The following is a 72,089-nucleotide window of genomic DNA, read 5'->3' as shown; positions in this document are numbered from 1 at the left end:
GTTTACTATGGTTTTCCTGAAGTCGACGCCCCGGGAAAATCACAAAAACAACCATGGAAAACCTGCCTTTAGGCCACAGGATAGAACCCTAAATTCTAATCTTATCCTCCACAACAACTGACTTATATCCCATTCTACCCATCTCCTACTCTCATCAAAATCCATTCCTATACTCTGGTATTGTATTCCGCTATTTACTAAAGTTTGCAGAATCTAGCAACCTAGGCTCTGATACCAAACTGTGACGCCCCAATTTTAATACCATTTTTTCCCCTTCAATAAATAATAATTATTAATCAAACATCGGTCACGTCAAAAACCCTGAAACCATTTAAACATAACTCGACACGAAGTGGAGTACAGGGTAATCAGTTCCCCATATACACACATTCCTAACAGCAGAAGTCAATATTTACAAACCATCCAAAATACAAACACCCAAAGTTCTATACAACCATACTCATTTCCAAAAACCCACAATATACACTAGGAATCATATATCCCTAAACAAAACACTCACCCTGTCTATCAAGGTATCAGCTCCCCTCTATCACAGAGCTCTATCAATTGGTTTATCACGATTTCCTAAAATATTAGATATTTGGGTAAGACACATCTCAGTAAGACGGAATAAATTATTTACAGTGTGTGACAGTATGAGTTTTGTTATATCATGAAACACTCATTTCAGTGATAATACCATCTGAAAAAATATACAAATTTGTATTCATAATCATATAGATATAAAACACAATCTTTTATAAGTTTTATTCCATTTCTCAAATTTATGCACCTACAACCCATATTTATCGGCGAAAGTTCTCGAGAATAGGGGATATTACATGCCCATACATGTAGCTCCCCTCTACTCTGATATCGTTTGTAACCTTACCTAAATAGTTCAAGTGTGGCTACAGCTGATACTTATTAGGACACTCACCTTACTCAGTAAGCCCTCAAGCTGAGAGTTTTACTTCACCTTAATTATTTATGTAATTAAACTTACACTCTTTCATTCCACATTTTCATTTCACAATATAGCTCATGATTGTCCACTGTACCCCATCCATGTGTCGTCAGTAACTCATGGTAGCCCTGAGGATATTCACCACTCCATGCTTCCCCCCATGCTCAAGGTTGTGTGGCCCGATGGCTAGATCTAAATCGTGGTTGGCCTAACCGGTTAGATCAAAGTAAGAAATCCATCTATTCGTCTGTAGTACGATTCGCCTCCCTATCCCTGGTCTGGACTCAGGGGCAAAACTACCCTTCTCACTAGCTTAATCGACTGTCACGCCACACTCTTCACGAGACTGTGTGGTTGCACTTATCATCCCACTAGCAACGGTATCGTGCTTTCTAAAATACTCCAGTCTGTCAAGGTTCTCATTTCCATATTTCCATTTTCACAATTCAGTATTCACATTCCATTATTCACATTGCATTATTCACGTTGTAATATTCACCTTTCAGTGTTCACATTTTAGTATTCACATTGCAGAATTCACATTTCAGTATATATTCCATTTAATGTATTTCAATATTTTTCAATAGAATATATCATCATTTCATATTTCCTCATTTATCCTAGAAAACATTTCTATATTCATATTTCATATTCCATCACTTCCCAGTAAAATACACGTTGGTACAACATAATTCATCATTCTAAATAAAATAATTTTATTTACCACTTTTCATCATTTCCCATATTTCAAATCCCAAAACATTACAATTCAGTATAAATCATAGGCCACACAATTTTATTTGATGTTCATATCATAATAATCTCAAGCAAAATATCATATTCTCATTTTCACGTACTAATTCAACCAGCAATTCTCAAAATAACTGTTATAATTTAGTCCCCTGACCTGGCTAACTGAGAGGTCTTCTAACAACCCTAAATCCACGTCCCACGGCACTCAGAGCTCAAAATGCTAAAATTCACATTGCCTCAATTCAATCAACTACATCCCATAATTACAATTATTTTAACATTTCCTAGGCCCACACACTCCCAATACTAATTAAACTTTAAAAATAAATAGCGAATATGATTCCACTATCATACCCTAGCCTTGGAGTGGTGCCTAGGAAACCCAAATTAAAAATCTTCTCCAATTAAAATGACGAGGATCAGAGCTAGGACTCCGTGGTGGTGTTCGATCGTTGATTTGGCTAAAGATTTAATGAGAAATTGAGAAGAGAGAGAGAGAGAGAGAGAGAGAGAGAGAGAGAGAGAGAGGTTACCTTATCACATAAGTGGTGCCTATATCGCTCCTACAACAAATCTACTTTGGTTAAAATGTCGGTGGTGGACAATCGAACCCAATGGTATTTTATGTTTTGTGATCGGTGCCCATTGGGTCGAGGAAATCGCAAAAGAGAAGAGGGGATGGAGGAGAGAGAGAGCGTGAGAGAGATTGAGAGAGATGAGTCTCTAGATTTTTTCCTGAAGGATCTTTTGATCCTTCAGGTTAACTAATATATATATATATATATATATATATTATTTAATTAGTATATTAACATATTATATTATTTAATTAATATTTATTATTATTTAATAAATTTAATTAATTATTTTTTTATTTTTTTTTACACTTCCATGCATATTAATTTTCTAGGGCGTTACAGGTGTATTCCCAAGAGAGGGGTGAATTGAAAATTTAAAACTTCCCCAATCAATTTATCTCTATTTTAAGATCCACAATCAATATATCACAACATAGGGTCTTTCAATACAATCTTAGTTCCCACAAATATAAATGTATGTAAAAAAAACATTTACACCAATTTAAGCATAAGCATACAAGTGCGGAAAGTAACGAGTACAGGAAAAGAGAATGACACAGCATTTTTATCGAGGTTCAGCCAATACTGCCTACGTCCCCACCTCAAGCCTCAGCTCAAGGATTCCACAATTTTCTCACTCAACTGGGTGGAGCAACACCGTTAACAATACTACTCTCGAGGTGGAGTCTCCTTAACTCAATTACGAGGCTAAGCCACAACCAGTTCTTCTTACGAGGCGGAGTCACCTCAACTCAATTATGGGGTGGAGCCACAACCAGTTTTCTTGATGAGGCAGAGTCACCTCAGTTCAATTATGGGGTTAAGCCACAACCAATTCTCCTTACGAGGCGGAGTCACCTCAACTCAATTATTGGACTGAGCCACAACCAATTCTCCTTACTAGGTGAAGTCTCCTCAGCTCATCTAACAGGGTTAGAGCCAAATCGGTACACCTTATAGAACCTCTTCCAATGATACCACACGCCGGGAATACAAATAATAAATTTTCAAAGTGCTTCTCAAATTAGCAAATGTGTACAAATTTAAAGTTCAATGCACTCTCGTATAACATTAAATAAGCCTAGCAGAGTAAGTGTTTTTCTTAATATAATTTTGCAATCTTTGAATAAAGATATATATGATGAATACTTAAAGATTCAAACCCTAATAAACATTTCTCCAGAATATTTTTCAATGAAAAGTGTAGGAGAACCTAGGGTTTTGCTTTCAAATGATTTTTGAAAAAATGATCTTTGATGTGAAGTGAAATATGCAATAAGAACTTCAAAGATCTAAATGTCATTAATATTTTCTCCAACAAAGATTTAGCAATGAAAAGTGTTTGGAGAAGCTAAGATTTATACTCAAAAGTGTTTTTGCAATAAATGCTATATGAGCTTTTGAATCTTGCAATAGATGTGCAAAGATCCAAGACCTATATGAAGTTTTCCCAAAAATATTTGTCAAGAAAAATATGCGGGAGAAACTCAAAGATTACTCTCAAAATGATTTTCAAAAATATAAGCTTAAGTGAGAGTAACTACTTTCAAATGCTATAAAATATGCCCAATCAAAATAAATGCTCTCTTTCAAAAAGATTTGTCAAGGAAAAGGGAAAGAGAATAACAATTTAAGCACAAAAATAATTGGGAGGATTTACAATATATGCATTAGTTAAAAAATGAGTTATGAAGGGGTATTTGTATACTTTTCAAAAATCTGATCGTTTGGAGACACGGGGGGTATTTTAAATTTGTTTAATTATAAATTAAATAAGTTTTAGCACTGAAAAAATATCCAAGCCTGAGAGGATCGGTCGACTAGGGAGTGTGTCAGTCGACCGTCGTAAGTTAAAATTTGAATTTTTTGAGGGGTTCGGTTGACTGTGTAAGAAGCCGATGGCAACTGCCAAAAGACTAAGAGATGGTTGGCTGAGTGAATAGTGCTGCTCGGCCGAGTGAACAGTGCCGATCGACTTGGCATTTTTAATGCATATAGGTCAGTCAGCCGAGCTTCAAGAAATTAGCCAAAAATAAAGGCCAATCGGTTGAGGCTCATACGTTCATTCAAGGTTCGGTTGATCAGAGTCAATAAAACTCTTAAGTTTAGCTTCGTTTTGATCTTAAAACATTTTTTAAAACCTTTTGTATGATTTTGGCATTTTAGAAAAAGGTTTTTCTTGAAAGGTTAGGTCCCTAAGGTCTGTCTATCATCATTTGAGTTTTTCAATCACATCATGCAGAGCATGCAGTATTACAGACCAATAACTAAATGCAATTTACAATTAAAAAAATATATGTCTTCTTCTTTGGCTCTTCTGAGTTCTCATGGAATACGCCAAGTTGGGATGGTCTTTTCGTCCTTCATGGTTTCCATTTTCTTTCCCTTATGTGTGTGCTAAAAAGTAAACCTGCTCAAACACTTAAAAACACACATAAGATACTTGTGTTTTGTCAGCATCAAAACAGGGATCGAACTCAAAAAGTCAACAAAACCCTTAAATACAAACAAAGTTTATTTATATTGTGAAAGGAAGGGTCATATTCAGTACTTTTGCTCTTATAGAGGAGCTAGAGGCAAAGCAAGGAAACTTGAATGGGTAGTGTAGAAAAACCCATTGGCACCCAAGGAACAATTGGTACCCAAAGAAAACACGTGATTTTTGAATTTTTGTTTCCTTAGAACCTAGGATTAGGAATTAGGATTTAGGTAGGCTTTACTTTACCTAAGTAAAAAGTATATGATGACTAAGATGTGCTTAGAGGATAAAATCTCAACTTATGCATTTTAAATTGTTAAATTACTTTGTTGGGAATTCTTGATGATCAAGCCAATGTTGATGAATGAAAATGCTAAAACCAATATGATTTCTTGAATTGTATTCATCTTGAAAATTGGTTTATTTCTTTTTATTGGCTATTATTTATGATAAAATAGCATGCTATGATAGGTAAATCTATCTCTTATGGAAAAAAGATATATATATTGTCACATGATGTGTTTTGATGATATATGCTTGTTTGATACATAGTTAGAATATCTAAAACATAGCGTACATGAAGTTGAGTTTTAGTAGAGCTAATCATAACAACATTTGGAGAATTAACATTGAATGATTGATCTAACGACAAATAGTAATAAACCTTAGAAATCATCATTCATGAGTACATAAGGAAGCCAATCTAGGCTCTTTAGATGTTATGGTTTAGTTCAAACTTTTGGCTTATGTGTTTAGCACATACTCACCTCACCACCATGGAAACTGATATTAAGGAGGAGAAAAATAATTTAGCTAAATGAATAGCACCTCTCTTTTTTATGATGATCAAAGGGGAAGAAGTTATATGGTGTTATGCATATGGGGGAAAAGTGTATGTGGAGTAGAATGCATATGGTAATATGAAAATAAAATGGAAGTTCAATTTACTTATTGTCTTATCTTAAATGAACTTTCTATTTTATAATGTGCATTTTTAAAGCTTTAATGAATATGAAAAATATAGTTAAATATTTTATTACTCATATGCATAAAGTAAGGGGGAGCAAATTGTAGATATACATACAGTAAGGGGGAGCAAATTGTAGATATGCATATAGTAAAGGAGAGCATATTTAAGAATATGCATAAATTAAGGGGGAGCTTTAAACTATACCCTATAGAGAACACTAATGGTTTGCCATCATCAAAAAGGGGAATATTATTAGCCTTAGAGGCTACATGAGTTTGATTGTCATGTTTTGATGATAACAACCCATTAGTGGTTTTAGGTAAACTTATCTTTGCATACTAAGATACGGTAAGCATAAATTCAATTGCAAAGATTAAGTAAAATCTTAATAAGTTATACATCTTCAAAAAGGGGGAGAATGTTAGCCTTGGTGGCTGTATTATCATTGTTTAAAGTGTTTTGATGATATGAACCTATTTGTTGTTCCTAGTGTTTTCCTATCTTTGCAAATTATGTTTAGTATAGGTTCAAGGGATGATACTTGAAGTATTGGTCAAAAGGCAAAGATTGGACTGATTTGATGATCAAAGTGGAAAAGATCAAAAGGTCACGTACTCGGATGGACCCAAGCACAATCAAAGCAAGCTTAGTGTAGAATCTTTGTAATGGGTGTATGTTTGAGGTAGCATAGTTTGTAACTCTTATGGTTTTATTTCTTGCAAGATTTTTGAGCAAGAATTGAGCAATTGCATATGCATACTAGGACACATGAGTTTATAGGATTTCACCTAAGTCACAAACTCATCATTCATGGTTTTCAAAGTCAAAACAAAGAGTTTGTCAAAAATATCCTATACTCAAAATATGTTTATTTTGAACATTTACATACTTAATCCCGGCTTTGACAAAACGAGTCTTATGACCAAAAGGTTCAAAGAAAGTCAAGCATATTTTCAATAAAGGACATACAAGTATATAAGATATAAAAATGGTTTTTCAAATGTGTTTTTATTAACAAGATATCTTATACTCAGGGGGAAACTCATTTGGACAAGTATTAAACTCTATTAGACTTAATATATTTCATATACTTTTGTCCAAGAATGTTTTAAGTGTTTAAAAGGCTTTTTGGTTGAGTATAAAACCTAAGTTTTGCACCTATCAAATTTACTGAATACTATTCGGTATTTAGGGCATAACTTTTACTAGAAGAGTCCAAAAAACACGATCTTGGTACCTATGAAAAGTTAAGAAAAAATCCCACAACTTTTATGTTGATGACTTTTTCTGATTCGGGGTTTGGTCAATTAGAGCAAGGGACTAGTTGACCAATGATAGCCAATAGCTAAAACATATCTTTCTACCAGTGACTAGTCGACCAGTGGGGTGGCTAGTCGACTAGTGAGGGTGACTAGTCGACCAATGGTCTCGTGAATAGCGTAGTAACAGCTAGAAAATGGCTAGTTTTGTTTGGGAATTGCTCCCACCGGTCCAATAATGGCTAGTTGGGTGTTTTGGCTATAAATATAAGTCCATGGACTTGTTTAGGATGGTTCTTGATCATTTTAGTGAAACATATCTTTGATTACCAAAATCTAAGCACTTTGCCCTTTGCATTTTAGTTATTCATTCACAAGTGTTCAAACTCTCTTATTTTCTAATCTTGTTTGAATCATTTATTAAGAGAGTAGTGTAAGGAATTGTTTTGTATTTGCAAACTGCTAATTTAAGGAGCATCTTGTGTAAATCATCTTCTTGTTGTAAAGGTTCTTTGTGAACCATCTGTTGAAGGTTCTTGGTGAACTAAAGGCGCTTGGTGAGCAGGGAGGGATTTTTTCCCGAGTGTAACATTTGGTACCTGAGTTGTCAGGCTTGCTCCACTGGTGAAGGAGTGTTCATAGTGGATTGTGGAATCCTTAGCTTAGTGCTAAGGCATGGACGTAGGCTTGGTGCCGAACCACATGAAATCTCCAAAGTTAAGATTTTCTCTCCCTATGCTCTTTATTTATGTCTTGAGCTTGATTTGTTTTATATATTGTGATTTATTTGCTTGAATCTTGCCAAGAGTTTTTATTTTGTAGAGAAATTTAATATACGCGAAAAGAGTCCATTCATCCCCCCTTTGGACTTCCCAGGCTGGGACAATTAACAATTACCATTGAACAAGATTATTGTTGAGTAAGTGTCGTAGAACATGTCAGTGCAGTTAGATCCTTCAAATTAAACTATAAACTTGCATGCATTTGGGAACATGCATTGAATTGGTAGCTTAAATTTGAATTCATATAAATTTGGATAAAACATATACAATATAAAACTGTATTGACTTTGTTTTTAATCCACTCAAATCTAAACCTAAATTCAAATATTAACATTCATGCTCTCAAACACTATCTAAGGTCATTTGAAATGAAATATATATATCATAGAAATAAAAAAAAATATGAAGGACTAATATAATTCATTTTTCTATTTTTGGTTATCTAAAAACGTGGGAAAGAATAATTTAAACACACACGCACGCACGCATGCACACACACACACACACACACATAATGATAAGACCCTTGATTTTTATTGTGGAGAAATTGAGAAAATTTTAAGGAGGGATCTACCTCCAAATTAACCAAAGATTATGAATTATGTTATTGCTTAGATGGAAAAGTCTCGTAGGGCTATATATGTATAGGGTAGGCAAACTTACTCCTATTAGGAATGTAAAATATTCTAATCTAAGTCCTTGATGGACTCAATTCTAATTGATTTAGGAATCCTAAAACATTAAATAAAAATCTCAACATTAAATAATCCTAACATTAAAAAGAATTCATGGGAAAATTATAATAAATTATTTAGAAATCCCAATTGATTTAGGAATCCTATCATTGTATAAAAAATCCCAATTTGATTTGGGAATCCTAATGTTCATGCGTCCTCCAAATCAGCCTTGTCATCGAGGCCGGGGAGTAATAAACTTCGGGAATCTTTCCTCCAAGGATTGATAAGTTTCCTAAGTTACATCCTCAGATGGTAAGTGAGACTAGTGAACTAATACTTCTATGATATCTCAACTTCTATGTTTAACCACTAGGTGATCCAATATTGCTTCCGGTTACACCTAAACCTCACCCATAGGCGCAACATTAGGCAAGCAAGTGGTATGACTTAGTAATTTTCTCCCCTAACTTCTTTTTTAGGCAAGAGACATGAAAAACTAGATGTACCTTAGAACCTTTTGGTAAGTCGAGATAATAAGCAGCAAGGCCTATACATTTTAGGATCTTATAAGGCACATAAAATCGAGACAATGAAGAATAAATAGTCATAGATATTTGTTTATAGGGTTGTAACTTGAGAAATACCCAATCACCCATTGAGAACTCACTTTCATTATGGTTCTTATCAGCTTGTTGTTTCATATGAGCTTGAGCTGCTAGAAGATTTTCCTTGAGGAGCTAAAGCACTTTGTCACTTTGTCTCGATCACATAACTCCTTGTCAACTTGATCAACTCTAGATGATTCAACTGAATACCTAGCAAGAAAAGGAGGTTCCCAACCATAAACAGCCTTAAATGGAGTTAACTTAATGGAGGAAAGATACGTGCATGGTATTATACCACCATTCTTCCTATGGGAGCCATAGCACACAATCCTTCGGTTTGTCGCTAGCAAAGTAATGAAGATAATTCTCCAAGAACCTCTTAAAAACTTTAGTTTGTCCATTTGATTGTGTATGACATGCAATGCTCATATTCAATTGTGCTCCTTGCAAAAAAAAAAAAAGCTCCTTCCAAAACTTGCTGGTAAAGACTTTGTCACGATCACTGACAATAGACTAAAGAATTCTAGACAACTTCATAATATTCTCAACAAAAGTGCGACCAACACTTATGGCAATATAAGGGTGAGTTATGGCACAAAAAAAAGAGCATATTTTGTGTGATGATCCATAACAACAAAAATAGTAGACTTACCATGAGAAGATGTCAACCCCTTAATGAAATCCAAATTATGTCAATCCAAGATTTTCATTGAATAGAAGAGGCTATAGAAATCTCGAACTCGCCATGGTTTTCCCTTTCTATCATTAACAAGCACCAAAATTTGCCAGAAACTTTTTGATTTCACCCTTTAAGCCCTTCCCATAAAAACCCTAAGAAATGTGCTTATAGGTTTTAAGAAAACCAGAGTGACTTGCAATCGGTGATACGTGTAATTCTTATAGTATGGTTTTCTTGCAGGTTGAATTATGCACTAATAAAATCCTCCATTTATATAATAAGTTTAAAGAGTCCTAAAGGTAAGGAGGAACTGAAGTTGGCTCTTTTGTAGATTTTGGATAAAGCCTCTACTCTCCAAATGCTGCCACCATTCCTATTCCTATTTTTTTCTAGAGTAGTACATGCAGGTACAATAACATCTATAATTTTAACTTGTTCAAGAAGTCATGAGAGTGCTTATGTCACCACATTCTTGGTCAATTTCTTATAGATAATCTCATAATCATAGGCCAACAACTTAGTGACCCACTTTTATTGTTCCATGGAAGAGATTTGTTGCTTCAAAAATACTTCAACTTTTGTGATCAATTCGGATTCGGCAATGCCTACCAATTAAATACGGTCACCACTTTGTTATTGCATGCACTATAGTTAGCATCTTTTTATCATAAATAGACATACCGATGTGGCATAGAGAAAGAGTCTTACTAGTAAAAGCAAGAGGGTGTTTGTCTTGCATTAAAATTGCACCAATGCCAACTCCTGATGCATCAGACTCAATGATTAACACCTTGTTGAAATTTGGCAATGCAAGAATTGGTATGGTGGATATATTGCACGCTTAAGCTTGACAAGACTTGTTCAGCTTCCTCAATCCATTTGAATGCATTGTTTTTTTCAATAGAGCAGTCAATGAAACACTAATCTTTTCGTAATCCTTGAAAAACTTGCTGTAGTAACTAGTTAACCCAAAAATCCTTGCTACATTTTGATTATTTGTGGAATTGGCCAATCAGTCATCACTTGTATTTTAGAAGGGTCAACTGTAACATCTTCTCAAGAAACAATATGCCTAAGGTATTCCACATGTGGTCGATCAAAATTGCATTTATATTTCTTGACAAATAGATGATGCTCATGAAGAGTGGTGAGTACAATTCACAAATCACCTAAATGATCTTCAAGATATGAGGTATATATCAAGATATCATCACTATATATATATATATGAGAATAAACTTACATAGGTAAGGTCAGACAATGTCATTCATGAGACTCTAGAAGGTCGAAGAGGCATTAGTTAACCCAAAAGGCATAACCAAGAACTTGTAATAGCCATTGTGAATTCTAAACTCAGTCTTTTGAATGCCATCCTTATGTACCCGAGTTTGGTGAACTGCTGAAACTAATATACAATTCATCCACAATAGGGATAGGATATTAATCCTTCACAGTGTTCTTATTTATTGTTCAATAATTAACACACATTTGCCAAGAACCATCTTTCTTCTTCACCAATATGACATGAGAAGAATATATACTGACACTTGGTTAAATTATGCCCGCATCTAACATTTCTTTCACTATCTTTTCTATTTCTGCTTTCTGAAAATAAGGATAACGATAAGGACGAACATTTGTAAGGATACTACCTAGTAAAAGAGGAATACAGTGATCATGTGTTTGATGAGGTGACAATCCCTGTGGCTTTATAAATATGATAAAAAATTATGAAACAAGAAAGTCGAGCCCTTCATCCTCGCTAGATTGATATTGTAACGCTGGTGCTTGAAGTTGTACCAAGCAACCATGTCACTCCTTTTTAAGGAGCTTCTCCATATGATGGTGTTGCGGTTGAATTCTGTTTGGGGTGTCAACAAATAGCGAATGACAATCCCCAAACAAGAAAAGGTTTTGAAGAAAAAAGGTAAAAAATAATACTAATTAAAACACAAAGTCGTCGCCTTTTTTAAAAAAAAACAAATGAAAAATAAATAAAATCTTGAAAAAGGTTGATGAAAACCAGATTTAGATTTTAGGAGTACATTTGCGCATAGGAAAGGTGATTAGTCAATCATCTCGGTGATGATCAGCCTTTCAGCGCCCTTATCATCACCTGTTTGCATAATGGTTACTACAATACGTATGTCTTGCCTTCAAAAAGAAAATAAAAAGAAAACAAAAGAGAAAAGACCCCTTTTGCTCCTCCGGTGATGGTATCTCTATCTAAGCACTCCAATATGGCTTTGAAAAATCCAAAGTATTACTCTAAAAAGGGGTTGGCCTTAGTTCCCTAAGCTTTGGTGAAAACTTGACGATGATGATGATGATGATGATGATGATGATGATGGTGATGGACGATAGATAAAGAAAAATAGTTGGTTTAAAAACATCATACGTGTATTGTCGACCTAAAAAAATCAAAGTTTTAGAAAAGAGGACTGCGCTATATTACTGGTACTTGAAAATGGTGAGTAAAAAGTGTGAGTTTGGAAATGGGAGTTAAGGTTTGGAAAATGTGATGGAATGTATGAGTTTTGAAAATTTAGGGCTTCATGATTGAACTTTAAAAAATTAAGAAAAAAATACTACAAAACACATATTTTTGGGGTTACTAAAAAATAGAAAAAAATAAAGAAAAAAAAAACAAAAGGCTCTCACACTAAATGAATAAAACATGGTTCGTTCGGTCTAATTATGTCGGTTGGGTCCTGTGACGCCCCGACCCGCCAAGTGGGGCCCGAGTGCCACGTGTTCCAATCACCTGTATCTGATACCATAATTAACATACACGCAGCGGCACATGAATAAATAACCTCAAATAAATACCAGAGTTCTATATAACAACCAAAAACCAACACTACAACATCCAAATATCTGTATCCACAACCAGCATTTAAAACGTAATTCCGTACAAATATATCTATACATATATCAGTATCTCATAATATCCCAAAAAAAAACTATCACAAACAGTCCCAGCCCAGGCCATCAAACCCGGTCTCCAGAAGAACCTGAAAAATTGTTAATCCACTAGGGTGAGACACTTCTCAGTAAGGGTGGAATAAATTATAACAGTGTGTGACAAATGAGTTTTAATATTTATATCTCAAAATAAACTGCTTCTTATATAACATCAATAACAACTGAGAAAATGTACCATTAATAACATTCCCGACATCCAATATCACACACACATTCAATATGCACAAGTACATAATTTTTATGCAAGCGAAAGTCCCCAAGGATAGGGAAGATTACCCGCCCATACAAGTAGCTTCCCTCTGCTCTGGTACTAAAAACTATCTACCAGAGCACTCACCTTACTCAATAAGCCCTTAGGTGAAGTATTACCTCGCCGCTAGTCCATAGATAATTATTATTTTAAAGGCAAAGGTTTCCGAGGATCGGGATGTCTACCCGCCCATACAAGTAGCATCCCTTTGCACTGATACCAAGAAACTACCTAACACAGCACTCACCTTTCTCAGCAAGCCCCGGGTGGTATGTTTACCTCGCCGCATGCACACACATGCATTCACAATATGCTATACCATTATTTTTATGCTATAATTAAATTCACATGCACACAACACATCCACACGGGAATCATGCATCTCATACTTCATCTTCCAATGTCCTCAGTACGTGGCCCACACAGAGTAACTGCGTACATGTCAGTACGTGGCCCACACAGGCACCTACGTACTTCTTATCTACACGTGACCCACACAGGTACCACTAACCGCACAGGGTACATAACATGACCCACACAGGCGCCATTATCCACACAGGATATAACGTGGCCCACACAGGCACCACTACACACACAGGGTATATAACATGGCCCACACAGGCGCCATTATTCACCAGTATCCAATCCCCATGACCTACCCGTCATACATCAGTAGAATAAGCTCCTCGACCTGCCAATGTCCTACCCCATATAAATAACAATACGACGAGCTCCTCGACCTGCCAACGTCACATCATCATTTACATCTAGGCAATATAACAACCTCCTCATGCCAACGTTATAATGAGATGCATACGAATAACCACACAGTTAGTTTACACAAACGCATTAAATCATTTCCACACAGGAGTCCAACATAACAACTCATTCATCTTACCATAATCATTTCAAACACCCCCACATGCAAACCCAAATACCACAGTAATTCATATCCAATTTATTAGGAAAATTACTCCCATGTCACATGAATTTAATATCATAAATAATTATCCCAAATATAACCGTAAACCAAATAATCATTTTTTTTCCAGTAATCAAACTATTCTGAAAATCATATAAATAAATAATAAATTTCGTATGCTCGTAAATAATTGGTTTACTTTAATAAAATACTGATATAATTTTATTCCCCCTTACCTGATTCCCTGAATTACGCTTGCAGGGCTCCCAAACTTATACCCGCGACGCTCACCCGAACCCTGATTCAATCAATTCAACCCTAATAAAATATTATTTTAACATTTCCTAATTTATAATAATTAAATGATAATTAATTTCTAAATAACACATTTATCCTAATTTTGGACTATTTCTACAATAACCCCACGAGAATTTCACTCCGCTAGACTTGTAAAGAATCATCCCTAAATTCTCGTAGTGGTGTCCGATCATCCATTTGACTTAAAATTTAGGAAAAATTGAGATAAGAATGAGAATTTGGCTTACCCCACGAGATATTCCCACGTTACTCCTACGACAAATCCACTTCAGTAGATATGTCAGTGGCGAAAAATGGAGTTCAGTGGTATCTTCGGATTTCCAATTGGGCGAGAATCAACCGTAAAATCGTAAAAGAAAGAGGAGTGGAGAGTGAGAGAATATATTTAATTTTTTTTTCTTTCTCTTTCTTTCTTTCCTTTCTTATCTGTTCTGTGCGCGTGAAATTTTTTTCTCCTTTTTCCTTCTGTTTTGTTCCAGCGAGAAACTTACACACTAAGTTTTCGTTTTTTCTTTTCTTTTCTCTTTATTTTTTTTTTCTTCTTTCCTTTATCCTTTCTTTCTCCTTTATCCATTCTTTAATATATACTTATATATATATATATATATATATATATATATATATATATACTTATATACACTTCCTTATATATACTTTTATATATATATATATATACTTACATATATACTTTTATATATATATATCCAAAATCCTTAAATTTCTTAATTTAATTAATTTTCTTAATAATAATTAATTAATAATAATAATAATTTTTTTTAATTAATAATTTTTTTATTTTTATTTTTATTTTTTTTGGGTCGTTACAGGTCCATAATCCTTCTCAAATCATATGATTCTCGAAGGTTAAAAACTCCTATCATACATAAGAATAAGGGAAAGAAAGCACCATACACTATAATTCCTCATTTTATTCCATTATCAGCAAAAACAGACTTTAGGAATCAATAGTGTAAAAGACTCCTATTTTTGGGATTTTTCACATTTTTTAATTTTTAAAAATTTTCAATAAAGACAAGATAAAACACACACTAATACTAATACACACACTAACAAACCAACACATATATATACATACACAGACATACACATATATTTACATACATACACATATATATATACATACACATATGTATGTACATAGGTATGAACTATATATGTATTAATATATAAATATATATATGTATATATATATATATGTATATATACATAACACACACACACACACACACACAAACATATATATATATATATATATATAAACATATAAATAAAACTAGGTATATACTAATATACATACATACTTATACATATATACAAATGTAGATATTGTTGACTTTTTGAGTTCAATCCTTGTTTTGATGCTGACAAAGCACTCGTATCTTATGTGTGTTTTTAAGTGCATGAATAGGTATATAATTCAAGTCACACATAAGATTAAGTGAATATAGAAGTCAAGACAGGACTTAAAGCTCAATCTGTCGTATTCCATGAAGAAAAAAGAGCAAAGGAGAAAAAGAAGACATTTGATTTTATTTGTATTGCATTTTAGTTTTATATGCAGTCTATAATAATGCAAGCATATGCATGATATGAATTGCTAAGCTTAAACGACCTTAGATTGACCTTAGGGACCTAACCTTTTAGGAAAAACCTTTTTCATAATTGCTTAATCTCACAAAGGTTTTAAAATAATTTTAGGGTCAAAAATAGGGCCAAAATTGCATTTTCAACTAGGGTCGGTCGACCAACCATTGCACGTTGTAAATGGCTCACCTGACCGACCATGTCCTAGGGGCAAAATTACAATTTTAGTCAAACCTAGGCGATGGGCCACAAAATGAACTAAAATTATCAGCCGACCAACCTCATGTTTTGGCCTCTTGTCTACACCTCGACCGATCGACTCTTAAGGTCAAAAATGCCTCTGCTAACCGGACCTCAAGCTCAGTAGATCGGCCCTTTCCCATAGTTGACTGAACCTACAAAGGTTTGGAATCGCCTTTTAGCCAGCCAACCGGCACTTCCCTAGGTCGACCGAACCCACTTTTGAAATTCAAATTCTTGTGTGAGGTCAGCCGACCGACCAATCCCATGGTCGACCGAACCTCTCGGGTTTCAATAATTTCCTATGCTAAAAAGCAATTAATTTTTTATTAAACAATTTTCAAAATACCGAGTGTTTCCCCAAATGGTCATATTTTTAGAAACTCTACAAATACCCCTCTCATAAGCTTGATTAGTAACTTTAATTAGCCAAAATTTTCTCTCAAATTTATTTGAGCTATTTTTTTATCAAAGTTCCCCCAAACTCATTTTATTGCGAAAATTCTTTCATTGGGGCAAAATTTTTAATACTCTCTCCAACTCTCTTTCCTTTTATTCATTTCAAAAATTATTTTGGAAGAGAGCATTTTATCTGGGCATTTATTTTTTAGCACTTACTCTCACAAGCCTTTATTTTTGAAAATCATCTTTGTGGGTAAGATTAAAGGTTCTCCACATAGTGTTTCATTGATAAATATTTTTGTGGAGAAATTCTTTTTAAGATTGTGAATCTTTGCACATTCATTACAAAGATTCATAAGCTCTTCTTGCTTTATTGCACAAATTCCTTTTTGAGCCAAAACTTTAAAATCTCCTATACTTTGTTTTGAAAATATTTTTTGGAGATTTCTTTTGAGGACTTGAAGATCTTTGAGGTACTTCATTTTTAATCAAAGATCATATTTGTGCAAAATACCTTTGAAAGCAAACTCTAAGTTCTCCTACATTTTTTATTGAAAAATATTTTTAGAGATATTTTTATTAGGGTTCAAATCTTTGAGTATTTATCATATACATCTTTTTCAAAGATTAAAAATATTATTTTGAAAAGCACCCATACTCTATTGAACACATATTTCATATCATTGGAGAGTGCATTTTCTAAGCTTTAATGTTGTACATCTCTGCTTGTATTACAAGCATTCATATGTACAAAATTGCTTTTTATGTACCAATTGGGTTCAACCCGTAAATTGAACTGGGGAGTCTCTGCCCCGTAAGGGAGACCAGTTGGGCTCAACCTGGAAATTGAATTGGGTTTTGGCACCACTCGTAAAGTTTTGTTGAGGTATCTCCACCTCGCAAGGAGGTTGTGTCTCAGCCCGTGAATTGAGTTAGAGTGTCTCTGCCCCGTAAGGGAGACCAGTTGAGCTCAACCTGGTAATTGAGCTGTGGTATTCCTTGCCCTATAAGGAGAGGATTGTAAGTGGCGTCATTCCGCCCAGTTAAAGTGAGCACTTAGTGGAATCCTTGGGGGGTATGCCCAAGGCAAGGATGTAACCTGGTTTGGTCGAATCTCGATAACAAATAATGCATGCCTCTCTCTCTCTCTCTCTCTCTCTCTCTCTCTCTCTCTCTCTCTCTCATTTAATTTTCGCACTTCAAATTCAGTTTGTGGATGCTTGTTCATTTATAGTTATAATTATGTGCATGCATTCATTTAAATGTAAATAAGATATGTCACATGTGTATGTTTGTATTTATTGCTCAACCTTCATACATACACACTTTAAAATGTAAATGGGATATGATGTGTTTGTTGTTTGTAAATATATAGTTTGTAGATAATGCCATATATGTTTTAAATATTTGCATACTTGATTTATTGGGAAATTGAGATTGCTTAGAAAGATCCTAGGTTGCAAAATACTGTTTGTGATTTAAATTGACTTAGTAAAGTTTAAATATCCAATTCATCCCCCTCTTGGAATTACTCCAATTATATCAATTGGTATCAGAGCCCGGTTGCAATAAGCTTAACCACTATTTTCATGAACATTACAATGGCTCATATTTGGTGTGTCCCTGTTTTAAGGGTCAAACCCTTGCAAATCCTCCACCGCTTTTAATATATAGATTTTACCATTTGAACATTGAAAATGATTTTTGTATAATCAATTGATGGGAGGATTTGGGAAGTGTTTGTCAAAGTTTCTCATATCCCATTGAAAATGATTTTGAAATGCAAAGTTTCCCAAACTTGAAAATGTCTTGAATGAGCATGACATAGTTTTAATGCATATCATTTGAGTGTCATGCATATATTTATATTGTGCCTTAATTACTAATGCTTTTATGAAGTTCATGATTTATACTAGTACTAAGGTTTTTGGGAAAATCTGAAATTTGGATAAACTGAGAGAGAGGAGATCGCCACTTCGAGCTTAAATGATTAAAAAGGAGTAAAATGTAAAGGTATATCTATTCTCCTTCTAATATATTGAATAATTCATGACTTGATTCACATGATATATCTAGTATTAAACTTTTGTTGTGAATCATATGATACTTCTAATAATAATTGCATACCATCTTATGAGCATCCTCAAAGAATTTTTTTTCTCATAAGATTGTAGAAAATGAAATATAAAGGGTTATAGTGCTTTAAATGCATAAATAGTATTTTGAGCTTAAAGTTATAAACTTTAGTATACACTATTATTGTACTAAGATTATTTGAAAAGCAAGTCAATATGAATATCCAAATTGATAAAACCCAATCTATTTCGCTTAAGGTATATAAATCATTATGATTGGTTTATGTTTGAATATATTGGCTATAGCACGTTGAAGTGAATCCCCTTCACATGGACAAAAATGTTTTTAACTGTTAAATAATTTTTAATGCTATATGTGCTTTAATATAATTATCTTAAATATAGCATGTTTTCTCCACCATATAGCTTGAAGTTTTAGGAAATTTATCATAATACTTCATGTATCATATAACCTAAAACTCATTATGGAGCCTTAACGCTTGATCAAATTCATAAGTTCATCCATATATTAGAAAAAATTAGTTATGTCAAATACTGTTCATTGAATATAAAATTCTTTGGCTGCATAACCGAGGGGGAGCAGAAAATTTAAAATCTCATCCAATAAATACCTTATTGTATTGCGCTAATTTGTGATACATCTCATCATTTTATATTGGATGATTTAATTGTTGAATATTACTATCCATTTCTCATTAATGTTTAAACTCATTCTATGGATAGTTAATAATAATCATTGCTGTAAATTCTCACAATCCATCCTTCGCTCAAAGATGAATTACATTTGATGGATGAATTATTTGAGCATGAACTGTCATTAAGTTTTACCGAATGGCATCACAAAACCAGTTGGTCTCGACCTAGAAATTAAGTTGGATTTTGGCACCACCCGTAAAGTGTTGTTGAGGTATCTTGGCCTAGCAAGGAGTGTTGGTTGTGGCTCAGCCCGTGAATTGAGTTGGGGTGTCTCTGCCCCGTAAAGGAGACCAGTTGGGCTCAACCTAGTAATTGAGCTGGGATATTCCTAGCCTCGTAAAGAGAGGATTGTAAGTGGCATCACTCTGCCCAGTTAAAGTGAGCACTCAGTGGAATCCTTAGGGGGGTATGCCCAAGGCAGGGATATAGGCTAGTTTGGCCAAACCTCGATAACAAATTGTGTGTGCCTCTCTCTCTCTCTCTCTCTCTCTCTCTCTCACATTTAGTTTCCACACTTCAAATTCAGTTTGTGTATGATTATTCATTTATAGTTATAATTATTTGCATGCATTCATTTAAATTTAAATGAGATATGTCACACATGTATGTTCGTATTTATTGCTCAACTTTTATACATATACACTTTAAAATGTAAATGGGATATGATGTGTTTGTTGTATGCAAATATTTAGTTTGTAGATAATGTCATATATGTTTTAAATATTTGCATACTTGATTTATTGGGGGAATTGATACTGCTTAGAAAGACCATAGGTTGCAAAATACTATTTGTGATTTAAATTGACCTAGGAAGTTTTAAATATCCAATTCACCCCCTCCCCCTTCTTGGGATTACACCAATTACATCAGATATACTAATATATACACATATATTATCTACATAAATACATAATATATATATATATATATATATATATATATATATATGAATCTCGACATGCAAAAAGAAACCTATTTGTCATTAGTTTTGTCGAAGTGTTTTTTTTTTAGGATGATTGAGCCGGTATCAACTAGAATATATTTGTAGAATCGCTGGGTCTTTGACAAAGATTCAGGGAAAAGGTGGAAGTTTTAAGGGAAGATTTTTTAAGCAATTTCCTGACTTGATCCGATAGAGAATTTTGGTTCCATAATGGAAAGGATAATGATTGGGTCTTTGTTGACATATTGAGGTTTGGTGAAGTTAGAAGATACATTAATTGGAGATTGTGTTCCTCGAATTGCTTGTGAGAAGTTTGAAGGAGAATTGGTTAAGGATGATACTGGATTAGGACTAAAAATTTGTTTGAATTTGAAGAAGCTTGACCCTTTGAAGGGCCTTTCCCTCTATCACTCATTAGTCTTATCTGCATTGAAAGAAGAGATTTTTCCCTATAGGAATTCTCTCGTTAAGAAGTCTAGAGAGAGTTTGATTCTCCTTTAATAAATTTTATTTGAAAATCAAAACTAAATAAAATGGCTTGCCATATGCCAAAAATATGTTTTGAAACCAAAATTTGAACATAGTATATGTATGTGTATAAGTGTAGTACTTAGTTTATATATATACACACTAAATACAAATGCTATATATGTATAGGTGTGTGTGTGTGTGTGTGTGTGTGTGTGCGCGCGCACGCCCGCGTGTGTGTAAAGAAATTTCAAAAAGACTTGAAAAACGTTAATGAATAATTCGTCTACTTCTAATAAAATCAATGTTCTCACAAAATCCACAAGTAATCAAGAAATTAAAGAAATTTGATCTCAATTTAAAGATTCAATAGATCAACCTTCCACTTCTTCTACTCCACCAAAAGTAAATATGCTTACTAAACCAAACATTAGTGAAGAAGTTAAAACAATAAGATCTCAATTTGAGGACTCAGATGATCATTTTAATATCAACAAAATGCGTTTCAAAACTAAAAACTTTTATCCAAAATTTACTCCTCCAGATTTTCAAGTTGAAGAAAGACATCTAATTACTCAATCAAAATATGATGGGGAATGCATCAATGAATGGAATATACATGTATTCATACCCTTTTAGACTATAAATCAATCAATACACTTGATGCTTCTTCTTTCAAAACTTGGTGACTTTCTGATCACAAAGTCGTTACTTCCATCCATCCTCCACCTGAAGAATTTAAATTCAATATTGAAGGCACAGTGCTTACCACTTCACCTTTCAAAACAATAGATAAAAAGTTATCAGAATCAACCAATGCAACCTTAAAAGATATTAAAAAAATTCAAAATCAAAATAACTATTCAAACCATATTCTTAATATTATGGCCCAAAAACTAAGAAGAGTTGAAGAAAAAATTAACACATCTCAAAAAAAAAATTTCAAAAAGGGGGAAAGGAAACGATGAGATAATCCAAAAACCAATTAACATTCAAAAACCTATTTTTATTCCAGAAGAAGTCCCAGAACAACATCTTTTGAACTTCAAAAAATCATATCCATTGCTAGAAGAAATTTAAAAAAGATTTGAAAAACTTTCAATGAATAATTCGTCTGCTTCTAATAAAATCATTGTTCTCACAAAATCCACAAGTAATCAAGAAATTAAAGAAATTCAATCTCAATTTGAAGATTCAATAGATCAACCTTCCACTTATTCTACTCCACCAAAAGTAAATACTTAAACTCAACCAAACATTAGTGAAGAAGTTAAAACAATAAGATCTCAATTTGAAGACTCAAATGGTCTTTTTAATATCAACAAAATGCTTTTCAAAGCTAAAAAATTTTATCCAAAACCTACTCCTCCAGATTTTCAAGTTGAAGAAAGACATCTGATTACTCAATCAAAATATGACAAGGAAGGCATCTATGAATGGAATATAGATGGCTAATCCGAAACACAAATTCTCAATACCCTTCAAGAAATGACTATGGCAGCCATTGTCTACAAATCTAGAACAAATAATGAATATTCAATAGCCATCAACCTTATGGTTGGTTTTACAAGGGAACTCAAAGGATGGTGGGATCGTCAATATATTTTAAGTCAAATCAAAACCGAACATATTGTTGAAAATAATAAGCCAGTTCGAAAATATTCTTCGGTTGCAATTTCAACCCACATTCTTGCAATCTCAAAACACTTTCTTGGAGTCCCTTTACAATATCAAGAAAGAGCTTCTGAAGTACTCTCAAATCTTACTTGTAGAAGACTTCAGGACTTTAGATGATATAAAGATGTTTTTCTATCAAATGAATTCTTAAAAAATGATTGTAGTCAATCTTTTTGGAAGGAAAGATTTTTCTCAGGACTTCCAAAATTATTTGCAGATGAAGTTAGAGCAAGAATTAAATCCAAATACAATGGTACCATTCCTTACAAAGAATTAACACATGGAGAAATTATCACCTTTATCAATCAAAAAAGTCTGTCTTGGTGCACAAATCTAAAAATAGAATCAAAATTAAAATATGATCTTAGGCAAAGTAAAAAGGAATTAGGATGGTTCTGCTCTCAATATGGCTATGAAAAAATTGTATCCCCTTCTTCAAAAATCAAAATAAAAAATAAAAAATAAAAAATATGAAAAGTCTAAATACAAGATTCCAGAGGGATATCAAAAAATTAAAAGTCATAAAAAACATAAAACAAAAAAGAAATCATCAACCCATAAAAGGAACTAATTATTTTCCCTAAATGTTGTAGATTTGGTCACTACAAATTTCAATGCAAAATGTAAAAACAAATTCAAAATCTTGATGTAGACGAAAAACTCAAGAATCAACTAATGAAATTGTTTATCAACTCATGTTCATCAAAAGAAGAAGAATCTTCGGACAAAGAAATTATCTACATCGATAATGAAACCGACAGCTCAAAAAATTACTTTGATTTTAGCAAAATTGATCACAATTGTGATTGTATAGGTCCATGTATTTACAACATCAAAACAATCAAGGTTATTTCAAAAGACAAAGAAATTATTCTTGAGTTAATCGAAGAAGTTGATGATACAACCCTCAAATGAAAATATCTTGAAAAATTAAAAGAAAACTTAATTCAAGAATAAAAGGAAGATAAAACAGAAAATTTTAATCCGTACAACCTCAACGAAATCCTTTGAATAGAAGAAGAAAAACCTGCATCAATTCTAGATCTTCAAAAAGAGATGAAGGAAATCAAAAGTCAAATAAAGGAATTGCAAAATCAAACAAACAAATTAAAATTTGAAGAAATAAATATAAATAAAGAAATTCACTCAATTAAAGAAAAAATCAACATAAAAGAGAAGATCTCAACCCTTTAGATGAAAATGCGGTCAATAAAATTGATAAAATCAATATTCACAAATGGCAAACTCTTGTTAGATTATCAATTAATCAAAGCTATACTCTTAAAGCAATTGCTTTAATTGACTTAGGAGCAGATCTAAATTGCATTCAAGAAGGATTAATTCCAACTCAATACTTTGAAAAAATAATAGAACAAGTATACTCAGCAAATCAATCAAAGCTTGGAGTAAAATACAAATTATCAAATGTTCACATTTGAGTTGAAAAACCTTAGGTTTTGGTTAAAAACTTTGATTTTTTAATGAAAAATCTGCAAAATAGATATTAAAATTAAGTTTAAGTTTAAGGAAACCTATTTTTCACCCTCAAGCCACTTCATCAATAATTATTTCAAAAAATATTGCTTACTTGTTTAAACTTGAGGAAGATGTGGATTTTTGGTGGGAGAACCACAAACCTACCTTAAAACCTTGTTATTTAAAGTTAGGAAAGTTATGGAGAACATCCAAAAGCCACATCGTAAATGTATGATTCTAGATTTTTAAGTGAAACTTTGCAAGCTTGAAAACTCTTTTGAAATCATTTTAAGAATGAGCACATTGTTTTTATGAAAAAATCATGAAAACTTCTACTAGTTGAGCTACCAAACTCTACCAATCACACTCCAAAGAGTGTTTTGAATCAAAACCATAAAATCCTAAATAAAATTCAGAAAGGCCAAAATATTTAGTGTTAGGATTAGGTGGTCAACTATTTGCAAAGAGTCAGTCTACTATCCTACAACCCAACAACTAATTATTCAAATACAAAGGGAGTGATCAACCATGGCAACAGGCCAATCGACCATCTACAATGCTAATTTTAAGAAAACTACAAAATTTCAAAGTCTCAATCAAATCTTCTCACAAAACCCAAATGCTAGCACATTCTAACACCCCCCCCCCCCCCCAAATAGTATGTATAATCTACTCAAGAAAATATGCATGAAAAAACATTACTACCACATATATATAAACATGCTTCACATACAAAACTCTATATAGACTTTAAAGTAAGTAAATAGGAGGGTAAGGAGATTGATCTTATGTTGCAAAAAAATATATTGATCAAGTGGAGGGTACACTCTTGATTGCACAGATCTCAAAGAACAGATGAAGATTGGATGAGAGAAATAAGATTTCTCTTCAAACTTCAAATCAAAAACCCTTTTATTATGACCCAAAGAATGCACAAAAACACAGTAATTTTCCTCTCCTTACTCCCACTTGGATGTGTCCCAATCTCTCTCCCAAAGGGTCTACTTATAAACCTTCCATGGAATTAAGGGAAACACCATTTGAATTTGAATTTTGAAAATTCAAATTCAAACTACCAACCACCAATTGCCCTAGCCATTGCCTAACATGTGGTAACTCATAGGATATGTGGAATGCCCAAATCCATTAGCCAATCTCATGCAAACGACTCAAAATTTTTAATTTTCATTGGACCAGTCAACTGGCTATAGGTCAACCGTTGTCGAGCAGTGTCAAACTTAAGAAGAGAAAAGAGGTTGTTCAACCACCTAAAAGTGACTGGTCAACTGCCGTGTATTGTAATCTATTTCTTTGTGTTTTAGCCCAACTTTTCATATATTCAACTTAGTCTTTTCATTTTTATTGAGTAAAAATGACTATCGATAATATTCATCTAGCTCAAATTATTGAGGGATTAATTAATCACATGTTGGCCATTTACCTTTTCTTGTTTATGGTTGCTTTTAATATGAAATTCATCACATTTGATTCACCATCTCTCTTATTTTTTAGGAAAACTTATATAAAAGGAGAGAGAGAGAGAGAGAGAGAGAGAGAGAGAGAGAGAGAGAGAGAGAGAGAGAGCATGATGCTAAGAGGCGGTTGGCATAGGGTTGGCTAAAGGTGGCAATGTTGGGTCTTGGGGTGAGGGGATTATGCATAAGTTTGGGGTTGTTTAGGAAGAGGGAATGATTTTGGCATAAAATGGGAAAGGGAAAAGGAGACGAGGCATGCAAAGGGGACCAGACCATCAAATCCAATGGTGGACATGACCAAACAGTGAGGAAGCATGAGGAACAAGAAAGGGGGCTAAACCAACATTGTTTTGCCCCCTAGATATATATATATATATATATATATATATATATATATATTTTATTTTAAAACACATAAGTAGGACGATGTCATTTTGGGCACAGTGAGCGCATGCTTGCACATGCTTGTTTGTTGTCTTTTTGTCTAAATATTTCCAAATGTAAAAATGATTGTGCATAAGAGGGAATTTGTCATGCCAAGCTCCCACAAATATCTTTCCTTGAGATCAAACTTTGAAAAGTATCAGGGTCTAAGGTAACTTGGGGAATAACACTTCCATTTCAAGAAGAGGGAATTTGTCATATGCCAAAAAATGGTTGGAAGGACAATAATTAATAACAAATTGTAACTTTTTCTCTTACCTTTCCAGCCACCAACAAGTCCTTCGGACCCCTGGTGCGGTACCAAACCTACGAATTAGCGTCCTCCCCTTAGGTCTCGCTAATTAGGTAAAGTCTGGAATGCGGACACTGCTTCCGTACTTCAGTTGGATGTTTGACCAACCCGACCCCTGGAACATATTTCCATTATCATCCACAATTCCCGCTGACTCATAGAGCGAACTCTCACTATCCACAGTCTTCGTTGGCTCATAAAGTAAATTTTCACCATCTATAGGTACCGATAGCTCCGTGAGTGTATCTACTTAAAATTGAACCTTTGATGCTCCTTCTTACGCGCTGATACTTTTCTCGCGCCATGCCCGTGGGAGCTTCTTACCTTTTTTTTTTGCTTGGTAACTCAGAAGGCTTCACAAGCCCATTGAGAACTAGTAGAGTTTCTTGATTGTGTTTTTCTACAATGGATATTGTTCTTGCAAGGCAAGCTAAAGGATTGAGATTCACTCCTTTTGTGGTTGACACTTGTTTGATTAATATTTTTATTCTTTTAAAATGGTAAAAAAAATGAAGAATTGAGGATTCACTCTTCTTTATTTTATTTTAAAATATCTCTCTATGAGAAATAATGAAATTTTAAAAATTAGAAAAAAATATTTTTTTTAAAAGAAAAAAGAAAAAATAGACACACAGTTTTAACACTGCCCAAAAAAAATCTAAAAATAAAAACAAATAAAAAAATCCTTCCATAAAGAAAAAAAGAGTTAAAAGAAGGAAGAAAAAGAGAATCTTTTCTATATTGTGTTATCTTTGTTTCTTAAGATCTTATCATTTACAATTATTTATGAAAAAAAGTATTGAACCAAATAAGTACTGATAATAAATATTGAATTAGAAAAGTACTAAAAATCATAAGTATTGTTGTGTCTAAAAAAGTGCGATTATAAGTACTCATAAAATAAACGCTTTTTATGTGAATATATATATATATATATTATAATCTTGTAAATATATTATAATACATAACAAAATAATATTTAATTATAAAATTACATTTCTAATATTGTCTAATTAAAAAATTAGTCAAAATCTTTAGTTAGCACTTATAATAAACATTATAAATATACAATTATTTAAAACCTTCATTATAATTTTTTTAAATAATATTTGTAATAACATTCTTAACATTTACAATTTGAAATTTTAATTAATATTTAGGTTAATTTATTATTTTTAGTTTATTTATCTTTTAATATTTTTATTAAATACAAACTATAGGATTATTAGCTTTTAACTAACAACAATATTATTATTAACTTATATGTATAGTATTATTAGTTTAATAATATTTTTATTCTTAATTTATAAAATGGTTGTCATGCTTATAAGTCAATAAGTAGTCAAAAGTAATTCCAAATTATTTATGGAGATTCAAAATTATTTATATTTTACTTTAAAAGAAAAAAAATATATTTTTATAATATATATTTATTTGAGTGAAACTTATTGTTTCTGTAGGAATAAATATATTAAGTATTTTTTTTTTAATGGTCCCAAACGGGGTTGCCGTTGAACTTTGGATGGCCTTTTGTAAATTAGGGCAAACTTTATCGTGCACCAGGGAGAACACACGGCCGCCATTGTTCAGGGGTTTCACGGAAGAGGGTCGAGGGAGAACCCAAGTCCCCGGTTCCTCTCTCTCGTACTTCCTCTTTAATCGAAAAATTTTTTTTTTCCTGATTTTCGACTGGAAATTGAAAGAGAGGTCGAGGGAGATTTAGAGTGGGTTTTATCGCCGTCGTTATTTATGCCGGTGATGGCTTTGTTGGCGCCGTCTACATCTTCATCTTCTCGTTGAATCACACCACTCCATAATCTGGAAATCATTCTCTCTATTTATTCCCCTGATTCTTGTGGAATTGCTGTGAGCATTTGGTGTCCTGTCATTGAAGTGGATTTGGCTAGTCGGATCTCAGCTCATTGTTGATCTAAATACCGTTTAAAGGTTGAAGGTAAGATGAAATCTACTTTGCTTCATGTGCTTTAATGGTTGGTCTATTGCCCCGAGTCACATTGATTTTGCTTGCGACTTAATTCTGCACTAAGAACTCATTTCTCTTAATTACTGAATAGTAGAATATGCTTTAGTTCCGTCATTTTTGCTGTTATGTACTTTAATTCCGTGAATTTGACATTGAATGTCTCATCAAGTGGATCATTTGTCTGAATCTGTTACGACCTAGAGAGTTTGCTTTGGGTTTTCGAGTTTTGAGGCTGTTGAGAAGATTTAATTGGGTTGAAACTGGGAACCGTGAAGTTTTTTTTATATTTGAATTTGTGGTTCAATTTAATGCTAATTTTAAAGAGTCATGTGCTCGCCAAAAGTGGGTTCTTGACCGACATGATCTAACATCAAATAGTTGTTTGGGTGAGTTTGATACTCATTTTTTAATGTAGTCAAATGTTTTGATTGATTAAACTAGTTTGGGTATCTAAATTTGGGTTTAAACACTTCAAGTTTAAGATGCATGCAATATGCATTAGGACCATTCTAATTTGGATTCAAGATTGCTTGCTTGTTTTCTCAAGCTTGGGAGAGATGAAGAAAGTTTCTATGCAGCAAAAGTCAAATACTACGAAGCACGGAACGGACATGGACGTGGGTGTCCGGTACAATTTATTCAAATATCAGAAATATTCAAATATAGTAATGTTATAACATGGCCCCTAATTTTTTAATTTTTTTCCCCTTATAATAACACCTACCATGCCATGTACATAGCAAACACTTTAGATTTGCCATTTTAGTGTCAAGAAATAGAAATAAGTCTGGCATGCTTGAGAAAGTGTTACACGTGTCTGGGTTTGATACTTGTTGGCCAACAACATATTGCCGCTTGTTGAAGTGCAATTCTTTCGAGGTCAAAAGCCTCGTAGAAAAAAAAAGGAAGGGGGTGAAAAGTGAAAATATAAATTTCTTTCATTAAAAGCAACCATTAACAATGAATACTTTATCTCCGAAGTGGCTGAAGATAGGTTGTATGAGGACGAAGAGGAGGTGAAGACTACCATTTGCAGATTGTACAAAGAACTCGATGCAGAACCAATGAGCCATCAACCTTCGGTTGAAGGTATGAACCCTCAAAATAGGGAATGATTTTGGTCAATTGGTTGGAGAGACCTTTTAACAAAGAAAAGGTGATAACAACTCTTAAGTAGTGTAACAGGACATTCCTCAACGGCTACGCAATGACCTTTTTCCAGGAGGAGGGGATGATAAATGATGACTTTAGGTTTCTGTAGACTTCCATGAGACAGGGGATTTAGTGTATAGTGTCTACTATAGTATGAATAATATCTTTGCAGCTTTGTTTACAAAGAAGAGTGGAGCTAATTACATGAAGGAATTTGCACTATCCTCTATTCAAAGAAGAGAAATGAGGATTATTAATAGTACCTTTTTTAGAGAATGTTAATAAGTCCCAAAATCCATTTCGTCGTCCAGTGGCCACTCCAGGAGCAACTTTTCATGGCCATTATGGGGAAACTCTTTATGAAGGAGATACATTAGTTACATTTAAAAAAAAAAAAAAAAGGGAAGAAATGGTCAAACGTTCATTGTCATCATCATTATCATCATCACTTATCATAGATTCTATTCAGAACCGAAGACATGATCAAAAACTGTTTTTCCCCCAAATGTTTCAGAGCATCTTTGCAGAGATGTAGGCATGTGTGTCACTTCTCCTCACATCCCCCTCCCCACACACATGCTTTTATATATAAATTTTAATTTCTGAGCAAAGTGGAGAAAAACAGAGTAGGAGATGACTTGAAACAGTATCTGCCACGTCTTACAGATCTCAGCTGGTAAAGTCTAGAAGAGAAAAAATCCATCTAGGTTGAGGTTGTAAAGGGAAAAAAAGTTATTTGGCAAGAGTTTCCATCAAAAGTTAATGAAAAACTCCATCAAAAGAGATTGATGGAGTGATTCTACACCATATCAGATTTTAAGCCTTTTTGACAAACTGGAACAGTGAGGTGGTGAACCTAAAGGTGGCCTCGTCAAACTTTTTAAACCAAATTGAAGGAATTCATCATATGAAGGACAGATCATCCTGAATTACACTCTCGTGATACCTAATTGGCACCTACTCTAGCCTACCTGCAAATTCTGGTACTTTCTGAAAAACCATGGCCTTCCTCTGCAAACTGCAGCTACTTCATCACTGAGTCACCACAGCTGTCTTCGATCTAGTGACTGCCCTTGCCTCACCACCCAGGCACCTCCTGCTGATTTGTCTCTGCAAGTTTGGGGAAAAAAAAGTTCTCAACAATTCTATGGGAGAAGCAGAAAAGAAAGAGAAAGACCCTAGCCGAACGTGGTTGTGCAACGAGAGACCCTAGCCGAGCATGATTGTGCAATCTCTGCTTAACAAAATGCAAAAACATATATCCAACTTTAAAGGAAAATTCTCTTAAGATGAAAGACAGACTCAAAGAAAGAAGCAAAACCATGAAAGAAATTTTAGCACATGGTACCTTTAGTCCTCCTTTGTGAGCTACTGTTGCTACTGGCCAGCCATGATCTTTGCAGTTGGTTGATTTCTCTCCAGATCTGAAAATATATAAAAAAAAAAATTTAGAAAGGGGAAGAGGTGAAGATCAGAGAGCCCCAGATTGGGGGAAAAAGAAAAAATGCAAGAGGAAGAGAAGAGGTGTGAAGAGAAGGGGATGGATGAGAAGAAAGAGACCATTGAGAGAAGATAGAGATGTAAGATCTGAGAAACCTGAGAGAGCTTGCTGCTCAAGCAATGGACCTACCTTCCCTGAAAACCCAAGCAAAGAAGAAACCATAGTGCTCGCCCCAAAACCCATGTGGATGTCACGTGCACCTAGACATGTGTTAAGACAACATGATCCTGTTTCAGAAATGATATATGTAATAGATAATGTTGTTGACAGTAAACTAGAAGAGGATAGTGTAGGGATTGTTTGCAAGTTGGATACGGAGAAGGCATACGGTATTGCCTTTCTTATATATGATGCCACAGAGCCCAAGCCTTGACTAGTGGTAAAAGGGACCCTCTCAAGCAAACTTGATATACATGGATGAGCACTAGCTTGATCTAATGGCATGGTTTAAAATAGATGCGTAACAGCCATTTGGCCCTCCAACATCATTTCAGATGGCTTTAGCAGTGGGAGGGAAAATCATGGCCATAATGGCAGCTTTGTCACCGTAATGCGCCGAAACAACCAGCTAATCTGACAACGTCCTTGATATTTAATCTGAATCAAGCCTCCATTTTCAATTGCAAAGAAAATAGAGTGATTGTCCAACAAAAGAGACAGCTTGATGTACACGGGTTAGCACCAACTTGACCCAAAAGCATGGTTTTAAATAGCTACGTAATGATCATTACATAACAGAAATTTGGCCCTCCAATACTGTTTCAGACCGATTAAGCAGTGGGAGTGAAAATCATGGCCTTAATGGCTGCTTTGTCACCATGACAGGCCAAAACAACTAGCTACTCTGACAACTTCCAAGATATTTGATCTGAATCAAGCTCCATTTTCAATCGCAAAGAAGATAGAATGATTGTCCAATGAAGACAGACTGACCTTAAGGAAGATCAATTGATCGAGATGGGTTTGATAAACGTGAATTGTTACTTAATTGTTGCAGCAATCATCACTCTGCTACGCTAACAACCTCCATGATATTTGATCTGTATCAAGCCTCCATTTTCAATCACAAAGAAAATAGAGTGGTTGTCCAATGAAAGAGATGGATCAACCTGAAGGAAGATTGATTAATCAAGTTGGTTTTTATAACTTTGGATCATTACTTCATTGTTGCAGCAAGCATTGCTTGATGAGAAAGAGAGACAGGGAGGGAGGGAGATAGAGTGATTGCCCAATGAAGACAGACTGACCTTAAGGAAGATCAATTGATCGAGATGGGTTTGATAAACATGAATTGTTACTTAATTGTTGCAGCAATCATCACTCGGCTACGCTAACAACCTCCATGATATTTGATCTGTATCAAGCCTCCTTTTTCAATCACAAAGAAAATAGAGTGGTTGTCCAATGAAAGAGATGGATTGACCTGAGGGAGATAGAGTGATTGTCCAATGAAGACAGACTGACCTTAAGGAAGATCAATTGATCGAGATGGGTTTGATAAACGTGAATTGTTACTTAATTGTTGCAGCAATCATCACTCGGCTACGCTAACAACCTCCAAGATATTTGATCTGTATCAAGCCTCCATTTTCAATCACAAAGAAAATAGAGTGGTTGTCCAATGAAAGAGATGGATTGACCTGAAGGAAGATTGATTAATCAAGGTGGTTTTGATAAATTTGGATCATTACTTCATTGTTGCAGCAATCATTGCTTGATGAGGGAGGGAGGGAGGGAGAACGCTGGAGTCATGAGAGACAGAGGGAGAGAGGGAGAATGCTAGAGTTGTGTGGGTCTCTTTGGCTTTGTGCGTCTTTGTAGTGACCGAAGTCTGATAAGGTTGAAGAGAAATGGCTCCATTTCATCAACCTTATAGAAACTTGATGAAACTTTATATATATATATATATATATATATATATATATATATATTTCTTTGATTCTTTCTATGTTGAAAAGTCATTTGTGTCTAGATATTCTTTATTTATACTTAATTAAATAATAGATACAAATTTTAATATATTTGAACATAAATAGTGCACTTATTTAATTTGCACTTAAATGTTTTAATCTGTTTGCGTCATGTTCCTAAATAATTAATTTTCTATTTAGTTATATTTCTGAATATTTTGGTTCAAAGTGAGAAATAATTTGTATTTTTACAAACAACACACTAAAATTAACATAAAATTTATTTTCATGACTAAGCAGCCTTTGTAGGTAGAATAAAGTTATCCAAAATACATAAATCATAATTTACAAGAGTATATGCTTATTTTTTTTTTAAAATATAGGCATGGTTTTGTTTGCTTGAAAAAAATTCACGGCCACTGCAATCACTTCCTGTTGTATAACACTTGTTACTTCTACTTCTCATTACATCTGCAACTGTTACGTAATGTTATCCGCTACTGCTATTTAAAACCATGCCCAAAAGCTTAAGCCATTATGTCTCAATCTCGCCCTTGTACATAAGGTTCTGCACCTCCATTCTCTTTTCTAATGTGGGAAGATCTCACAACTCAAATTCTCAATAATATACCTTTCACATGTGAGTTTCAACCACTCTCCCTCAAAGGAAACCATTCTTAACTTCCACCTAGAGCCATTACATGGGAGCCCACTCAACTATAGGATTAGCATATGTATGATAGTTGCTCCTTTTCTATAGGGTCTACAGGCATGGGATCACCTACATGAACACTTGAGCCATAATTGAACTATTTTCTCTAATACCATACTTGTTAGTATCGGGAGTGTCTTTGCGAATGGGCTTGATATGCATGGGTGAGTTCCAACTTAACTCAAAAGCCTAAGCCATTAAGTCTTGGGTCCATGTATATCAGCCACCCTACCTCTGCTCTCTTCTGATGTGTGGCTAGCCCACAAGTGGAAATTATCAACAGGGTGCTACACCCAAACTCGAAGGTTAGAGATTCAAATAACGAAAATAATATTCCCAAATGTGGAGCTAAGACTGTGTACATGATGCCCTATCTATACCCCCATTTTTTTGAGAGCCTTGTGCTGTGGGTGTTTCTTTTTATGGAGAAATGGTATTTGGTCAGCAATGGATGGAATGGATCAGGAAATGTATCTCCACTATTTTTTTTTTTTTTTTGTTCTTATTAATTTGGCCTTGTCAAAGTCTTCTCCTAGGGGCCCAAGGCCAGGCAATCCTCTTTCTATGTTCCTTTTCATTTTGGTTTCAGAGTTGCTTAGCAGAGTGCTTTCATGTATTGAAAAATGATAGGACTTGCAGGGAGTGGACTTATCACAAGATTTAGGGTTGGAAGAATGGGAGATGATAGAAGGGTTATTCCTTACATGCTCTTTGTTGATGACAGCATCAGGATTCTTTTTTTTTTTTTTGGGTGATGCGAATCTGATTGAAGTTCTTAACTTGAATTGCATTTCGTTCTATTTAAAAAAAAAAAAAAAATTGAGGTGCATTTTGATGTTGAATGGAAGATGCTTGAGGGTCAATTTGGGTGAGGAATGAGTTAATTCCCTTCAGGTGAGGAGTGGAATGGGAGATACTGGCAGAAATTTTAGGGTAAGTAAAGAGCCTTTCGTTATCTTGCTTGAGATACCATTAGTGGCCAAATATAGAGAGATGACATGGTGAAAAGATTTGAGAAAAATTAGCGTGGTGGAACATATGCTCTCAAAAGATGGTATAATTACCCTTGTCAAACTAAATTTATCCAATAGACTGGGATACTTATGTGTGTCTCTCCGGTATTCTGGGATTGGTAGCCATAGCAGTAGAAGATATTTGAAGGAGGTTTTTATTGGTAACAATGGAGTAATACTATTGATGAGGGTGGGATGGAAACAACCTGCAAAGGAGGTTATTGAGTCAAAAATCAATTTTAATAGGGCTTCCATCGAGTTTGATTTTGTTTCAAGCTCAACATTGTTGAGTCGAGTTCAAGTATCCCACTGTGTTGACTTGATTCAACTCAACTCAAATGCACCCCTAATTAAGGTGGAGAGGCTAGGAAATTTCTAATCACTGTAGGGTTAGAGGTAGGGTAGAATCTAAGTCGGAATATGGAGAGAAGCTTTAAAATGTAGAGGTTTTTATAAAAGTAAGATAAAATATGCGATACGTGATTTTGGTTATTTTAGGAAACTTCATGTGCAAGAGATGTCAATACCTTGGATCCACCATGCAAGCTGAAGAAGAGATTGAAGAAGATGTAATGCATAGAGTTAAAAACAGGTTGGGTAAAATGGGGGAGTGCTTTGGGCATGTCATGTGTAGAACACTGTTAAAATTGAAAGTTCTATAGGACAGCGATAAGATCAGCTATGTTGTATGGATCATAATGTTGGACGACTAAGAAGTAAAATATCCACAATGTAAAAGTTTCTGTAAGAGTGCTAAGATGGATGAATGGTATTACTATAAAAGATAAATTAGCAGATGGACACATGCATGGTAAATTAAGCATAGAACCTAGAGAAGATAAGAAAATAGATTTTAATATAGTTTGGGCACTTACAACGTGGGTTGGCACACTGGTGAGGATGAATGAGTTGTTGCTAGTAGGAATACGGGCAGAGGGTAGACATAGAATAACATGGATTGAGACAGTTATGATTTGACAGCACTCCAACTTTTGGAAGGTATTGCACTAGATTGTGCGGAATGGCAAGAGAGGATTCATGTAGCCAATCCCACATACATAAGACTTAAGGCTTCATTGTTGCTTTTAGGGTTGTGTAGGGTTTCCCCTTTTTTGAGAAGGGCACACTGGCAGTTGGGAATGTTCTATATTCTATAATTTCATTTAATGCTTATATAAGATATTAGCTATAAGACAAGGGTAGGGTGGAGTGAAATGGAAAAACACAAGCAGCAACTGGTTTGAAGTTAAACCTTTTTCCAAAATCATTAATGAAGGGGGGAACTGAGAAAAGCAAAGGAGTTCATATCCATGAAGGGCCATCTGGAAGACTAGAGCTCTCCCACGAAGGTGGCATCTTTTGTCTATTTTGGTGATTCATTGGGCTGTAGGTTCAGTTTTAGGGAGTTGTTAGTTGGGATGTTGGTAAGAAACCTAAGTCACAGGAAGATTTGGGCTTTCATTTGGAACTGAACTCATAACAGGATTAATGTGAATGACTTGTTACAGATAAGCTGGCCCTGTAACCTGGATATATGCATGTTGTGTGCAGCAAGTCCAGTGAGACTAATGCACTTTTTTCTTCATTGCTGGGTGGTGACACAGCTTTGGAATGCTTTTTTCTTCAGTTTTGGAGAAGTGTGGGTGGCTCCTCAAAATGTGTATGAATTCTTACTAGTAAGATATTGGGGTTTTGGGAAGAATAGAAGATGAAGGGCTTTATGGATGTGTGTAGTGCTTGCTATCTTTTGGTTGCTGTGGCTTGAGGGAATGCAAGGATATTCTCAGTCGACTTTTTCTCTGCTGCAGGGCAGAGTTAATTCTTTTGCTCTGTTTTTTTAGCACATTCTTTGGAGTTATTTGGGGGGATATTGCTATCTGATCTTTGAAGGGATTGGAGGGCAGCATTATTGTAATTAGCTTTATCAAGGATGTCTCAACCTCCATCTACTAAACTTTTGTTTAGATCTAAATTGAATTTTGTTATCCAAAAAATGTTTTAGGGGAGTTATATGGGCTTGGGAGGGTATCAGGACTGACAGGAAGAAAAAAGTTTCAACAGTGAGTTCCTTTTACCATAGTTAAATCGAGATTCAAATCATGAATCAAAATACCAATTTCTGGAATTGACTATTGAATAAAATCATTGGTGCAAATTTCCAAAATTGGTTCCAGAGTACAAGCATAAATTGATATATGAACAACAAGAAAAATAGTAAAATATGTTTAAATTTTCACAAAAATAAAAATCGTATTTCATATGTATGCTTTCTCTAAACAATAAAAAGTAGGGGAATGAGTCTAGAAAAATTAATTTTAAAAATTGATAATAATTGAAAACTACTAAAAGAAAACCAACTCTTGAATCTGAACAAACTACATAAAAGAAACATTAGTACCACTTTACCCAAGTGCTCTGCCCCTTTTTCTCAACAGCTGAACACTATGTACTCATACAAAAGTGAAGAATGGTTTTGTGAAGGCAACATAAGAGCCAAAGTTCTATTTTCTCCTTTTTTTAGCACTGATTTAATGTAGACAAGGAATGGAAGGTAATTGTATAAAAAACAAAGCAACAAAAAATGTAGTTTTGGGGGGGTTTTGAAATAATTGTGTTTGTCAGAACATGATAAGTCTAGAATAATGTGGATCAATTTGTAGGATTAATGGGGTGAATCGATAAATTCAGCAATGATTCAGTTGTTTTTTTTTTTATTCAATTGTAAGATTTAGATCAATTTGGTGTGGAGTTGATGTGAATCATATGAATCAAATTGTAAATCATAAGAGTCTAACAGTTATGCCTCTTACTGTTATATATATATTTTGGGAGGGGGGGGGGGGGAGATTCTGGGGCTTCTGATAATTTTTTTTAGTTGGTAGCACTTTGTTCATGGTCAGGCTGCCATTGATTTTATTGAATGATATCTTCACATAAATTGCTTCCTTATCATTGTGCTGCACCCTCTGGCCTCTTGGTGCTGTTAATGTAATTATTTTCTTTACTTATCACAAAAGAGGAAAAAAAAATTTGGAACAAAAATCCACTTTTCTTTGTTAATGCACAATCAATCTTGTCCTAGAAATTATTTTAATTGATTGAGCAAGTTTTTTCCTATTTAAGCGTGCTTCTCACCTGAATCAAACAAAAAATGGATATTATTTACTTGAAAAACTTAAGGGTAGTTTTATCTTTTCCTCTTTTTTGCATGCTAGTTTCTATTTGTTTGTTTTCTTGTTAATATTTGTTTATTTAGTTATTTTTTGTTGATTATAGGGATCATTTGGAGTTAAACTCAGTGAGTTTGGCTCATTTTCTTTGATGTGTGTGCGCTTGTGGGCACCAAGTTAACTCAGGAGTGGACTTTACTTGTGTGCTTCTGCTTAGTGTGTTAGCTAACAACCACCACATTCTGACTCTTTCTCTAAGATCACGTGCGCTCAAATATAGTTACTGTTTTACACATCATGACTGACCAATTAAATGGCATCTATTTGCCACTTTAGGATGGAAAGTACCAAAGTTGTCCACACTGACGAGAAAATATAATAAAATTTAAAGATAAAATGATCAAAGATGGGGATTGGACCTTAGAGGATGGGATAGATTCAAATACTCTTTGGAATAAATTAGCTAGCTCTATTAAAAAGATAGTAAAAAAGATTTCAGGTGAATCAAGGGGAAGATTCTCAAATAGCAAAGAAAGTTGGTGGTGGGATAAAGATGTACAAAAGATCATAAAGACAAAAAGAATTTGGTATAAAATGTGGCAAAAATGTAGAAATAGAGATAACTTTGAAAAATATAAGGAGGCAAGAAAAGATGCAAAAAGGGCCGTTAGTGAAGTTAAATATAGATCATTTAATAGTTTGTATGATAGATTAGGTACAAAAGAAGGGGAAAGAGATATATTTAAACTTGCTAAAGTTAGAGAAAGGAAGAACAAGGACTTAGGAAATGTAAATTGTATAAAAAGTGAAGATGATGTTGTCTTGGTTAAGGACGAAGATATTAAAGAAAGATGGCGAAGTTACTTTAGTAAGTTGTTTAACGAAAACCAAATAGAAGGCTTAAATTTAAAATTGTCAAATGAGGAAAAGATTAAAAATATAAGATTTATTCACAAAATTAGAGTTAACGAAGTTAAGTTTGTACTAAAAAAGATGAAAAATGGGAAAGCTATGGGACCAGATAACATCCCAATTGAAGTTTGGAAATGCTTGGATAATAACGGAATTATATGGTTAACTAATTTATTTAATACAATCGTAAAAACTAAGAAAATGTCAAATGAATGGAGGAAAAGCACTTTAATACCTATATACAAAAATAAAGGAGATATTCAAAATTGTAATAATTATCGTGGAATTAAACTTATGAGTCATACGATGAAACTATGGGAAAGAGTAGTTGAACAAAGATTAAGGTTAGAGACGAAGATCTTAGAAAATCAATTTGGTTTTATGCCTAAGAGATCTACTACAAAAGTTATTTATCTTTTAAGAAGATTAATGGAAAAGTTTAGGGAAAAGAAGAGAGACGCAAATATGATATTTATTGACCTTGAGAAAGCATATGATAGGATACTTAGGGAAGTTCTATGATGGGTTTTAGAAAAAAAGGGTGTATGTTGTAGGTATACCGATGTCATTAAGGATATGTACGATGGAGTAATGACTAGTGTAAAGACTATAGATGGAGAAATTAGAGAATTTCCAATTACCATAGGTGTACATCAAGGATCTGCTTTGAGTCCTTATCTTTTTGCTTTAGTGATGGCCAATTGACTAAGAGTATTCAAAAGGAGGTTCCATGTTGTATGTTGTTTGCAGATGATATTGTATTAATTGACGAAACTAAGGATGGAGTAGAGGCTGAGTTAGAATTATGGAGAGAAGTTTTGGAATCTAGAGGCTTTAAGATAAGTTGAAATAAAACAGAATATATGAAATGTAATTTTAGTAATGATAGGAGGAATATTGGAGATAAAGTTAAACTTGATGATGAAGAAATAAATAGCACTTGTAGATTTCGATTCCTTGGATCTATTATGCAAGCTGAAGGAGAAAGTGAAGATGATGTAATGCATAGAGTTAAAGCGGGTTGGGTAAAATGGAGAAGTGCTTCAAGTGTTCTATGTGATCGTAAAATACCCTTAAAATTGAAAGGGAAGTTTTATAGGACAACTATAAGACTAGCTATGTTATATGGATCAAAATGTTGGGCGACGAAGAAACATAATATCCAAAATGTAAAAGTTGCCGAGATGAGTATGCTTAGATGGATGAGTGGTATAACATTGAAAGATAAATTAAGGAATGAGCATATTCGTGGTAAGTTAGGTGTAACTCTTATAGAAGATAAGATAAGGGAGGGATGACTCAGATGGTATGGACACTTGCAATGTAGGCCTTATAGTGCACCTGTGAGGAAGAGTGACTTAGTTACTGTGGGGGCCAGTAGAAGGGGTAGGGGTACACCTAAAATAACTTGGGAGGAGATAGTGAGTAAAGATTTAATATCCTTGAATCTATCAAAAGAAATGGTCCATGATCGCATAAATTGGCGGAAAAGGATTCATATAGCCGATCCCACTTAGTGGGACTAAGGCTTGGTTTTGTTGTATTGAATGGGCTATATGTATTTAGGCCTAGTTGAATATTCAAGTAAGGTGGGGAAAATTTTAGTTGACTGTGAAACTGACAACCTGATTGAAGCCAAGAGCAACTGGTTAAAAGAACAGCTTGATTTATGTTAAACTGCTGGTTTTCAATTTTATTTTGGTTTACAAATTTTGAAACTGATAAGATATTATCAGTTCTAGTATAGGTTTTTTTGACAAAACTGATCTGAGTCGAATTGATTACACCCCTATATGTGGAGCATGTAGCACCTTCCCTGTGCTAGCTTGACTCTTGAAGTCATCTTTGGTAACTTTGTGGACTAAAGTCTTTCAATGGAGGTGTTTTGGGACCTTCCAAGGGGTTGCCACTTAGGATTTTATTTCCTTTTTTAATTTTCCCCTTTTTGAAAAATTAAAAATAAGTACCAACTCCAATTCAAATTTTCATTTGAAAAAAATGTTGCATTTTTCTCAAAAAGTTGGCCCAAGGCCTGGGTCCACATTACTAAATAATAATATGCACATAAGTTTGCACCATTTAGCTTATCGTCCTTCATCCTTTTCTCTTGCATGTTGTTAAACTTGGTTCTTTATTTCCATTTAATTCAGAAATTGCTTAAATGTGTCAATATTTATTCAGAGTATCTAGGCACCATGAAAAGAGCAATGCCATGGAGTGATGAGGAAGATGATTCATCATCTAGTGAATCTTCATCTCTCGATATGGACACGAAATCTGATGATGGATTAGGCAAGAAAAAGGCAAGGGATGGCACTAAAGCTGGTCAACCTTCTAAAGAAAAAACATCTGCAGGTATGTTGTGCAGCATCTATTCTAATAGTAGATATAATTTGACAACCCAATTTAGGCTTTTGCACCATTTGATACAAGCGTTAAAAGATGACTTGGTAATCTGGTTGCCTTGAGACCAATGGTGAAAGGGTCTTGTGAACAAAGCTTTTCTTCCTCAAAGGCAATTTCTGAGCAAAGCTTTTCTTCCTTGAGGCAATATTCAAGTGGGCTAGTCTACTTACCTGCAGTCATTTCATGGCACTTAAAGTTTTTAAATATATAAGATGAGAGAAAAATGGTGTCCAATAATTAGGTGATGGAATAGGAGTTGCCTTCTGGTTATGGTTACTTCTGTATCGTGGATAGCTCTGGTTCTCAAATTTCAACTATAGATATTTTTAGGAATCCATAGTAGATATAAGTCTATTTAACTCTATATAATAGAAATTCACTAAAAAATTTAGAAAACTCGTAAATGTTCCTTGCTAGGGAGATTCTTTAGGCGGTTTCTTCATTAGAGCTTGGCTTCGTTGTTTCTTTGCACCAACGTATGTGAAACTGATCTTGATTCTGGAAATATTTGTGTTTCTTATTTGGAGATGTGAGTGGCTTTTGAAATATCAACCCCAAATTATTCGTCAGCACATGTCAATTAAAAAGTAACTGTGTTTGTCTTGGTCATATTTTGAAACTAAATAAAGTAGATGTAGGCAAAACTGTAAAACATATATGGCAAAAATACACTGCCGTCGTCAAATGTTGAAGTTCTATCTGCTTCTTAATGTTCCTGCAACCATTTCACAAGAAAGATAAATATTGATGCTTTTAAGTACAAAATTTTAAGCACGTGAAGAGTGGAATGCTGGATACCATGGTGGCATTGGGACTAATATGTGCTATCAGAGTTGGCAACATGCATACAGAAGAAGATGTTCATAGAATTATGAAGAGAAATGGAACTGATGGGACTTTAAATTCAATGCAGCTGATCATCTTACAGCCAATCATACTATTGTAAGAGCCTTCCTAGCTCCATAAAAGATTGATTGTTATGAACTCCGCCTGTTGGTTCTAAGGAGTCAGGGAAACAAATTTTATTGCTTTGTAGATTGGCACCTATTGATGTCCTTTCGAGTTCATTTTGTTATGTTAACATCTGTATACTTAGGCTAAGACCCAAGATATTTGTAAATTGTGATTGGCTTATAATTGGTGTTTCAATGCTTTTAGATAGTTTAGTTGTTTTGCGTGATCAATGGATTGGTGTTGCTCACTTATGAGTTTTTATGTTGTGCTCATTGCTTTTTACATGTTGAACCTGTTTTCAGTTATGGATCTGGTGGTGAAGCCATTTTAAGAGACTGATTGATTTGTTGTTGTGCTTTATGCTTAAAAGCTTTAAGTCGTAAGGTAGAGTATATAGATGGATATATATATATATATATAAGGGCAGCCCGGTGCACAAAGCTCCCACGTATGCAGGGTCTAGGGAAGAGACGGACCACAATGGGTCTATAGTACGCAGCCCTACCTTGCATTTTTGCAAGGGGCTGTTTCCACAATGGATATATATATATATATATATAATTTGCATGTTTTCTTTTTACGGTTGCTTGCTCAGATCCATGCATATATATATACATACATAATTTGCATGTTTTCTTTTTATGGTTGCTTGCTCAGATCCATGCATTCAGACACACACATACGGAGACTTCGTCTACTTGATGGTAGTTTTTCTCTGCATGTAGTAATTGCCTTTTCGTTTTGATTGATTAATTTTTTTTTAGTAAAAGTCCTTTCTCCATGAAGCAGCAGGAAGAGATAGAAGAGGTGTTTTTTCTTCGTCTCGTGGAATAGTCTGGTTTTAAGGCCAAATGAAGTTGCCCTATATATATTTTGTGTGCATACTAATTTATGATAATGTTGGTTTAGAAAATTTAGCTTCTAGAGCAACCAATCATAATCGTCTTGTGCTGAACATTTTGAATTTTGGTTTATGGTCTTGTATTAGCATTGTAATTACAAATGCAACAGGGTACACTTGATCTTATCATTTATGCACCTCTCAAATTCTAAATGATCATTTTTTATGTGATGAAATAGAGGAAAATTAGCTGTACAAAATTTAGAATTTCAACAGATTGCATTTTTAGTCATTTACTGAGGTTGTTTTTTGGCCCAAAAGCTTCCCAGTGGGATCCATGAAATTGTTAGCTATATTATGTTTCTTGCAAATGTGCTTCAAATCATTATGTTCTCAAGTTCTCTCACTTTCTTAAATCAAAACACTTTTCACTTATTTCACTATAGCTACATGTACACAGTCAGGCCTGCAAAACAAAAGAGTGGGCGTGTTGGTTTTGAAGCTTTGACTCGACATGGCTATAAAGGTGGACTCTCAGTCTTGAGTGTTCCCTTGCCAAAAGAGGTGGCCGACAAGAAGCAAGACTGGTCGTGGTCAACCGGGAAGGAAAGTGGTGCAGCATCGAAGGAGATTGAAGAATCTTACGAAGAGCGCCAGAAAACCCGAGCGGCCATAGTTGAGGGAGAGCAGCTGACAAATGTGCTGACACGGAAAGAGAAGAATCTTTCTTTTGCACAAAAGGAAAAGAGGAAGAGAGACCTTGGTCAAGCTAGCAGGGGGAAGAATTATGTTGAAGAAGAAAAGAGATTGTTAAGGGAGAGTGGTGTCTATTCTGGTTTTGATTCTTGATGTATCATTCCTCTCCACCAACTGTAAATTCCTTAGTACTGTTGCAACGGTGTGTAAGCTAATTCTGCAGGACTTTTGTTGCATTAAAACGATTTGACTTTTTCCTATTGCCTCGTGGGAGTATCCACTTCAAGAGAGTACTTTGAATACATTTATTAAGGTCCTTGTGGAACTATGAAAGCATTAAGGGCATGTTTGGAACTTGGAAAATTTGAAGGAAAGGAAAATATGAAGCAATCAACATTTTCATGTTTTGTTATCAAGAAAGTAAAAATAAATAAATAAATAATATATCAAATCAATGAATAAAAATATGATTTCATAAATTATTTATATTTGAATTTTTTTTAATTCTTAATTATTTTAAAACAAATTATCATTTTTAGTAGTATTTGGTAGAGGAAAATTTCTTTTTTATTTTCCTTAATCAAAATCCTTGATCCAAATAGGCCCAAGAAAGAAATAAAATAAAGAGATGGAAGAATCTAATTTTTCATTATGAAGGAAGATAAGAAAGAAAGCAAAATATTTAGTAAATTAAGAATAAAAATTTAATTTAACAGGTCATCAACCTTCTATTCCTTTAATTTTTAATTATATTTGGATAAATTTCAATTTTTAATGGCATTTAACGTAAAAACATACAACAAAAATTGATTTATTTAGACACTACTTTTCTCTATTTTTTAAAATTCATGATCCGAAAAGAACACAAGGGTATCATCTTTGACATCTTCTAAACAAAAGTGTTATGTTTAAGCAACACCATAAATGGGCAATATGAAATGATGCAATTTGTTATGTTGCTGGGGAAAGTGGAATCATATGGGCAGTCTGGTTCCTCTTTCTTTTCTTGTTTTTTTTTATAAGTGGCCCTTTTATGTACAAGTCCCCTGCAGGGCCTCATGCCCAATAATTAAATTATGTACAAGAAGCATGTCAGCTGACAAGGGTCCAACCACCCACCATAATACAATAGAGAGACGAGCAATTAAAGTGGAAACATGTAGACTATGAGTTAGATAAATTAAAGGAGGATATTGAGAAGAATGTTGCTCATAGAGATTCATTATCATACTGAGAAAAATGGTAAGTTATTGGATCTTGTGTGGGTCATGGTCGGGCTAGATGAACAAGATAGTTAGAGCTTAAGTGGGCTTTGGGCAAGCTAGGTTTTAGGTTGTGATGAGTATGTTTAGAAAATGTTAGCTCAAGCCATTTCAGTTGATTAGTTTGGAATTGAGGATTGAAGGGACAAAATTACTAGGTGATGAAAATTAAGTTAGTTCAACAAGTGGAAGGGGAGTGCCCTAATTTAGGAGAGACTGAGCAAAGCTTTTTGGTGATGGGAAAAAAAAGGATAGACTTAAAAATTGTGAAGTTGTTCACCCCCAAGCAATTGATTTTGAGCATTATTCATTATGTTCAACTTAAATTTCATAAAAATGATAGAGTTTAAAGATTATGAGGTTGTTCACCCCCCAAGAAATTGATTTTGAGCATTAGTCAATACGCTCAAGTTAAACTCCATAAAAGAGTATACAGTACAAGAATCTTTAGATTTAAAATTGTATGGTTACGCAAGCCTAAGTGCTATGAGGTAGTGATAATAACATAAGGATAGTATGACCTAATTGGGAACTGCAGAGCATAACCTAAGCAAACCTAAGTTTTATGAGGTAGTGATAATAACATAAGGATACTAGGACCTAGTTGAGAAGCTGCAGAGCATAACTTATGAACTGTCTTTATCGATCAAGAAGATCTTTTGGAGTATTAAGGATGAGATTGATAAAATCATGAAGGATAATGCTAAATTCTAGACAAAGATTAACATTTTGTCCATGTGAAGTATTTTTCACTAGTAATAGAGAAAATGTATCGTAGAGACAAATTTTCATAGTGAAAAAGATCTAGGGTTTTGTGGTTGGAGGAAGGGATAAGATATGTAGATTTTTTCACGCAAAAAACTATTTTAAAAAGGCAATGCAATATGATCTTGAATATAGAAGGGTAGTGGGTGGACAATGAGAAACGAATTCATTCTATCAATTTTAAATCATCTTAAAAGGCTATTATCCTCATCGTTGGGGGGAAGTGGATAAATGCTTTGGCCTAAACTATTGGACTATTAATGCTTTTCTCTTTCCCATGAGGTTCGAAGGGAGGAGATTATTGAGGTAGAATGGTAGATTTGGATTAGAAAACGCTAGAAGGTCGAATGGTCTTCTTGCTGTTTTTTTTTTTCTCTAGTCAATTTGGACATTATAGGGCTAGAGGTTCTAGTTGATTAGTTATTTTGTTCAAGACCCATACATCACTAGCTCCATGATACTCTAATCACTTTGATTCCTAGGGAGCTAATGCCAACACTAATCAAAGATAGAAGATATATTAGTCTTTGGAAAATTTATTACTAAACGCTAATGGACAAAGTCCTACCTTGCCTTATTTTCCTTTCAAAGTGCTTTTGTCATTGGCAAAGAAAGTTCCAAATAAATGGCTCTGGTACAACATTGTGAAGCCAAAAGGAGTCCAAGAGAAGGTGAACCTCTATTTATCTATCAAGCTATTTTGTGTCTATAGTTTTTCCATTATCCTTTGAAAGGTGTCTAACAAGAATATGATTTGAGGAAATCTAAATTGGCAAAAAAGCTCATGGAATATCTCACATTTTGTTGTAAATGACTATTTGTCTTCCCAAAAGCAAATAGAACAATTGTTAGAATGCCCTTTACATTATTAGTATTTACCGTAGGGCTTCAAGATAGTAGATGAACTTGGATAAGCCTGATATCTTCTTTAGTAGTGATCTTGGAGCAAGCTAGCCTAAGGCTCTTAAGGGCCATGGATTTCAAGACATAGAATTCTCTAGTCTCACGTTTGTTGCCCAATGAGCATAGAGAATTATTCAATTTCTCAAATCTATAGTTACTAGAGTTAAAAAGGCTAAATTTTTTCCCCACTAGAGGCAAATGTTCTACAACCACATCTTGGTTTTGGAAGAGAACATCTAGATCTAGACCGGATGTAGGCAGCCAAATCACTATCGAGTCATGAAAGGGTCTTTGAATATCTTTGGTGTCAATGAGGTAAGTTGGGCTATCAAATTGCTCTAGACTGTTGTGGTAACATGAGAGAATAGATCCTCCTCATGTACCATTCCTCCTGTTGGATGCAGGCAGGTATGGAAGCTGAAGGTGATGCCAAGGATTGACCTTTGCTTTGAAAGTGTTTTTGAAGTGTTTGCTGGGAGCAGGAGGTGTTCCTTTGGGTAGTGAGTTGATTAAGAGCGGACGAGTCTGGATGTATCCCTTATGCCCCTCGTTCCCCTACAGGGATGAGGATTCTTGGAACATCTTTTCATTCTTAAATGGCTGAGAAACACGACATGCCACCACAGCTCTGTGTTCTTCTTCAATATGTCTGGATGTTTTTTTTTTTTCTCATATAGAATATCCCAGGCCTATAAGTTTCTTTTGGTCTTCTCCTTGGGCGGCTGGCACTGGGGCCTCCTAGTCCAGGAGTAGAGGATGGTAGATGGTAGGGCCATGCATCCTTGGCGCCTGGGCCTGTCTCCTGTTTGTCTGAAAAGAAAGAAGTGCTAAGATAATTGTGCTAATGATCTAACTAAAATTCCAACATATTGAACTCATGGCAAACCGGTGGCACTCAGGTTGAACCCTTACAAAAAATCAATAAAATAAATAAACATATAACCTTGTCAAGCATTTCAACTTAGAATGCACCCAATCAGAGATTTATTTATGTTAAAAAAGAAAAAGAACATTTATACAAAGGGGAGTCTTCTCATATGCAGTTCATTGGTCTCTTTGGGGGCATCTGGTATGCAGCTTATCAGACATTACTGTATTACACATACAATTCTAACCCAGCTTGTTAGCTGCCTAGCTTTCCCTCTGAAATGGAAACAAGAAAAACTTTGGATCAACCAAAGCTGCTCAGTGTTTCAGATTGATTACATATCTCTCTCTCTCTCTCTCTCTCACATACACACACAGAGTTTGAGAGTCATCAGTGCTGCTGTGAAGCAGCAGATCGGTTGGAAAGGGTCCTATATATTGCTCTGATAGTATTCGGAGATGTTCGGCAGCAACCTCCAATGAGGGAAGCACCTACTTGCCACCATTTGTTTACATATGACACAAAGTCACCATCTGAAACCCCAGTATTTTGCTGCAAATGAATAGCGAGGGCAAACAAGAAAGAAAAATTAACCATGAGTAATATCAAGACTAAAAAGCATATGTTTTTCTTACGTAGCATTTGAAGTCCAAAGAATAGAACTCACCACCCACTCCTTCAGGTTGGCATCATAACTTTCTCCACTGTTTGGATATATGAGAAGTGGTTTAGTTGTCACCTGAAGGAATAGATAAACAAAGCAAGAATTAGAGAAGGGTGCAATTCGGTTTCCTAATCATAAAGCATTTCCACAGATGCATTCAAGGCTGAGCAAGTACATGTGTAAATGAAGGTGAACTCCTGTGGTTAGTATAAGAAAATATGCAAGTCAGTATATTCTACTATAAATAAACAATTATTGCCTCTTTATTTTTAAGCTCAAGACATAATGAGACTGCTGGAGGGTGAACAGAAACTGTTCTATGATGTGGTTGAGGCATGCATTCCCATGAATGAGAATAGGGCAATCAGCATATGAACATCAGATACCAGGAAAGAAAACATGAAATTAAAGTACCAATGGCTGCTGCAAGTTTTTGTCACCCACCTTCACTGACTGAGGCATGCATTGCGATAAATAAGCAGCAGAGAATAGGACAATCAGCATATGAACATCAGATACCAGGAAAGAAAACATGAAATTGAAGTACCAATGGCTACTACAAGTTTTTTTCACCCACCTTCACTAGCTGAAGCATGCATTGCGATAAATAAGCAGCAGATATGTTGTGTGTTCAACTAAAATATTCAATAAATAAAATATAAAAGCTTCTAGTGATCCACTGTTACCTCTACATTAAGCTAGTATCATTCAAAATTACTATTTATTTGAAAGACAAATAAATGAAATAATACCTTCTTGAGACATAAAATCAGGTCATGAATATATCTAGGAGGGGTGCAGTTGATTCCAACAGCAACAACTCTTTTGCATGATTCAGCAATTGTGGCACATTCAAGCAAAGAATCACCACTGACCACATTGACACCGTCCTTGGAGTTGAAAGAAAACCAAGCAGGGATATTTATGTCTTCTTCCTCAAGAAGCCGAGCATAAGCCTACGCAAAAGTCAAAGTCAATGCCAAATAGATACATGTACTACCAATTCTCAGCAAATAACTTTCCCCAGTTGATGACTACACTTTTTTTGAGGCCCTTCCAATCTGGATCAAAAGTCTGAATATCACCACAAAACAATAACAGAGCATCTTATTGAATAATTTGCAGTTTCTTTGGACCATCTTTGGAAGGTAGCCGTTCACTGAGAATGATAACCTACAGAGTACATTCTACTTAAACCTTTCATATTTCAACGTGCAGTCAAGGACAATACCTGAGCTTCTAGCTTATTTGGAACTGTTTCAAATGCAATTAGGTCAGCACCTGATGCTGCTAGAATCTGAACCCTTCTCCGATGAAAATCTTTTAATGTTTCAAGTGTAATTGCATCACCATAGTTCCCACTGCAGTTGCACAGAAGAAAAAGAAATATTACATCTCTACACTATGAACATGGATTATAGTTCCCAGCAGGCCAGCACACATGTATGATAGTGAACAACAATCCACTGAATAACAATTGACACCATTAATCATGATCTTGCTATTTTTAGCTTTGCACAGAGACAAGGCAGATGGTTAAGACTTCCATGCCAATATAGGACAAATGATGCAAATAAACAGCTAGTGACCCATCTAACAACAGCCATCTAAAAATTCAGCCAGGCTAATAGTTTCATAATGCTTTCAGAAAAACTAACGGATAGATGTTATATAAATAAAAAATTAAAAAATCTACAGGGATGACATGACCAAATATTTGTGAGGATGATCAAATAGAATATCCATAACATACAGAGGGTAATGCAATAAACTGACCCGGCTAGGAATCAACAGGCACAGGTTTTATACTATTACTTTTAAACTGGTACATGTTATCAAATAAAAAAACAGCACACCACAGCCAACAGAATAACTAGATGGCAAAAGTTAGCAGACCTGTACTCAGACCCATCAGCTAAGAAAGCCCCATAGCTCCCCACAGATGCCGCAACTAAGATGGGGCGATGTTTGAGAATCTTTTCATCTCCAGTGCCATCAGGAAGGCCTTTACTACATCTGTCGTAATATACATCTCGTGCCTCACAAGCTATTTCCACACTTCTTTTCAGCAAGGCTTCACTTTCCTCTCTAGAAAAGCCTTTAGCCTCAAAGCCCTGAATAGTGGCCTGCAAACATAAAATTCCAATTTCAGAGAGAGAGAGAGAGAGGGAGATATCACAATTAGTTAAATAATAGTTACCTGATACGATGCTGTGATTATAATATCTGCACCAGCTTCAAGGTAATCAAGGTGTACCTGCACTATCAAGGAACTCAGGATGTGCAAACATATTAAACTGGAAAATTACCATTTTCCACCACACCAGAAAACACTAATGCCATAAAATGATATGCAAATTGGTAAAAACTACAAACCTTCCAAGAGCACATCGTACAAAAGTACTGTGATACTGTTCTTGTTCCACTTTCTAGGTAACAATGCTTTCAAAATAACCCATTCACCAGAGAAAATTTATTGCTCTTCCCATCGCCCCCCACCCCCCCCAAAAAAAAAGCATGGCACCCCCTCAAGCCCAAGAAGAAAATAAAAAAATGAAAACAAATACCAAGAACAATAAGCAAAGAGAAAAACATATTTTTTAAATATTTTCTTACCCACAAGAAGTTCTCATTAACATTCACAGGTTTTTATACTTAGTCAATGACATTCAAGTAAGGATTTGTCACGTCGCAATAAGTTTAAGGAGTTCCAACAAATACCAAGAACAATACGAAAAGAGCAAAACAGAACTTTAAAATATTTTCTTACGCACAAGAAGTTCTCATTAACATTCACAGATTTGTATACTTAGTCAATGACATTCAAGGATTTGTCATGTCGCAATAAGTTAAGGAGTTCCAATAGCCAACGGCAACTCATCATGGAGCTGCCCCAGGCCCCCTTGGGGCCAAAGAGGAAAAGAAAGAAATGAAAAATAAGAGAGAGAGAGAGAGAGAGAGAGAGAGAGAGAATTAGAAGTTCACAAGGCTTTATACTTGATGAAATTCATATAGGGATTTGTCTCATTGCAATAAATTAACAAGTTTCAGCAACCAACCACATCTCACACCATGACAGCATCATGTATTTTGCAGAAATATCCCAAAATCCAGCCAGCTGCATAGGGTCAGAACAGCTTTAAAGCCTTTGTTGTTTGGCCATCCTTCACAAATGTTCCATTTGTCTCAAATATGCATCATGCACATTAACTCTCTTAAGAGAGAAAAGGAGAGATAAAGGGAGCATAACAAATATTAGTTTGCTTTTGAACCAAAGGAGTGCCTCCAGTTCAAACATGTTTCATACGCTATTATTCAAAAGGGACCCCAGTAGGTCATTCTCATTTGGTGGACCAACTGCAACAAAAATAAATAAATAATTCAACTGAATTCAACAAATCCTATTAACAGTTAGATGGAGTTTAGAGCTTGTTATATGAATCCTACCTTATTCACCATTTCTTTAACTATTATCCCAAAATATCATTCAATTGTTCCTAAAACTCAAGAATATTTGGCCAAAATTGAGATGGCTTAAATCATCAAATTTTTCTGATACAGTACATCTATCAGATGCCAGGTCCTCACTCCTGATCCTAATAGAGGCTTTGCAGAAAAGATGAAACTAATTAATGAAAAAGGTGGTGATTATCTTTTCAATATTAAAGGTAAGGTTATTTTCAATAGAGAACACACCAGCCAGCAATGCTATCATACTACTTAGCATAGCCCATGTGCAGGATAAGAACCGACGCTGGTCCATCCTCATATTTATTACGCATCTCATATGTTCGTCCCCGAAAATTTCTGACCCAAGCTAACAGATAATTCCAGAAAAATTAGGATACAGCAGTCAGAAGACTGAAAACTCCCCAAAAGACCATAGATAACAACTGCTTTCACAGTTCAACAACATCTGGTTTTGAAGTAATTCGAGCAATGCGCATAATTTTCACGCATTGACTCATAACCCAGTGACTTGGTTGCCGAGAGAACCGACAAAAGAAAACCATAATGAAGGGGAATATCAAGTTTCTCCTCAAGTAGGCCGAACAGTCGTCTTTAACTCACTTGAATGTAAAACCTTTCTCATTCAATCCAAAGTAGAACCATCTTTACTTTCTTTTCTTCAGACACATTTTTAGCATCCAAACGCAGGGCAACATCCAAATGAAGCAAAAACGAACAAAACAGCACATCCATTATCCACATTTCACAACAAAAACAACAACAACAATAACAGCATTTTCTGAAACCTAAAACCGATAAAGGCAAAAGTCAAATGAACAATAAAAAGCAATTAATAAGAACAAATTCCATCAACAAACAACCAAATTACTGCAATATGTTAAAGTGTTCAACCAAGAGAGAGAGAGAGAGATAGAAGACCCTGCAAATGAGGTGAGGAGAGCTGAGAAGGCACTTGGCGCTCCAGAGGGGGTCATTGAGGTCGGCGCCATGGCGCTCGAGCTCAGTCGCTAGGCCGCCGTCGATCACGGCGGCACCACCGGCCTGACGGACGAAGTCTGACATGAACGACGAAGTTTCGAGGATTGCCATCGGAGAGATTGAGTCGGTGGCGAGCCCAACCGAGTTTAAAGTTTCCGCCGGAAATGGTTGCCTAACGCCAGCAATGAGTTTCGTGGCCGAGTCGGCAGTCCAACGGCGTCCCCCCAGCAGCACAATCGAAAACTCCGCAGCTCTCGTTTTAATTTATACCCGCGTCCCACAATAGAGCAACTTTAAAATAGACATATCAACAAATTTTAGTTAATTATTTATTTTCAAAATAAGTTGTATTTTTTTTCTTTATTTAGAATATAAATACACATTTTTATCTTTTTTATATATTCAAATTTATATAATTTTCAAAAGAACATTGAAAAGTTAAAAAGAAATTGAATTCGGGACGTAACATAATCTTATTTACTTGAAGAAAAGACATTTCCTAATATCATGGATCTAAATTTCTTAACTTAGTGAGTTTGGAAAGACTATATGATCACGACTATAAATGAGTGAGTCAGAATGAGGTTATATGACATGTCTTATCTTCTGTCCTTTTTATATGCATTCGGGAGACCTCCTTATTGATTTTCCTACTATTGGATCTCAAGAATTATACTTTGACTATTGATGTATTACTAAAGAGTAAAGATTGATGTGCTAACCTTTTATGTTAATTAATGGGGGTAACCTCCTTTTCATTGATTCCTTACTGTCTTTTCATTTTTTAGTCTTTCTTAAGTTACTGTCGATTTTTAATATCAGGGTCTCTTTTGGGTTATATCAGTTGTCCCCATCTTCTTGAGTCTTAGAGTTATCTTTTTGGCTCGAGAGTATATTACATTTACTATAAGTCCTTTTACTATCATGAGATTTGGATTAAGCAATTAGATGGATATTTTTGGGTCTCATGAGTAGTGCTCATCAGATGAGCCAATACTCTGTCGAGTAGTACATGTTTCTTGTTACCTCATGAGTAGTGCTCATTAAAAGAGTCTATACTTTGCCGAGTTGAGTCCATATCTTGTTGTCTTATGAGTGGTGCTCGTCAGATAGGTTAATTTTTTGTCATACAGTGTCTATCTTTTGTTGCTTCATTAAAGGTGTTCATCAGATGAGCATTTTTAGGTCTTATAAGCAGTGCCCATTAGATGAGCCAATTTTTTATTGAAACAGTGTCCGTCTCTTGTTACCTTATTAGCAGTGCTCATTAGATGGATATTTTTGGGCCTCATGATGCTCATCAAATGGGTCAATTTTGTTAGCCCTCACTAGGTTTAATGTTGATTTTAATGATAATAAAGCAAATAAGAATTAGTATATATGTTATATAATTCGTGCTTTATGAATTATTATGTAATAGTTATTTTGTACATATGTTGTGTGAATTTATACTCCATAAATTATTATGTGATAGTTATTTTTTTTATGATTATATATGAAAATCATTTTTGGTATTTAGGATTAAGTATGTTAATACCTAATTAACATACTTAATTATGCATTGTTAATTAATTCAAACGCAATAATATGCATGCCAAGAATTATCTTTATCTCCCACAAACATTCAATTGCTAAAATTGACATTTTTTAGTACAAAGTCAAAACAAAATTTTATTTATTTACTTTTGGTCACAAAAAATAAAGACAATTTTTGGGGGCATGAATTTCTTCCAACTTATAGTGTCAAATTTTTAAGGCAAATTGTAATTTAAGGTGGGGATGGTGTCGTGGTCTGCCCAAGTGCGTCTATTTTTAGAAAAAGAAACGAAGGTAATTAGACTCTAAGCTTCAAAAAAATCCCTCCAATGGTTAGGTCATTAAAATGTCAAATGGGATGAAAGGCATTCTCAATGCTTAGAATGGCATACCTCCTTTTTATCCTTGTATTTATGATGGGGATCAGCATGTCCTACCTATGTCATTTTCAAATGTTATAACATGTAGACGGCCTCCCGATGTCCACATTTCCTTTACTAACATGATGACACGTGGTGTAGTAATCCGAACCAAGTATTGACCCTATAGGTCATATCCCAGTTTTGATAATGACAAATACTCTTTGTATTTGATGGCTTTCAAGTTTATGTGCAGGATCATACTAACTAAATTATATTGATGACATGCGACAATTTGAAGAAAATTGAAGACCTCGACATATTTTTTTATTATAATTTATATTTATCATTTTGGGTCTGTAATAATTTAAGTTCAATGGTTTGTAACAATTAATACATTGCATGCATGATAGGACAGATAAGCTCAATGACCATAGACTAACCATAGGGAGCCATAGGACCTTAGGGTCGGTCGACCGACGCCAAATTTTTTGGTGTCCTAAAAAATACCTAGATTGGCCTTAGGAGTCCCCATACTTCCTAAAAGTATGCCCTATAGTTTTAACATTAATCATCATATGAATAAGGGAAACATTTTTAAAAAGAAAAGGGCCAAAAATGCCAAAATTGGTATGTTCAGTCGATCGAACTCAGTTACACTGAGTTCCTCGGTCGACCGAACTCCCACTAGGTCAACAAGTTGACCTCTCAATCTACCAACTAGATATATATAGAGAAGCCCTAGTCAACCGAACCTCCCTTGGTCAACATATTGACCCCTCGATCGACCGACTAGGAATATATGGGCAACGCCCCAGTCGACCAAACCACCACGTGGGAGATTCCAATCGCCTGGTCGACCGAACTTCATAGTTCAAAACAGATTGGTCAATCGAAGCGCGTAGATTTGGGAAAATCACCTTGGAAACCCTCAAGTTGGTCCACCATCCTTCTAGTTCAAATTTCTTCCGGTCGACCGAACCCAAACACTCAATTAACCAAACCTTAAGTTCGGTCGACCAGTGCTCTCAGGTTGGCAAGAATTACCAAGGTTAAAACACAGTTAAAATTTTATTAACCTCACTTAAACATTTCCAAAAATGACAAACAGATCCTAAACGGTCAAAAATTCAAGGGTGTCTATATATACCCCCTCATTTGCAAAAATTAGTGTGAGATTAGCAAACATAATTAGCAAACATCCTCTGAATCTCAAAAAGCATAGTTTTCATATTCAAGCTTCATACTCTCATTCTTACTCATCCATATTCCGAATACCACTTAGAAGAGTGCTCTTGTGTTCATCTCACCAAACTTAAACTCTCTCTTGCATGTTTTGATTGAGATTTATTTTTCGTAGAGAATAAACTTCTAGTTTTTCTAGGAAATTTCATTTATAAGTCTTCCGTAGAAAACTTCTTTGAGCTTGTGAGTTTTGCATAGTCATTGCAATACTCAAGAGTTCGCATTGCGTTTTGGTTGTGAAATAATATTTTACAAACCAATTTCAAATATCTTTTGTGGTTTGTTTTGAAAAAAATATTTGATGAAGGTATTTGAAGTGTGCTTGAAGATAAATATTATTTTACCAACCGATTTCAAATATCTCTTGTGCTTATCTTTGAGAAATATTTTGATATATTTGCTTGCGTGCTGAAGATCTTTGTTGCTATATCGTTTGATTGAGATTATCTTCTTGATACAAAGATCAAATAAAATTTTTACAAACTATTTTTGAATATCTCTTATGGTTTATTTTGAGAAAAATATTTGTTGAGATATTTGAAGTGTTCTTGTGATCTTTGTTGCTGCATTGTGATTGAGACTATTATTTTAACACAAAGATCCTATCACCTACACTCTCATGAACTGATTGCAATATTTTCATATATCTTTGAGAGTAGACACTAAGACTACATTGAACTTATCATTTCCTATCATATTGTAGTGTGTTGATTATAATGGTACATATCTGCTTGTGTAAGAAGCATTTGTTTGTACACAAAATTTCATATTAGTTGTATTCCAGGCGTGGGTCTGAAGAGGGAGACTAGCCCTGTTGAATAGTCCCAGATTAGCTTAGATCCGATTAGGAAAGCTAAGTGCACCATCCTGGTAAGGTGTAGGTTGAGGTCAGCCCCGTTAATTGACTTGGTTGTAAATGGTGTTGCTCCACCCGTTAAGTGAGCTTATAGTGTAATCATTGTGTAGGTGTGCCAAGGCGGGGACGTAGGTAGTATTAGCTAAACCCCGATAACATATCATGTGTCTGTTTATATTTCTACATTTCATATTCCTACATGTGTATGTTATAGTGTGAATGATGCGCATAAGTTAAATTTCCGCATATTATATTTATATGCGTATTTGGGATTGCCTAAAAAGACCCTAGGTTGTGAAATACTGCTAATATCTGGTTTAACCTAGGAATAAGTTTTAAAATTCCAATTCACCCTCCCTTCTTGGGAATACACCAAAGCTAACACTACGAAAATAAATAAATAAAATAAGAAAAAAAAATTTTAAAAAGGCAAAGCAGTAGGATTCATCAACGAATCCCTATTTTCGTCGTCGAGTGCCCTTCTGTAACACATCAACAAAATTTTGGCATCGTTGACGAATCAATCCCAACAGCCAGGAAATCTCAGGCTTGAGGTTCGTCGACGAACCCCTTCTTTCATCAACGAATGTTCTTCTTCCACTCGTCAACGAATGCTCCATTTCGTCAATGAATGTGGTCGGGTCAATGTCTTATAAAAGAAGCCACAAGAGATTTTTTTTAGAAAATAAAATATCTTCTCTCTCTCTCTCTCTCTCTCTCTCTCTCTCTCTCTCTCTCTCTCTCTCTCACCCACAACCCCCATCTCCTCTCTCTTCGATTTCTTTGTCCAATCCTTGTAATTGTGTAGTGAGAGACTACGTCATTCTCCTCGGAGATCAGGTGGTGAGAGACCACTATTCTATCCAGTGACTCCATCCCTATCCCACCTTCACGACTTCCCTCCACCACCCACACAGCCATCACCAAGTTACACCCTAAGGCCAATAATCCATCATTTCATTTGCTGCATACATATCCATATTTCAAAGTGTGCATGAAGAACTTCATATGAGTTCTAACTATCCTCCAACGCATCCACACGGCCACACCAAATTACCCTCCCACATGGCCACTTCCCCTCCATTACATTGTTGCATTCATCTTGGTGTTTTAAAGCTTGTTCCAAGGAATTTTCTAGCATGGTCTAAGATTTGCGCTGAACAACTTCAAGTCATCCAAACAATTCTCTTGGTAATTTTAGTACTTATGTTTGAATCCTTGCTTTATATTGTAAACCCTTACTTATATTAAAGCCTTTGCTGGAAATCTAAAATTCCATATTTGATAAGCCCTTTGAATCGATAGATTGCAATATTGATACTTGCTAGTTTAAAATCAATTGTGGAAATATTGCTTGCTAACAATTGAACTTAAATTCTTGAGATTTTGAATAACATTTTTACTGCAATTTCAACTCGTTTCCTTTGTGAAAGAACCAATTGGGACTTATTTCTAAACAGCATCATACACCTTTTCAAAATCCTTGAACATGTGAAATATAACATAATTTATGGTGTTTATGTTTGAGTAATTAAATTCTTAATTTAAAGTATTTCGAATGTATGTGCTTGTGAGGGTTGAACTGTAAGACTAGGCCACCCTTACCTATCCTACATCAATTTATGCCTACTTTTTTAGGTGTGCATGAGAGCTAGGAAGGGTTGTGGAGTTATACATATCTCCTCTCACTCTCTCCACTTTCTCTTTCCATGAAGGTGTGGAGAGGAAGTTTCACCAAACTATGTATGGAAAGAGAAGCTTTCAGGTAGCTCAAGTGGACATGGACATATTGCAAGATTTCCTAGTAATGGGAGGTCGTGAGTTTGATTATGGATAAAAGTCAATTCTTGATTTATTATAAGAGAATTATAGGGATGGTCACATCCTTTCCCAATTTTTTGCTACTTGGGAGGACCCAAAAGGCTCACCCAATTTGATCATCTGACATTTCTATAGTAGAATTTTGTTGATGTTTCTGTGATCCTTCTAAGACACCAACATGCTCAACAAGTTCGCTCATCTCTATGACGACATTATTAGATGTCTCATCCTAGACCTCCCATGCTTCACATGATCCAACAATATAAAGGTAATTGAATTCACAAAGCAATTAATCAAGTTCTGATGCCAACTATCATGGATGAACACTTCACACCTTATAAAAGGGTTATGCAACACTAATTAAAGCACTTTCTCTTAACTAGTTACTCAAAAGTATACCACAATTCACCACAAGAATATATTTACAACCATTGAATACAAAGTAAGCGGAAACAATAAATAAGTAAGCAAATAGACAATTAATAGCAAAGCAATGTAGTTCATTCTTAACATCTCAGTAGGCAATGTCTACCTAGCGAGGGATACAAGTATGGTGAATACGTTTACAAATTCTAGTGACCTTTACAATGATTAATAAATATTTAACCTCTCATAAAGAGCTTTCTATGTTATTCTAAGTCCGGCACTAAGAAACATAAAACTAACCAATAAGTCCTACTCTCATTGTATACAAAGGCATAAGTACACTCATGTTGCGTTGGGAGCACAGGTTTTGGACTTTGTATTTAAATTAGAGTGAATTTCGACAAATTTCAATACAATTTTATATTATATCTTATTCAAAGTCAATATAAATCAAATCTAAGAACACTCCAAACATAAGGGTCAATGTATATAACTTGTACTACTATTTACATGATGGTTACCTATTATATGTATTAGGGGTGGCAAAATGGGTAGCAACCCAACAGGTGACTCGATACTCGCTCGTTTAAAATGAGTTTGGATCTAAGAAAGCGTGTCAACCCGAACCCCACCCAATTAATAAATGGGTTAGAGGGGTTTGAGTCGGGCACCTGCCGGGTCACCCATTTAACTTTTAATAAAAAAAAAAATTTAAAATTCTCTAAATATGCATAAATTATGATATTTGATGCATGTATGATGTGCCATGTATTTTTTAAGTAAATAGAGATAAGATACAAGTTATATAACTATATTTTTTTTGAAATATTTAAAGGGAAAAGGATAATTAAGTTGCAAGTATTATTTTTAAAATTTCAAATTAATTTTCTTTAAAAAAAATTAAAAAGAAACTCAAAACTCGAACTCGGACACTAGCTACCAGAAATGTCTGCCCCCTTTATTTGTACAAATAAAAATAAAAGTTTCATTTCAAACTTAGTTTCAATTCCCAATCTATCATTGTTCCTGTTGGACAACTATAAAAAATGACTTTTCTTAAATCCATGCCTCACATTTTATTTGCCCTTTAATTTACGACAAGGACTTGTTTGGCACCCGCGCATTGGATAAAATGATAGAATGCCTTATTCTGCTGACTAGATATCCACTTTAAAAATCTGAAATTTGCAAGTATATATTCTTGAGTAGCCAAAGAATGAAATTGCGAACATATTCTTACATTCTGGCTGAGCAAGGGTGTGTTTGTTTTACGGACTACGGAGATTAAGCCGAATTAAATTTTTTTATAATTTATATTTAGTGCAATTAAAATGAGGGATTGAATATGTATAGATATAAAAGAAACTCATTGTAAACAAACAAGCCCTTGGAGGAATATCATAATTAATTTATCTAGCTTTATTGAGATCAGATTATGCAAAACAAACAAGCCCTTAGAGGAAAGCAAGGATGATTCCTCAACAATCCGCTTAAGATATGAATGGAATCAGTACTCATATTATAGTATTAGTAATGGACCAGTGCTTGGAGCATTTTGGGTTAATAGTTGGAACCAACTAAAATAGAGATGCATGCAATGCACTAGATAAGGTTCTCACCCTTAATATTTCTTTTATTTATTTATTTATTTATTTATTTATTATTATTTTTCCTATTCAATTGGACGCTTAGGATAAGCTCCCATTGTGTTTGATAATTAGCTTTTTCAGCTTTTAAAAGTTAACTTTTAACTTTTTTCGACAGGTTTTAGAACTATAAATTTGAGATTTTTAAAAGTTTAAAGTTAATTTTTTCTTGAACAAGATATTCTATTTCATTGTTGTCCTTAATTTTTTTTTAAATTTGATAAAACTACCAAAGTATTAATTATATTCCCTAAAAATATATACCCATTTTAGTCATTTTAAATACTTTTAGGTATCTTACAATCTTTTTAGCAAACGCTCAAAGCCAACCTTTTTTTTCTAATAATATCTTTTTCACGAGGGAACCAAATATTTTTAACACATATCCATAAGCTCATTTTCATTAGCTCCTTTTTAAATGATTCTTTTAAAAATTTGTGGAAAACCAGATTAAATCTTAATGGTCTGAGATTACAGGACCAGAGGTAGTCCATCTTTATGTTGGCGTGAGCCCTGCAATTAGCTAGTTATGAAAATCTTAAATTTAGGAATTCCTTCATTCAAGGGTCAAACATGATTGTAACCGTAAATATTATATAGACATAGAATAACTTCCTAAAATAGTTTCTTGTATCTTTATATCTTGTACTCAATTTTATGGAAATGGGATGAATGAAAGTTACGTTTGACATGGTATTAGAGCATGATCTTGGGTTCCCTATTTTTTTATCAGGCAGGGGTCAAGATTTTGCTTGGCCTTCATGGCTGACTCCACCAAAAAAATCCTGGATAATCTAACATAAAAAATGATGGAGGTTTTGTCAAGGGTCCCCTCTTCCTCTCCCATCACTGATTCCCCGATGGTTCCAATTAGCATCAAGTTGGATGGTTCCAACTATGGATTATGGTCCCAGGTTGTTGAGATGTATATCTCAGGAAAAGACAAACTGGAATACATCAATGGAGACTACCCCCAACCTCCAGAAACCGACCCCTCCTTTCGTAAGTGGTGCACTAAGAATGCCATGGTGAAAGGCTGGTTGATCAACTCTATGGATCATTCCTTGGTCGTGAACTTCATTCACTACCCAACGGCTAAGAAGGTATGAGATTCTGTTGCCACAACATACTTTGATGGAACTGACACCTCGCAGGTATACGAGCTCCGACGTCGTGTATCTTGAATGAAACAAGCAGGAGGATCTATAGAAAAATACTATAACAATCTACAAGGTTTGTGGCAAGAGATCGATTTTCATCGACCGAATCCGATGAAATGTGCAACTGACATACAAAGCTACAACTCCATTTTATAGGAGGAGCAAGTATACACTTTTCTTGATGGACTAGATGATCGATTGGATCATGTTCAGAGCGATGTTCTTCGCCTGAAACCTTTCCCTTCAATTGAGCAGCCATATGGTCACATTCGAAGGGAAGATCTTCGACAATTTGTGATGATATCTGGAGTAGAAGCAGTGGCTAGTGGTGCTGTTATGGCCATCAAAGGCGTGAAATCTAGCCAGTCACAAAAGTCTGGGTCCTCCTCATAATCCAAAGGTCATTCTGATGGGAATAAATGCTCTCACTGTGGGAGTACAAAACATACTCGGGAAACTTGTTTCAAATTACATGGCTACCCAGATTGGTGGCACGAATTACAAGCTCGAAAGAAACGCGATGCTCCTACAACTGAAGACGTTCCAAGTTAAGCAGCGGTGGCCATAGCTGAATCTCAACTCTCTCTTATTCCCGTGGCTAAACCATCTACCTCGACCCCAGATCAAAGTAATTGTGGGCAAATTTTTGTTAGGACCCAGTGAGCATCCAGAAGAAAATGACACCAAGAATTTTACATGGTTCGGTCAAGAACGACCTACGTCCACGGAGCACACACCAACTATTCAATAAACTCGCCGGAAAATGTTACAATTCTCTCTCTCTCTCTTCCTCCCTTCTTTCTCTTAGCTCTCTTTGCACTCTCTGTGCTCTCTCTGCACTGCTGTGCTATTCAGAGCTACTATGCTTTCATATAATATCTTCCACAGCCCTCCTTTTATAGTGGCTTGGAATAAATTACATTTAAGATAAAAATTAATCACAAATGAGAGTTACAATGGGGATGATAATGAAGAGATAATTCCATGCCTTTTATTGACTCAGCAACGCATCATCTCCAGCTATCTTTGGCTCCATCTCTAACAATCTCTCATTTGGAGACAGAGACACCTTCTCAACCAGAGTATCATGAATAAACGATGTGTTCATAACATGTCTTCAGGCATGAAGACCAACTGAAGTTGAACACAACTTTAGCTTCTCTGTAGTCGCCACTTTTCTGTCTGCTCGATTTCTGTAGACTAATCTGATGGTTGTCATCTTCACAACTGGTGTAAAAAAGCCAGTGTAGTAAATCCCTTTCTTCTACTCAAAGCCTTTGACTACCAACTGAGGCTTGTACCTTCTGGAGCCGTCATGCTCCTCCTCGATTCTATACACCCACTTGTTATGAAGGCCTTTGGGCAACTTCCACATTCTGTTGGAGGTGAGGGATTTCATCTCATCCTTCATCGCAAGCTCCCACTTGCTCGTATCTGCCACCTGACATGCTTCATCGTAGCATTCGAGCACTCCTCCATCTGTAGGAAGTAAGTAATCAATATACCTTCTGTCTGGTATATGAGACCGAGTAGATCTCCTAAGCTTCGAACTTGGAGTAGGATATGGTGGTGCGACAATCTGCTCCACTAGTTCCTCCACCTGAGGATTCTCGGTATTCTGCTGATGTGTCCCAACACATTCATGGGTGTTTATCTGAAAACTAACCCTCTTCTGTTTCCTGACTATACAATTCTTACACATGTCAACCTGCACTGACTGTAGACCACTCAATTTTTCCTTTGAGTGCATCACCCTGAGTCCCTTCTCACTCATGTGACCAAGTCGTTGGTGCTAGATGTTGCTGTCGTCATTTCCTGAAGCAACTGAAATAGACATTGAGGTATTGGAGGTTAGAAAAAGAGTTTCGCTTTTCTTACCTCGCACAATCGTTAGTACACCCTTTGAGACTTTCCATTCATCGCCAATGAATTTCGTCGTGTTTCCCTCATCTGCCATCTGACCAACTGAGATCAAATTCTTTCTCAGGTCTGGAATATACCTGACATCCTTTAGTTTCTATACTGACCCGTTTATACTGATCTTCACAACTCCCTTGCCGGTCACGTCGCAAGGTTGATCGTTGCCAAGGTACACCTTACCAAAATTACCTGGTGTGTACTCCTCTAAGCAATCTCTGTAGCATGTGGCATGAAATGAGGCTCCAGAGTCTAAGACCCAAGACTCCTGCTTGCTTTCCGAAGAGCAGATCAACATCTCATCATTCTTGGAAGCAATATTTGCTTCTGTCTTTGCTCTCGTCTCGAATTCCTTCTTCTGACTCCTGCACTGGTTCCTGTAATGACCAGTCTTTCCATAGTTCCACTCAATAACTTTAGTGCTCTGAGAACCTGTGTCCTGAGTACCTCTAAGATTTCCGGATTGATACCGCCTAGGCCTAAATCTGCTGCAGTTTTTTGATCGTGCATGCCTGTTTCCTCTGCCTCGATTATCCATGTTCAAGGCTGAACTCAAATTGGAGCTATGGTTCGACTGCATTCTTATTTCCTCCGTCAAAATCATGCTAACGACCTCATCGTATACAAGCTTCGATTTTCCTGCGGAGCTACTGATGGCAGTGACGACACCATTCCAATTTTCAGGCAGCTGACTGAGAATCAGTAGAGCCCGAATCTCATTATCAAACGTTATCCCTACTGAGGCGAGTTGATCAGACAACTCATTGAAATTATTCAGATGCCTGCTGAAACTCTCACCTGCAGACATATTCATCGTAAATAGTCTTTTCATGAGATGTATCTTGTTTGCGGCTGAAGGATGCTCGTACATATTTGAGAGTGCATCCATCAGAGACTTGGTGGATGTTATATGTTTGATATTGAATGCCACAGATTTCGACAACGTCATTCTAATGGCTCCGAGGGCTTTTCGATCAAACAACTCCCACTCATCCTCGTTCATGGATGTTGGCTTACCCTTCAACGGTAAGTGTAATTCCTTCTCAAACAAATAGTCTTCTATCTGCATCTTCCAGAAACCGAAATTGTTCCCGTTGAACATTTCGATTTTTGAGCTCTTTTCATTTGACATCTTGATTTTCTAATCTAGAGATGGAATTAGCTCAAACGGATAGCACGGATGGATCCAGAACGATCAAAAACCCTAGCAATGGTTCGAGTTGCTCAAAAATGGACCCAAAAAGACCCCAAAAAGCTCAGTCAAAACCTGGTCAAATCAATGACGTGGCGCTGATGTGGAATCTGCTGACGGGGCAGTGGGCCCACCTGCTGATGTGGCAGTGGGATCCACCTACTGACGTGGCTGTGGGACCCACTTGATGACATGGCGCCTCTGCCACGTGGCACTCCTACTAGCACGTGTGCGTGACGCGGCACTGAGGACAAACCCAAATCAGGAACCGGATCTCAGGTTCACCTGGATCTGAGTCACCTGCAGGGTCGGGTCGAGTTATCTTTGGGTCGGGTCGAGGCGGAACGGGCGAAGAAGACGCGTGCGGTGCGTGCAGCGCGTGAGGAGATGTTGGCCGGCGCGTGAAGAGGCGTCTTGCTCTGGCTTGGCGCGTGGTGGCGCGTGTGGGCTTGTCTGAACTCCGTTCGAGCTCCGGTTGGAATCTTTCTCTTTGTCTCAGCGAGAAGAATACGATGGTGACCTCAAAACACAGTTTTTATCTACTAGACAGAGTTCTGAATTTCGGAATGACTTTCAATCTGGATTTTCTGCTCCAACCAGGCTCTGATACCACTTGTTAGGACCCTGTGAGCATCTAGAAGAAAATGACACCAAGAATTTTACGTGGTTCGGTCAAGAACGATCTACGTCCACGGAGCACACACCAACTATTCAATAAACTCGTCGAAAAATGTTACAATTCTCTCTCTCTCTCTCTCTCTCTCTCTCTCTCTCTTCCTCCCTTCTTCCTCTCAACTCTCTCTGCACTCTCTGTGCTCTCTCTGCACTGCTGTGCTATTCTGAGCTACTGTGCTTTCATATAATATCTTCCACATCCCTCCTTTTATAGTGGCTTGGAATAAACTACATTTAAGATAAAAATTAATCACAAATGAGAGTTACAATGGGGATGATATGAAGAGATAATTCCACGCGTTTTCTTGACTCAGCAACGCATCATCTTCAGCTGTCTTTGGCTCCATCTCTATCAGTTTTTTTCAGCTCTACTACTCGAAATGATGGTGCCTGGATTATCGACTCCGAAGTGACGGATCATATGACATTTGATCCAAATGACTTCTCTAACACAACTCAACCACGAAGGACTTGCATTGCCAATGCCAATGGGGCCACTTACCCAGTCACAGGGGCTGGAACTGTGCCTCTGTCTCCTTCTCTCTCTCTAACTCACACACTTCTTGTTCCATCTCTCCCCAACAAATTGATGTCTGTGAGTCAAGTTACTGAAAAGCTTAATTGTGTTGTGCTGATATACTCTACTTTTTGTCTTCTTCAGGATGTTCTCAACAAGGAGATTATTGGGCGTGGTACTAAGAGGGGGGGACTGTACTACCTTGATGACTTCAGTCCAAGCAAAGCAAATCACACGCACCATCAAACCAGTCGCCATAAACAACAGATGTGGCTATGGCATAAGCGCTTGGGGCACCCATCATTCGGCTATCTCCAGCATCTACTCCCATCTTTATTTTCCCATTTGCAGAATGTGGACTTTAAATGTGATGCATGTATCAAGGCTAAAAGCCAACAAGTTTCTTATCTAGTTAGCTTGAATAAAACTAATATTCCATTTGCATTGATACACTCTGATGTGTAGGAACCATCCTTGATACCTACTTCCTCTAGTCACCGTTGGTTTGTAATTTTTGTCAACGATTGTACTCAAATGACATGGCTCTATCAGCTAAAAACCAAAGACGAAATTTTCACCATTTTTCAAGCATTTCATGCCATGGTTCAGACTCAATTCTCTTCCAAGATAAAAATTCTTTGTTCTGATAATGGTGGTGAATTTATCAACCAAAGATTTCAGGCCTATTTCCAACAATATGGCCTGCTCCATGAGACCTCATGCTCTTAAACACCACAACAAAATGGTGTCACCGAGAGGAAAAATCGGCATATTCTGGAAACATCCCGTGCCCTACTCCTTGGAGCAATGGTGCTGAGTTGCCATTGGGGGGATGCTGTGGCTACTACAGTGTACTTAATCAATCGTATGCCATCTAAAATTTTACACTTTAAAAGCCCCTTACAAATCCTCTCTACTCATATATCCCTTCCCTCAATATTGATGCTTCCTCCAAGAATTTCCGGGCGTGTTGCTTTTGTCCACCTCTACAAGAATCAACGTACCAAACTGGACCCATGTGTTGTTCGGTGCATATTTTTGGGATATGGTTTACATAAAAAAAGCTTTCGTTGCTATGACCCCACTACCAACCAAACCTATATCACCAAGGATGTTACATTTCTTGAATCCGAGAATTTCTATCCTTCACCAGTACCTAATTCTTCCCTTCAAGGGGAGACTCAAGTAGAAGAAATGAATTGGTTGACGAATTGGTTGATGGCCCCCGTAGGTGAGCATGGAACTGGAAATAGGGAGGTTGAACCGCATGAGGTACCACCAGAGATTGAATATGTCAAATTGAGGAATGATGAAGCCGAAGAACCTGGAAATGAAGAAGCAAAGAATACAAAGTACCTTTAGTCCCCTCACTCCTCAGTACTCGAAGACCCTTTTCCTCCTGAGAATTTCCCTGAGGTAAGTACTCCTGCTGCCCCTTTGCATGCTAATATTTTGGATTCCTCTACTAATTATGTGTTGCCTTTTAGACACAATCGTGGGAAACCACCGAACAGATACAACCCAGATGAAGAAGGAAGGAAGTCCAAATACCCAATTGCAAATTATGTATCTGCTCAAGGTTTGTCCAAGCCACTCAATACTTTCACTCAAACACTATCCTCCTGCCATATTCCCTATAGTGTTGAAGAGGCGTTATCTGATCCAGAGTGGGCGCAATCTGTAACACCCCAACCCCGAGGAGCCTGGGATATTAACTTTTTACCATTGATTTATAACGGAAGCAAATAAACTCAATTATTATTAAACCAGAGAACTAATCATCCATATTACAATCATTTATTTCAAAAAAAGAAAAATTACATAAGCATAAATATCTGGCATCATACTAATATTTCTAAACAATCTTTATTTTTCTATCCCCACCCGCATGCTTACTAACCCTGATTTCCAACATGCTCTTCAAAGTTATCTGAAATAAAAATATGATTGGAGTGAGACGACGCTCAGTAAGTAAATAAGATTATTATTAGTGTGTGGCAAAAATGAGCTTTTTAAAAATTTCGTAAAACAATATTTAACATTATAACTTCAAAACTGTCTTTAGAATAAATATAAATTTAAAAATTTCTACATAAAACTTTTACCATCAACTATAACAGTAAAATTTTATAATCATATACTATAACTGTTAAATTAAACTTTTAACTTTAAAACTGTATAAATATTTAATAATAAATATACATATACTTTTCCTTATACGTTTTCTTTAGATCGTCATTTAAGTACTAAAGTGATCATTTTCATGTAAACTTATACTTTTCCTTCAAATCATCAGTAACTTTGTACACGTAATTAAATATGTATAAACATATATTGTAAAAACCACCCTTAGGCCTGTTTACTGTAAGTCATGTTTACCCCCATGACTGGGTTGTGCGGTCCGAAAAATGGACTTAGCTGGCTGGCCGATCAAACTAAATCAACGTACATAAACTTTAAGTGAGATTTTCCTTATTAAGTACTGGTCCGGAACCAGGTGTGCACTTAGGAGAAATCCACTAACATAAATAACCACTCTGTAAACAGTGTGGGTGCACTCTGATCCATATAAACTTTAAGCTGCGGTACCGAGCATCTGTAACTTTGAACTTTCGTCGCTATAAGGGGTTTAAAATCATCTTATTATAATTTATGCAATTTAAAATAATATCGTGAAAATCTCATCTTTACTCATATTTTCATAAAAAATGTAACGTAGAAATAAACTCATGCCACACAATTTTTGTGTTAAAAATATATATAATTTTCTTTTTGAATAGAAATAAATGCTGAAAATTTACCCGAGGGGATTAAAACATTTCTTAACCCAAAAATAGATGCAAATATATTAAAGATAGAACTGGTATAATTAAATACGCGTAAAAATAAACTCATGGAAATTTTGTGGAACTAATCAACATAATTGAAATTTACTTATAAAATCATCTCGGGTATGAATTTTAAATAAAAAAAACTAACATAATCAAAATTTACTTACCTTCTTCTTTTACCGCGTGCTACGAACACAATAATTATCTTTAAGAAATGAGATCAGAAAGAGTGAGTGAATGAGAACTTACTCAAAATTCTCTCTACCACAAATTCTTTCACTCACTAATCCTTCTCTTCCTTGGAAAAATTGTTGTGAAAAATGAAGGTTAAGAGCTTTCTATTTATAGGAAAATTTTGGGGAAGAAATGAAATTTATAAAAGTGTGGGGAGATGAGTGAAATTATAATTTTTTTAAAATTAAAGAATGGGCAAGAGATGAGCAAGGTATGAGTTGAGTATGGAATGGGGATGGAGGTCATGTGGGAGTGCTTGCCACCATTCCCATTAAATAAATTTTTAATTAATTACTTACCTAATTAATAAATTAGTTAATTAATTATTTTATTATTTCATTATTTTTCTTAATCATTATTATCATTATTATTATCATTGTTATTACTTTTAAACTATTTTTAGTATTTCTTTATTTTATTTTTTGAATAAGAATTAAATTTAAATTTTGAAAACTCATGTGGGCCCCACATGGTCTTGTGGGCCCCACACAACTTCGAGACCCAAATGGATCCTACGTAACTCGAATAACTCTCATATGATTTTATGCATCCTACATAGCTTTGAGACTCGTGTAAACCTCCATACGGCTTCGGGACTTATGTGGGCCCCACACAGTCTTGTGGGCCCCGCATAGGATACCTATATCATTATTATTTTATCATATATTTCTACAAATTATATTAGTCAAAACATTATTTTATGTACTTATTTACGTATATAAACAGTGTCTTGTGGCTCCGGAACTCATGTGGACCCCACATAGTCTTGTGGGCCCCACATATGATACCTATATTATTATCTTATTATGTATTTCTACAAATTATGTCTGTCAAAAGACTATTTTATGTATATATACTTATTTACGTGTGCAAACAGTGTCTATCCTGTTTATCCTATGAAATTCCATTTTGACCAGGCCAACCTCTAGGGAGCGACTGAACCGCAATGGTCTCTGAGTACTCGCTTAGACAAGGTCTTTCTTAGACATCAAACATGGAATCAAGGATCCTAAAAAAAACACTTCTGTATTGATATTAACTTAATGACCATTTTTATTATTTTATTATTATTGTGCTTTAATCGTATATATATTTTTGGGTCATCACACAAGCAATGCAAGAAGAACTAGAAACCTTAAAGAAAAATAATACCTGGAAGTTGGTCCCATTACCGGAAGGAAAAAAAATAGTGGGATGCAAATGGGTGTTCTCTATAAAGTACAAGGTTGATGGATCAATTGACCGATACAAAACGAGACTTGTGGCGAAGGTTTTTACCCAAACGTATGGCATAGACTACTCAGAAACCTTCTCACCAGTAGCTAAACTGAATACCGTTAGAGTCTTACTATCTCTTGCAGCAAATTTGGACTGGCCACTACATCAAATAGACGTGAAGAATGCTTTCCTTCATGGCAACCTTGACAAGGAGGTATACATGGATATCCCACCAGGATATACAGGATCGGCTGGGAACAAAATTGTTTGTGAACTAGAGAGGGCATTGTATGGACTAAAACAGTCACCGCGAGCATGGTTTGGCCGACTTAGTTCAGCTATGAGGAAGTATGGCTATCGCCAAAGTAACTCTGACCATACTCTCTTCCTGAAACACCGACAAAGCTTAATAGTCTATGTGGATGATATGATAATTACAGGGAATGACGCTGATGAGATCTCGAGGCTACAAGAACAATTGTCTACTGAATTTGAAATGAAAAACTTGGGAGGGCTTAAGTATTTTTTGGGAATAGAGGTGGCGAGGTCAAGAAAAGACTTATTCCTCTCTCAGCGAAAATACGTACTAGACCTATTAACAGAAGTGGGATTACTAGAGTGTAAACCTGTGGATACGCCGATTGTGCAGAACCATAGGCTTGGAGAATATTCGGACTAGGTGTCAGCCGATAAGGTGAGGTATCAAAGACTAGTGGGGAAGCTCATTTACTTATCTCACACTCGTCCAGACATTGCTTATGTCGTAAGTGTGGTAAGTCAATTTATGCATAATCCAAGTGAAGACCATATGGGTGTCGTAATTTGAATTCTCCACTATCTAAAGTCATCACCAGGAAGAGGACTAATGTTCTCCAAGAATGCTCATCTGAAGATAGAAGGGTACACAGATGCAGACTGGGCTGGTAATATCTTGGATAGAAAGTCTACTTTAGGCTACTTTACATTTATTGGAGGAAACTTAGTTACATGGAGGAGTAAAAAGCATAAGGTGGTAGCATTATCCAGCGCTGAAGCTGAGTTCCGAGGCATGGCGAAAGGATTATGTGAACTTTAGCGTAGAGGTTTGCTAACAGAGGTCGGTTTTCCTCCTGACTCTGTAGTGAATTTATTTTGTGATAACAAAGCTGCCATCAACATATCTCATAACCCAGTTCAACATGATTGCACCAAGCACGTGGAGATAGACCGACATTTCATCAAACAGAACCTGGAAGAGAAGATCATTCAATTCCCTTTTGTTAAATCTGAAGATCAGTTAGCAGACATTCTTACAAAGGCAGTTTCTAGCAAAAACTTCAATGACTCACTTGACAAGTTAGGTGTTAGAGATATCTACACACCAACTTGAGGGGGAGTGTTGGTGTGAGTCCCGCAATTAGCTAGCTATGGAAATCTTAGATTTAGGAATTCCTTCATTCAAGGGTCAAACATGATTGTAGCCGTAAATATTGTATAGACATAGAATAGCTTTCTAAAATAGTTTCTTGTATCTCTATATCTTGTACTCAATTTTAAGGAAATGTGATGAATGAAAGTTACGTTTGACATTTGCAGCCTATATCTCTTTTCACCTTCTAATTTCCGAATTGAAATTTTCAAGATAGAACTCTCAATTTTTAGCTATTGGTATGTCTCTGAATCCATCCAAATATATGTTCCTTCCATTTTATAGTGTATCACTACGTAATGGTAAATCACTTATTTTGTTTTTAATATTTTTGAGTTGATGCATTCGCCACAACCAAATTGTATTCAAATGTCATATATATATTAAAATGAGAATGTCTGAGACCCTTTGGATACTCAACTAATCTATCGAGATAATGAGTTTCTCTCTCTTATTTTCTCCACTTAAATACCAAAATATTATTTCAAATGAAAACTCATAACCTCTAAGGCTCGAACCATGACCATTTAACCAGGAGAGCCTTGAGTTTACAACATCAAACGAGTGTTTATTATCAAAATATCAAATTGATTATGTAGGTCATATTTGGATTTAAGCTCCTTTGGAACTTGGGAAATGTAGGAAAAAAAAAAAAAACTTTTCCGTGTTAAGTTATCAAGAAAAAAAAATATATCAAATCAATGAACAAAAAATTAATTTTATGCATTAATATTTGATTTTTCTTAATTTTTAATCATAGTCGTTTATATTTGATATAAAGAGAAACTATAATGAAAAAAATGAAAATTTAAAATTTTCTTTTCTTTTTCTTTTTCCACATAAAAACCTTCATCCAAATGGATCCTTTGATTTTATAAAAAAAAAAAAAAAGCAAAGCAAAGCAAAGC

General features: G+C 35.3%; 2 protein-coding genes across 2 annotated transcripts; one reads left to right on the top strand and one right to left on the bottom strand.

Moving 5' to 3' along the window:
• The first annotated feature begins 27,492 nt into the window (after nt 1-27,492).
• Nucleotides 27,493-43,549, top strand: LOC131155677 (uncharacterized). Its single transcript, XM_058108976.1, has 3 exons — nt 27,493-27,992; nt 40,574-40,747; nt 43,054-43,549. The coding sequence occupies exons 2-3, from the start codon at nt 40,588-40,590 to the stop codon at nt 43,440-43,442; spliced, it is 549 nt and encodes a 182-aa protein (XP_057964959.1). The 5' UTR covers nt 27,493-27,992; nt 40,574-40,587; the 3' UTR covers nt 43,443-43,549.
• A 3,637-nt stretch (nt 43,550-47,186) lies between these two features.
• LOC131155198 (homocysteine S-methyltransferase 2) lies at nt 47,187-52,485 on the bottom strand. Its single transcript, XM_058108155.1, has 7 exons — nt 52,141-52,485; nt 49,952-50,008; nt 49,648-49,877; nt 48,983-49,112; nt 48,504-48,707; nt 47,755-47,826; nt 47,187-47,639 (listed from the first exon to the last, which is right to left on the bottom strand). The coding sequence occupies exons 1-7, from the start codon at nt 52,309-52,311 to the stop codon at nt 47,478-47,480; spliced, it is 1,026 nt and encodes a 341-aa protein (XP_057964138.1). The 5' UTR covers nt 52,312-52,485; the 3' UTR covers nt 47,187-47,477.
• Nucleotides 52,486-72,089: the final 19,604 nt, after the last annotated feature.

The sequence above is a fragment of the Malania oleifera genome, chromosome 5 (assembly GCF_029873635.1).
Source record: "Malania oleifera isolate guangnan ecotype guangnan chromosome 5, ASM2987363v1, whole genome shotgun sequence".
NCBI classification, from domain to species: domain Eukaryota; kingdom Viridiplantae; phylum Streptophyta; class Magnoliopsida; order Santalales; family Ximeniaceae; genus Malania; species Malania oleifera.
This window is presented reverse-complemented; position numbering and strand designations above follow the sequence as displayed.

Excerpts from the sequence above, each read along its gene's own strand:
- LOC131155677 (XM_058108976.1), top strand. The coding sequence starts at position 40,588 with ATGAAAAGAGCAATGCCATGGAGTGATGAGGAAGATGATTCATCATCT. Across the intron at positions 40,748-43,053 it reads TAAAGAAAAAACATCTGCAG|TCAGGCCTGCAAAACAAAAG; the intron begins GTATGTTGTGCA and ends ACATGTACACAG.
- LOC131155198 (XM_058108155.1), bottom strand. The coding sequence starts at position 52,311 with ATGGCAATCCTCGAAACTTCGTCGTTCATGTCAGACTTCGTCCGTCAG. Across the intron at positions 50,009-52,140 it reads CTCCTCACCTCATTTGCAGG|GTACACCTTGATTACCTTGA; the intron begins GTCTTCTATCTC and ends TTGATAGTGCAG. Across the intron at positions 47,827-48,503 it reads TGATTTTATGTCTCAAGAAG|GTGACAACTAAACCACTTCT; the intron begins GTATTATTTCAT and ends CTATTCCTTCAG.